The sequence below is a fragment of the Sinohyriopsis cumingii genome, chromosome 12 (genome assembly GCF_028554795.1).
Source record: "Sinohyriopsis cumingii isolate HCF-2022 chromosome 12, ASM2855479v2, whole genome shotgun sequence".
Classification (NCBI taxonomy): domain Eukaryota; kingdom Metazoa; phylum Mollusca; class Bivalvia; order Unionida; family Unionidae; genus Sinohyriopsis; species Sinohyriopsis cumingii.
The window spans coordinates 102618544-102690632 of record NC_142972.1 but is presented as its reverse complement, the minus strand read 5'-3'; the positions used below and the strand labels follow the sequence as shown (position 1 = coordinate 102690632).

General features: G+C 36.6%; 2 protein-coding genes and 1 long non-coding RNA gene across 4 annotated transcripts; all 3 read right to left on the bottom strand.

The window, feature by feature from the left end:
• Nucleotides 1-7649: 7649 nt before the first annotated feature.
• LOC149787133 (uncharacterized) lies at nt 7650-12529 on the bottom strand. The gene has a single exon (XM_089977644.1). It carries the CDS (start codon nt 11700-11702, stop codon nt 10848-10850), a length of 855 nt encoding a protein of 284 aa, XP_089833770.1. The 5' UTR covers nt 11703-12529; the 3' UTR covers nt 7650-10847.
• Nucleotides 12530-19229: 6700 nt separating this feature from the next.
• Nucleotides 19230-24057, bottom strand: LOC149787132 (uncharacterized). The gene is made up of 2 exons (XR_016425260.1): nt 23782-24057; nt 19230-19490 (listed from the first exon to the last, which is right to left on the bottom strand). It is a non-coding gene; the product is annotated as an uncharacterized LOC149787132 (long non-coding RNA).
• Nucleotides 24058-39834: 15777 nt separating this feature from the next.
• On the bottom strand, nt 39835-63911 carry LOC149787131 (uncharacterized). 2 transcript variants are annotated; one of them, XM_089977642.1, is made up of 5 exons: nt 62939-63911; nt 55215-56388; nt 52779-52980; nt 46801-46995; nt 39835-44203 (listed from the first exon to the last, which is right to left on the bottom strand). In XM_089977642.1, the coding sequence occupies exons 2-5, from the start codon at nt 55989-55991 to the stop codon at nt 43389-43391; spliced, it is 1989 nt and encodes a 662-aa protein (XP_089833768.1). In that variant the 5' UTR covers nt 55992-56388; nt 62939-63911; the 3' UTR covers nt 39835-43388. The 2 variants fall into 2 exon arrangements, with proteins under 2 accessions (XP_089833768.1, XP_089833769.1); XM_089977643.1 differs by having other exon boundaries at nt 62958-63911.
• Nucleotides 63912-72089: the final 8178 nt, after the last annotated feature.

Genomic DNA, 72089 nt, shown 5'->3' with positions numbered 1-72089 from the left:
ATGTCAGCTGATTTGTAATGCTGAATATTCTAAACCAGAGACGTTTGTTTTCTATATAAAACAAATGGAACACAGTATTTTAATGTATTCAGAAGAACTTAACAAAGCAATAATTACATTGACTATCATAACAATAAATTAGTGTAATTAATGCAGACGTAATATGTATTCATATTTGGTTGTAAATATCGTACAATATTCAGATTAAATAACATGCCCAATGACGTTTTTTTCTTTTTGTTTAATTTTCTTTTTGACGTTTTAAACATCAAATATCGGACGGTACATGCAGTAACTTTCAGCATGATTTATCTTTGCTTATGCTGACACGTAATAACTCTCAAATTTGCTGGGATCTTTAGACAACATTTCTGATTGCAAATTCATCTAGAACAGCCTTCTTCAAATTAGTTTATTTCTGATTCACTTTCCTTGCATCAAATATGTAAGTTTTAAAGATCCAGTTATTTCACAGATTCCGTCATATTACTTTGGTTCGCCTTTTAAATCAATATTGATTCACGTGACCGGATGTAAAATTGCAAACAGTATGATTTAAAAAAGAGACTGCTTGTAAGAACATACTCTACAAGTCAATAATAAATGGATACTCACAAATATTCATATGTGTTGTCTTTATGTTAAAATGATTTCCATATTTCAAAAATTAAAATGTGCACAGTCAAGTTAATTTCTCATTAGTACTATACTTGGTGCTGAAATGTTACATATGTGGAATTGAAAAGTCACAATTTTTTTCATGTATTATCTCTCTTCTTCTAGTGACAGACTGCTATTTTTCTTGAAGTTCTCTCTGTCTTTCTCGCGTGGACCTAAAAATCATGAAAAGAACACATGCAGAAAGTTTCTTTAGCTGCAAGAAAAAACATAGATTTCCTAAGGAGCCAGCCGCAGTTGCTGCGAAGATTTTACATGCAAAGATGTATACGAATCAACTTTATCTGAGTCATATACAGTCCGGTATGATTAACATGTTCCTGTTCATGTTGTGTTCATGAACGCAGTGAATGATTCCTGATCAGTGTATGTGCATAATATGCTTTGTGTGCATTTTATACACACTTCAATATGCACTTTTATTGACACTAGCTTTGAAAAAACGAAATACCTTTTAGAGATTCAATTCAAGACACTATTGAATGAATAACATCTGGCACTCTCGTTGTATGATTTTTCTTTTTGGTGTCTAAGTTTGTCTATGTCTATGTCTATCCGTATATCTATGTCTTTACATATGTATATGCCTCTGCATATGTCTATCCCTATGCTTAAGCCTATTCTTATATCTATGTATATGTCTATGCATATGCCTATGTATATGTCAATGCCTATGTCTATGTAAATGCTTATGCCTATCCCTATGTCTGAGTCTATGTCTATTTTTCTTCCTATGTAATTAATAAAACCTGGCACTCTCGTTGTATGTATATGTCAATGCCTATGTCTATGTACATGTCTATGCCAATCCATATGTCTATGTCAATGCCTGTTTTTGCTTATGTCTATGTCAGTGTCAATGCTTATGCCTATGCATATGTCTTTGTCTTTGCCTATGCCTATACCTACATCAATGACTATGTCTATGCTTATGTCTATGTCAGTGTCAATGCCTATGTCTATGCTTATGTCTATGAATATGCCTATGCCTATAAATATGTCTCTGTCTATGAATATGTATATGTATATGTCTATGTCTATGTTGTCAGCAACAGCTAAAACTTAAAACCTCTAACCATCATCATTCTCATTTGTTCCTATAAACGATTTTTTCGCCATGAACAGGTTTCACCCCATGACCATATAAGCTATTTTGACCCTATAATACCATCCCCATTTTTAATGCATGGCCGCCCATATAATATACGACCAAATATCGCACACACACACACACACACACACACACACACACACCTTCCCAGGATGTTAACCTATGGACCCATCAGTTCCAGATTAAGCTAGTGCGGGGCCTGTAGCATATGTTATAAAGAGGCCCTAAATTTTTATTTTAAAAAAAAATACACATTAATACATCCTTACGGACATGTTTTCGGACGTAGACAAATTTGGGAACATTCAATCAATTACATGCACATTCACTCACACCGAAAAAAATGCATGCATGCATGCATACATACATACATACATACATACTTCATCGGGAATAATTTTCGCATAATAATCAAGAAGGAAATGACGAACGACTAGCACTGAGTTATCTCCCGTACCACATCTAATTAGCTGTAATTCGGTATACACAAATGCGGAAAGGCAGGTATATATAAAGTCCTTCATTTTATATGATAGATTATTATTTGTTTAACGTAATAAACTGAAATTCTGTTCCTTGGTAAATTGTGATATATAACTTTTTATTAAATAGTTCACATAAGTTTCAATAATAAAACCAAACACTTAAAGTTCTGTATCAAACTGAATCAATCAGATCTCCATAGCCCTTAGGTGAACTTTGGAGTTCCCTCTTAGCAAACCTTTAGTGACCTAACATGTAAAGCGTTGCAAGTCCTGTTAGAGAGTGTTCCTGTAAATAGTCTAACATGTAAAGTGTTACAAGTCCTGTTAGAGAGTGTTCCTGTAAATAGCCTAACAAGTAAAGCGTTGCAAGTCTTGTTAGAGAGTGTTCCTGTAAATAGTCTAACATGTAAAGTGTTACAAGTCCTGTTAGAGAGTGTTCCTGTAAATAGCCTAACATGTAAAGCGTTGCAAGTCCTGTTAGAGAGTGTTCCTGTAAATAGCCTAACATATAAAGAGTTGCAAGTCCTGTTAGAGAGCGTTCCTGAAAAGCGTTGCAGGTCCTGTTAGAGAGCGTTCCTGTAAATAGCCTAACATGTAAAGCGTTGCAAGTCCTGTTAGAGAGCGTTCCTGTAAATAGCCTAGCATGTAAAGCGTTGCAAGTCCTGTTAGAGAGCGTTCCTGTAAATAGTCTAACGTGTAAAGCGTTACAAGTCCTGTTTAAGAGCGTTCCTGTAAATAGTCTAACGTGTAAAGCGTTACAAGTCATGTTAGAGAGCGTTCCTGTAAAGAGTCTAACGTGTAAAGCGTTGCAAGTCCTGTTAGAGAGTGTTTCTGTAAATAGTCTAACGTGCAAAACATTACAAGTCCTGTTAGAGAGCGTTCCTGTAAATAGCCTAACATGTAAAGCGTTGCAAGTCCTGTTAGAGAGTGTTCCTGTAAATCACGATAGTGTTCTGAATATGAATGATGTGTGTCTCTTTCAGAAATTTTAAAGTTGTTGTTTGATTGGTAAACCACAAAGTTAAAGACTCATTGTGTCATATCGATGGGTTTATTTTATTTTGTTTTGTTTTGTTTACAGATGATCATTCGTGGATAATATCATGTAAGTGTATTTGCATCTAGGTAATGTAATAAATATGGAGTATGCGCATTTGGCTATAGTGCCCCGTTTTAAGGAATTCTTAGATTTGTGTGATTAGGCTACTTGTGCGATTATTGGAATTCGGCACAATGGAAATATTCCTAGCCCGAAATAATCAGCCAATTATTAGGAGCAAACGTCGCGGAGTGAAGTGTTAGTTAGTTTCCATGATGCCATGATTCACTAGTAGTGAATTCCGGCCAAAACCGAATGAATGTCCCTGTCGTAAGATACTCCTTATTAAAATCTCGTGGTGTACATTGGTGTTGGGACTACAAGGGCAGTATTTACGGTAGGAAACCGGTAAATTACACAAAGGAATAAATAAGAAGGGACTTGGCAGATACAGTTTGTGTCGCCATGTGGGCAAATGTGGTGCAGTTTTATTGGCGAAATGTGCCTGAAAAGCATGCATTGACTGGCCTAAGGTGGCGAAGTTAAAATAGTTCCCAGTGTTAGGGGATACTCGTATATTTTCTAAGGCGTGAACGGTTGGCGGTACGGAAACATGACAAAGATAAAACATGCAGATGTGTGGTTGATAGATACTTGGCAGTTTGTTTTATCTGTGGTCTTGTATTAATTAGAGTAAAATTTAGGTATAGAATGGACTCGTCGGGCTTTCTAATTTACAACTGAAGTTGTATGGAAGTCTTTGGAAAGCCGGGGTAAACTTATGACTTCTAGCGAGAATCGCGCCATGGTTTGACAACCACTCGGTCAAGTAAATACCCGTGTGCGTGTAACAGTATTATATATGCAAAATACAGTAAAAACAGGCATGGTTTACAACCCAAAACCACTACGGCATATTTTTTGACGTTTCGTAGCTACCATTCTGGAATCACTTCAAGCGTGAAACTCAGGATTACGTTCTAAACCTAAACTAAGAAACTAAAATACATTGAAGTTAAATAGGACACTTCAATTAAATGTAAGTCAAATATGGCACTTCAGGTAGGTAAAAAAAACCGGGCAATTCAGTTAAATATAAGTCAAACTGTGAATTAAATAAAATATAAGTCAGCTAGGGCGAGTCAGTTAAATCTAAGTCAATTAGGGAATTCAATTAAATATGTTAAATAAGGCGAGTCAATTAAATCTAACTCAAATCGGGCGAGTAAATTAAATATAAGTCAATAGGGCAATTCAATTAAATTTGTCATTGAAAGCTAGTTGAAGAATTTTGATAAGATAATTCTGAAACTTCTATGATTCAGATTCTATTTTGATTGAAGGCACATAAAGTTTAATTATTTTTTAATCAGTTTATGAACATAGATTTGAGTTTTGTTCTCGACGAATTTCAAGAATGAATGTCGTGCATCGACAAATCGAAGAAAGAAATTATAGAAAATGAAGAGTTAAATAAACAAAGGGCCTCGTCAGGCTTGAGATCGCTCATGCTTTCTGTTAAATTTGGTTAAATTCGGTAAGGAAATGTTAAAGAATAACTTGAATAAAATTAATTTTAATATTGCGTTATTAATTGCTAGCGTGAAATACCTCAATGCCAGAAATTCTCATGAATTTTATCGAATTTGGTAAAGTTGTTTCTATTGGAAATGATCATTTTGAGCTACCAATGAAATTTAATAATTTTGACAAAGGCGGCCATATTTAATTTTGGATCGGTCTTATGTTACGTGTTTAGGATCGAATAAACAGTAACACAAGAACGAGTGAAAACAACAAGCTCTGAAAAACATAATAATTTATTTCTCTCTAAAAATTCTTTAAAACTGAAAAAATATATGAACTTACGGTTTTAAGAATTAAATCCAAAAATAATCCAAGAATAATCCACGAATAAAATTTTAGAAGTCTTAATAATAAAACGTTCTAATGATTTCAAGTCCCGACGAAGAATCCAAGATGGAAGACGATGACGTATAATGTAACCAGTAGTGTGTTGAAGTCTACAGTTCCTTGTAAAATCAAGAAATATAACTCCGGTTTTGGAAATCCGAATAAATTTTATAAGAGTTGTCTTTGTTCAGGAATTTCATATGAGCACACGTATTTTTCCAGGAAAAAAAAAATTAATCCGTTTGAATCCTATTAATTAGAAATAACTCTAAACGGCACAACAGTCACTTTCCAGTGTAAGACCCCAACTGGGATTATTTCTACAAAACAAAGGTTATATCGTATTCTAAAAAGCAGATTCAAAATTCCCCAAGTTGCGAAATCGAAAAGGGAGGTCACGTGATCGTCTTTATAAACCATACGCCTAACAAGACCCTAACGAACACCAATCGTTTTACTCTAAGAAATACAATTTTTACCAATTGTTTACATCTAAAACCACGTAGTCCCATCATGATATCGACAACAACCAATCATTTTAACATAAAAATTATAACTTTTTTACGTGGCTACTACTAACTTTGAATCAAGGTCAGGATCCAGGTCAACACCTGGTGTTTACTAAAACGAACAGCCAAGGTCACAATTGTTACACATATCTGATTTAATTCCTATTTATTTTAATTTAAATGTTTGTCAGTTTTAAATTTGTATTCTATTATATGCTATTATAATGTAAATGCATTCACTGGAGATGATATTTTTCCAGAAAATCTGTTGAACTTAATAATTCTTTCATAAACACCACGTGTTGCCCTGGATGATTACCTTGATTCATAATTAGTAAACAAAGTTCCATTTTTATTTTAAAATGATTGGTTGTTGTCAAGGTCATGATGTGGCTTTGGGGTTAAGATGTAAACAACTTTTATTTATTTCTTAGAGGAAAAGAATGGTTTTCGTCAGGGTCATTTTTGGTGTAGGTGACATAAACACGGTCACGTGACCCATCGACCCTTTGATCTCGCAATTCTGGTTTATCCATAACTACGCAGTTGTTATTTTTAATAGAGATGTGTTGAGAGAGATTTCTCAGTTTTGGACTTTTACGCTTGGTAGCAAGTTGTTTACTTTGTTGGAGCCAGATTTTTAAGTTAATTATCTTCAGATTATTTGGATTTCAAAAGGATTAATTCTTTATTCTCTGGAAATATTTGAAGAGTGTTCATATAGAATTTTTGGAAAGACATTGCTTTCAAGTTTTATTCTGATTCCCAACACAGGAGTGTTATTTACAAGGAACTGTAAACGACAACATTGTATAGGATACGGCTTACGTCATCGCCTTCCATCTTGGATTCTTCGTCGGGACTCGAACTTGAATTCAGTAGAACATTTTATTATTAGGACTTTTGTAATTTAAGTCGTGAATTATTCTTGGATTTTTTTTTTGTTTGTGATTTGATTCTTGAAACCGTAAGTTCTTATTTTTTCATTTTTACAGAATTTTTACGGGGAAATAAATTATTTGTTAAATTTTAAAAAGCTTGTTGTTTTCACTCTTTCTGTGTTACTGTTTATTGGAGCCTAAACAGGTAACACAATATGTTCTGGTAAATGTATGAGTTCCGCAAACAGAACTACATTATTTTGACATATAATGATTTTTTTTAATATTATTATTTTAAAACTTACAAACAATTAAATCAGATACAAAAATTAAATCAAATATACATACTATCGGAATCATTTTATAAAACTTAAATACCTTTATGTAACAATCCTCTCTTCCGGACGTGGCTGAAATTTGTTCCTTTATTGTTGGGGGGGGGGGTCCTCATTTTTTAAGAGTTGAAAATAACATTTGAATGACGGTGGATGGACGACGCACTACTGATATGGGACATAATCGGCCATATTAAATTCACATGAAAGGTTAGATAAACGTCTGCTGAGTTAGTTGAAGGAAAAACAAAATTGATGAGAACTGAACATATTGTGTTCAGGGGGTGCACTTTGCATGATATCCTATAATTACATGAGTTGCATATTTCTCTTTCGTGCGTTAAACACTGCATCTATGTATGGTAGTAACATTAATAATGATTTCGTTGTGCATAACATCTCTACCCGTTTATAACGCGCTTCTATCTCCAAACAACGTAGGTCTGAGAAGGGTACACGTATCTGTCAACGTGAAGCAAGTCGGCAGATTAGTGTACCCTGTAGGATAAAAATAATGCGCAGAAGAAGCATCGCTGACTCTTAACTGTCGGCTTAGTTTGCAACTGCAGATATTGGACTAACCGCCTTGTAAAAGCGACTGCACTATAATGGAGCAAAGACGTCTACACTGAAGAAACAAAGAAAAAATTCAATACTTAATACTGTTTGTAAGTATACAACAAAAAAAAACATATGTACCTAACTCTTCATAGAAGATTTAATATAACACATCATATAATATTCAATATAATATTCAATAAAACAGTAAAATATAGTTTAGTGTACAGTATTACATATAGTATAAAATGAAACACAACATATAACGGGGAATAGAGCAAAACAACATAGTTTTTAGTACAATCGTTAAGCATATTGTGAAAGCACAGCACCGATATGTTTCTTCTGCATGAAGAGATACATTTTAATAATACATATGCAAAACAAGTTTACAAGTTCAAACCTGAGAAAACTGGTGCAGACACACATATACACTTACATAGTAGTGTAGTTGTACTAGATACTACCCGTCTCCGGCAGGATCCGCTTTGAGAGTAGCGACGGGAAAAAATAATTAACTATTGAATTAATTATTGAATTATCATGCTGTATTTGTTATGCCAGCCTACACACCGTTGCCGTTAATAAAGACCACTCTCGCTTTCATATGACCTCTCCTTTTAGCTAGATAAATCGATTAACAACGTGTTATAACGTAGGAACGTTAACCTTATCACAGTTGGACACTTTTACTATTATTCGTGTGTCTACCTCTCCGCTCGCTATCTATGGTGAACTAGTGACCTTTGAGGAGCCCCCTTTGACAGCAGATTTTTCAAAGGATTCTATATATGTTTGTTTTCTATTTTATCTGTTGCTGTGGGTATTGATTAAAAAAATTAAACATAATTTATAAGAAAACGAGATTTTAGGTTTCTTGGATTAGGGTCCTGGTTTTGTTTTGAAAGAGGCACAGCAATTCGGATCGCCATCTTTGGGTTCCCGTTTGTTCTGCCTCTGGTCCGGAAGTTTCATTTGTTCCTGATTTGTACTCCCTTTATCAAGGCAGTACACCTTTCGGCTGTTTTCCGTGTCAGGGCCGACAAGAAGGGGGCGCAAGCAACCTGGGATACATCCCCGGGGCCTTCATCCGTAAGGGGACCTGGGCCGAGAAACACTTTTTAATTTTATAAAAGAAACGTTTTGTCTGAACACGAACTAGGAGAGGCCCGGGTGTTTCTTACCCCAGGGGCCGTGATTGCTCTCTACGGCCCTGTTCCTTGCCTTTTGGTTTTCTGTGACACTTTTACCACCTTCTGGCATGTTATGCATAACTGACTGTAAGATGTCGTAAGGGTTCAAGATTATATGTTTGAAACAAATACCACTTTCCTCGATATAAATCCACAACACTCAGTAAGCTAGATTATATAATTGAACGATCAAACAATGGACACAAAGATTTTCATGATTCTATGGCAAAGACTACAACTACATGTCAACATTTCCCCTCTAAATGACGCTACGTAAAGTAGGAATTTAAAAGAATGTAAAGACATTTGTCTCTGGATCCACAAATGTCAACGTTTGTAACACTTAATTACCAACATACGTTAAAGAATCTCCGTTTTGGGTTGTATCCTACATGCGCTCTCTGATGGTTTTAGTTTAACTTTCTACCAACAACTCCGCCATGTCATTATCGCTTCTCCGCCACACCTACCTGGTATGGATTCCCCTATTCCTTCTCCTCCACACCTAACTGGTATGGATTGCCCTATTCCTTCTCCTCCACACCTACCTGGTATGGATTACCCTATTCCTTCTCCTCCACACCTACCTGGTATGGATTGCCCTATTCCTTCTCCTCCACACCTACCTGGTATGGATTGCCCTATTCCTTCGCCTGTGCGCCTTCAGGGTTTGGAATGCATCAAAATTCAAGATAAGCTGTACATAATGTACAAAGTTTTAATCTTGAATAATGTTTAAACGTTGCACAACATTGCACATACATACATACATGCACACACACACACACACCTACCTACCTGCCTACCTACCAACCTACCGGCCTGCCTGCCTGCCTGCCTACCTACCTACCTACCTACCTACCTACATACATACATACATACATAAGTACATACATATCAAAGCACATCGTTTTTCACACTGAAAACAATATTTAGCAGAAAAAGACAATTTTGTATTCAATAGTTTTTTTGCCAAAACAATATACTGCAAATAAGTCAACATAACTGATTTTGCGAAAATTTAGTGGCGCTGAAATATTATATTTTACACTGCCTTGTGAGCGGAAGAGAAAAGTTGATTAACCTTCACATTAACTGTATGCCAGTATGTGAAGTAGAAACAATTAAGCCTGTGTTGAAATTTTTTTTGGGGGGGGGGTGGCATTGCAAAATTCTGTATTCGCAAATTGTTGTTTATAAATGAAGATTTAAAATTTACATTGCAAAATTACGAGGAAAACAATACGCTAAGAAGTGTTTAGTTTTAGGCCTGACTATTTCCTACATAAAAAATACCATGATGCATATAACATACAACTTTCTTTAAATTTTGTGTTTAGTTCGAAAAGAAAATTATAATTACTTCACCGATACATTACCACGGCAGGATTGCAAGGAAATTTATTCAAATTAATTTGTAGTTTTTTGTTGAATGGCATATAATTTATACATTTGTTGTTTTTTTAACATATAGCTTTTCAAAATAAGCATCTTTCAACCCTGAGCACACATTCGTGTCTGACGATGATTTTGTATTGCCCTCATTTGTATATACTGTCTAAATCATATACACATAATTGAACTGGTTTGAAATTAACCCTGCCAGTAATTGATATTTCTGATTCCCCTATTAAAGCAGAAAACATTTTCATTGTTACCAGTATGTGCTATTCGAAACTAATTATTTCTATTTTTTAGATGAATATGGTTCGATGATTAATGCAATGTAATGGCGTCACAAGCAAATTCAAGAAATGTATCCATGGGAACACGGACACCCCCGCAATAGTGGAAATGAAGAACGTGTTGCCTCAGAAATTACAGAGCAGGATCGCAATCATTTGTTTGCACAGGGTGGAATGAATGGATATGGGAACAATTACAATTTCGTTCAGGTAATACAAATAATGTAATACTTACATGTGTGTGTGATATATCACTGACACAAGTACGGAGCTATCTCAGCAATAGCGCTAATATTTCAATGCAATTTCTACAATTTCTCATCATACCCTGCGACATTAAAACCTAATCGTTAATCAAACGTCGGGAAAACCAATACCAATAAACAGAAAGGTATTGCGTTTCCTGAAATATTATTGTTTCTTTACCCCCACCCTACCCCCACACCGTTCATGTATAAATCATGGAACGGACCTAGCTGAAAGTTTTGATTCAGGTGGACATTGGGAAATGTCAAATCTGTACAATCTTTCAAAGATTTTCTGCACCTCTTCCGCCGAACACTTTTTAATTTTAGCCAAAGTCTGTCTTGGCACCGACGCGACGCAAGCCGGGGCAATACCATGCGACTCGACCGTACAATTCATCGGACCGTTGATTGTCAGACGTTGCATGATAGCCGCTATCTCTTCGTCCGTGTATTTCTTCTTATAAACGATTGGCGTCGGTAGTTTAATCGAGTAACCATTTGAATCCGGAATTTTTTCAGGGTCGTACGTTGATAGACGATCAACAATTCTATTAACGTCATCTGGCGTGTAACGTGAGGCCGCTGTACAAGGCGGGATTGCAATTTTGATGGGTGGTAACGGGTCCTTTGAATGTCTGCCGGCGCTGATGCCACGCAAAGATGGTTCAGTGTTGAACTGATATTCCTGATACTGACTTTGAGCATCAGTATTTTGGTCCACATATGTTTCAGATAGCTGCTTTACGTCATCTGCGAATGTCCCCTGCCTATAAAAAGGCTGGAAATGAGTGGGGTGATGTAGATGTTTGGATATATTGAATGTTTCGTGATCTTTATATGATAACCGACTCCCAGAATATAAACGAATCTCCATGCGCTGCCTATGCAAAATATTTCTGGCAAGAGCCACATTCTTGGGCGTGGCATATACCGCTTCCCTTGGTAGCAGTCGCCTGGTAGTGTTTCTGTGCACGTTCAGGTACTCCCGAGTGTCAGAAAATATCGGGAAGGCAGTCTTGTAGTGCTGGCTTACCCGGGAACTTGACCAACCGATTGGTTGAGACATTTTGGATCTCACGATAGATTTTGGTACAATACAAATTCCTTCTCCTAAAAAAACATGAGAAAAATAACACAAAACGTTTTCTGTTCTGGAAAGGATTTTTTCAGGACTTATACGAAAACACCTGCCTCAAAAAAGAAAAATCATATCCATTTCCTGAGCATCGTTTGAACCAACAATTGGAAACGTTTTTCTACTATCCAGCATGCATTTAACATTTCAGAAGAAGAATTCGTTTAATTCCATGAATCGATGCTTTCAAAAACTTCGTGTGTAAACTATCACAAGCAAATAATTTAAACATGCACAATGTAAACGATTTCTTAAGTATTTTGGATACACTCCAAACAAAAACCTGTTTACTCCTCGTCTAATGAATCAGGCGATACAGGACCAAGCCCGTATGTCCTAGCATTGTTTCCTTCTATTTGCAAGATACACAAATCTGTCCGCAATGACAACACATTCTCTGAGAGTCATTCGGGAATAATCTAACCAATCTATGGGCTTGTATATGCGCTTGCTTTCACATATTCGTATTGCGGTGGTGAACACAATGACTCCTGTTAACCACTGGCTTTACGCCCAGTAAAATATTACATTATAAGTACAGTTTATACAGTTTTCATAGACTAATGGCGTGTTTAGCGATATCCGTTTTATATAGATTATGATCAATGATAATGCATTAAATCTAGTGTTACACAAGTATGTACCACGTGCCGAGTTTGAGTTGGTATTGTATTGTAAGTCAACCAAATTGTCCTAAAATAGGTGTTTATAATAATGTAAGACTCTCCCATGGCCCCATGGTCAAGTGTATAATATCAATGTACAAACAATATCCAAACAATCGTCTGCGTTAGAATATATTAATTAATAGCTTCCTATGTTGAACTAAGAAGAGAGACAGACAGACAGATAGATCGATCGATCCAGTGGATAGATATGGATAGATAGACAGACAGACAGACAGACAGACAGATAGATAGATAGATAGATAGATAGATAGGGAGGTAAGGAGAGACAGATTCAATAGATAGATAAATAGACAGATTTTTTTCCCCAATGTTATCGAAATCAAGTATCCAGTACAACTGAATGACTGATTTTTTTAACGCTTTGTTAATAATCCAAATCACACACACACACACACATACAGTACAACTACGCCGATTTTTATCAGACGTTAAGGGAATAAAAAGAAACTAGTTAATACTTAATACAACCCGTTCGTCCATACGTCCGTTTGTGTGCATTATTGCTGGGGTGCGGGAGTGGCGTCACGCACTAATCCTAACAGTTTACGAGGTAGGCTTAAAATCCTTAAGACAGTATAATGTTTACAGTGGTTTTACTTTTATAATCAATTGTTTAATCTCCATGCCCAGCCACAAATGTGGAAGAAGGGTATATAGTGTTACAGGTCTGGCATAGATGATCAAAACTCTTGGTGTTTCGTAACCAGTTTCTTCCCATGCGGTAGTAATGTTCGTTAGTTTATCCTCTATCTTCCGTCAGGGAAAGGCTAAACAAAGAGTAATACATATAACGTATGAATATTTGTTATGCAAGTGACATATAATTTTGAAGATCTGACATTTTTATATAATGACGCTCGCCCTCCTTTCAGAAGACCTGATGAAATTCTACCTTCATTTTAATTTCTAGGGTAGGGTTGGCGGATGAATCATGTTAACATTGTGAGTGATCAATACGATTTAGCGAGTTCAATGCAGACTAGAATAAATTAGGAACCAGTCATTTATATGTCACGCCACGGTGACTTTTAATTAAGGTTTGCATTTAGGTAAGTTACTAATATATTGCCCATAGTAGTAATGCACGTTCATGCATCCATGCGTCTTGGTCGTGTTGTTGAATACGACATGACCTCACTTTCTCAATTTTGGGAAGAGTTTAGGAAATTAAAACAAAATTCATATATATATATATATATATATATATATTAGCATTTATCGTTTATCGTAATGCTATCAGGGTACTACTGACAGAACTTACTAAAATATGGGGGGGGGACCTTTTTTGCAGTGCTTATTTGCCGCATATGATCAAATGCATGGTGCGATAAGTACTGTGGTATGACAATATTTAGTGAGATTGGTTTGTGCACACACTGTACACATATCTGTATTTATATGCAATATACAATGACGGTCCATGCTGATTTTATAAAAAATCTCAGGTCCTGCATTAATTGACAATGATACAAAAGTACAACTTTGACCGCACCGTTTTCTATACAGGGACGTCATATTTCCGCTTTATATTTTGATTTAAAGGTCGTACCCAAGTGAAAGATCTGCATTTCTGAATCTGATCGGACTTAATGTTGTGAACGAAATGAAATAAAGATAGTACATTAAGTTAAATGTGCCTGACAGACAAAATATCCACATTTCGGATACAGATACGTGGCTGTAAATTAAATGGGTATGACAGACAAAATAGCTGCATTTCGGAAAATGAACGTTTCTTAGATAGTGTATAATTATGTATGAACACGACTTAAGTAGAAAATTATATAAAAGATGAACAATGGCTGATGCCTAATAAATAGAAAATGATGAAATGTATTTTGTGCTCAGATCAGGTACGAATTCAATAATATTATATTGTATTTTGTGTCTAAATGAGGTACGAATCCAGTAATAATATACTGTATTTTGTATCTAGATGAGGTACGAATCCAGTAATTACACTGGACAACAAATTTTTACAAAAGTCATGTTACTGAAATAAAATTAGTCAATTCTTATCAATTTTTATGTGCTGAACACGAATATGACAGTCAAACTGCAAAATTGGCTCTAGTTTTTTTGTAATCTGCAAGAAATTAATGTTTACATAACGAAATGCATTCCAATAGTAAAAGGTCAACTGTAATAGCCTACCTATAAAAAATCAAGTCATTGACTACATCTTAGATTTCTTCGCCTGTCTCTTGTACAGCTGTTCGGGAGCATCTCTGAGGAGTGTCCAGCAGTAGTCAGCCAGCATTGTAGTGGACCATTTTCCCTGGTATCTTTGTTCCATTGTTACGATATCTTGATGAAAACGTTCGCCGTGTTCATCACTAACAATACCACAGTTGCTAGGAAAGAAATCCAAATGGGAATGAAGGAAGTGAATCTTTAGAGACATATTGCAGCCAAGTTTCTTATACTTCATCAACATGTCTTCTACTAGTTCCTTATAGTTTTCTGCCCTAACATTTCCGAGGAAGTTTGTAGAAACTAGGCGAAAAGCATTCCATGCTTGTTTCGCGTCACCTTCCAGCAAGTTGTTGAACCGGTCATCTTTGAAAAGCTCTCGAATCTGAGGACCCACAAAAACTCCCTCTTTAATCTTTGCTTCGCTGAGTCGAGGGAATTTTTCATGCAGGTATCGGAATGCTGGCAAAGTCCGGTCAATGGCTTTCACGAAGTTCTTCATCAAACCTAGTTTGATGTGAAGGGGTGGTAGCAAGATTTTCTGAGCCTCAACCAGAGCTGGGTGTTGGATATTCTTCTCTCCAATGGCTACATTCTGCCTGTGAGTCCATTCCTTCCTCATGTAGTGCATTTCCCTTGCTCGGCTATCCCACTCGCATAAGAAACACATGTATTTTGTATATCCTTGCTGCAGTCCCATTAAAAGGGCAACTACCTTCAAATCACCACAGAGGTGCCAGCTGTACTTGTTATACTCAATGGAATTCAGTAGCTGCCTTAAGTTATCGTATGTCTCTTTCATGTGGACAGCATACGCTACTGGAATAGATGGAAGAATGTTTCCATTGTGCAAAAGCACAGCCTTGAGACTCAGTTTCGAAGAGTCCACAAATAGTCTCCATTCTTGTGGGTCATGAGTGATTTTTAAAGCATTCATGAGGCCCTCAATATCGGAACAGAATATCAGAATACTTTCCTTTCTGAAGAAAGGCTCCAATTGCTGGTGGCGCTTTCGATATGCAGTAATTGTGACATCTTCTTCTAGAAGATTCCATTGTTGGAGTCTTGATCCTAGCAATTCTGCCTTGTTCTTTGATAAGTCCAAATCACGAATCAGGTCATTTAGTTCTTCCTGTGTTATTCTGTGTGGGGTTGATGATGCACCACAGTGAAAATCTGGATCACTGCATGCTGATGGACCAGGAGAAGAACAGGTCGACTCACCTTTGTCTTCGTCAGATGAATCAAGAGAATATTCTGCTGGAGGTTCTGGAATAGGAAGTCCCTCACCATGTGGAACTGGTCTCAATGCAGATGGAATGTTTGGGTAGACTATTCTCGACTTCTTTCGCTTCGTTATTCCGCCGGAAAGAGGAGGAACCAAGCAGAAGTAACAGTCATTTAGGTGGTTGCTTGGCTCTCTCCACACCATTGGGACTGCAAACGGCATTGATGACCTTTTGCAATTCAACCACTGTGAAAGCTGTGTTGTACATGTAGCACAGCATATATGCGGAGCCCAAGGCTTGTCTTGGTCACCAACCTTGCATCCGAAGTAAAGATGATATGCCTTCTTCACTTGAGAATTGATACTTTTCTTCTGGTTGGCAAATGTCACTTCCCCACAAATATAGCAAAAATTGTCCGCGGTATTAACACACTTTCGAGGCATTACTGTTCTTTATTGTACGTAAATGGATAAAATAATAAGTTTTATGTAACAGTAGCTTGAACTGTCTCGCACAACGTCTAAAATATTTTAAATGCTGAACCTATCTGATTGGGCTTTATATAGTACACTGCTTACGTCAGCTTCAGCAGCCGCCTGGCATTAGTATAATAGGCCTACACATGTATAGTACACTGCTGACGTCAACTTACTTCAGCAGCCGCATGGCATTAGTATTGCATTGCATCAGAAAATGATGCAATCAACTGTGGATGATGTGAGCATGATGGCATTATGCAGTGTTACATCATTATTCCGGATGTTGCTGCAGTCCTACTGGAGAAATTTACACAGTGAAACATAGAAAATGAGGTATATGAATATCTTCAAAACGAGAGCCAATACAAATTTTTCACGGTTATATTCGTGTTCGGCACACCAAAATACTACAGATTAGGGCCTTTTCAAGTCAGTAATGATTTCACTGTTGACCAGTGTTATATAATGTATTTTGTATCTAGATGAGGTACAAATCCAGTAATTATATAATGTATTTTGTATCTAGATGAGGTACGAATCCAGTAATAATATACTGTATTTTGTATCTAGATGAGGCAGGAATCCAGTAATAATATACTGTATTTTGTATCTAGATGAGGTACAAATCCAGTAATAATATACTGTTTTTTGTATCTAGATGAGGTACGAATCCAGTAATAATATACTGTATTTTGTATCTAGATGAGGCAGGAATCTAGTAATAATATACTGTATTTTGTATCTAGATGAGGTACAAATCCAGTAATAATATACTGTATTTTGTATCTAGATGAGGTACAAATCCAGTAATAATATACTGTATTTTGTATCTAGATGAGGCAGGAATCCAGTAATAATATACTGTATTTTGTATCTAGATGAGGTACGAATCCAGTAATAATATACTGTATTTTGTATCTAGATGAGGTACGAATCCAGTAATTATATACTACATTTTGTATCTAAATGAGGTACGAATCCAGTAATAATATACTGTATTTTGTATCTAAATGAGGTACGAATCTAGTAATTATATAGTGTATTTTGTATCCCGATAAGGCAGGAATCCAGTCTGGATTTACAGCTGAGCTATTACAATGAATTCGACGCTCTGGTGACATGAACTAACTGGACGCTCTGGCGACATGAACTAACTGGACAGACCTTTTGCTAACATCAAGAGATACTGATGGATATATTCACAACCAAATTATTAAAACTCTCATCTCTGTGTATTCCTTCTACAACTGTTACAATTCTCCCACCTGACACACCGTGTATTGATTCCCAATTATGAATAATGACATTGAAAATTAACAGTTCATGGAAATTTGAATTTTGTCATGGTGACCAATCAACTGGAAAAAATACACACAACTGATAAATGAAGTACATGTATAATGTCACGGAGGGCATGTATAATGTCACGGAGTGCTTAAAAGCGTAGGTTAAATCGCATGAGCACCACTACAAATCACTTTAAATAGATTGTTGAAGGAAAACAAATTTCCATATAAATGGAAATTTACGCATATTAATGTAAACTTATGCATATTCCTATATTAAAAAAAAGCAATTTACACGAGGATTCCTATTATATACCTATTTAAATGAGTCGCAAAAATTCTCTAAAGATGCATTTTGAAACACGTGTATACAATAATTATTTCAATATGAAATATCTTACCTGTATTAATCAGGATTTTTACCTTTTCACTCCAATGTTTTTCAATTTACTGAGCTTTATCATAGTATATGCAAGTTACCGGAATAAAATCTCAACAGTATTCTATTGCATTTATGATCTACCAAAAGCTTTTGATTGGGTCGAGCACACAGACATATTATTAAAACCTTAAGAATAACAGCATCGTCTCGAATTTCCAAATGTTTTAAAACTAAAATAAAATTTAGCATGCGAGGGTTTTTTTAAATTATTTAATCAGGCCCACCTTGGAATATATCGATTCAGAAAAACTTAAAATGACTACCTTGAAACGGCAAGAATAGTTACAATACTTTCTAAATAAACTAACAGAAATCTGTATTCTTTACTTAGTCTAGGCGAGGGGATAAGCACTATTAATGCTCTGTGCCGTTAAAACAAGGAAAAAAACATATCGCATTTAATAAATGCCCTGCACCCGTCTGTGTCCGAGCAAGCTAGATTATTACATCATGAAATCAAACTTTAGGTTTATCTTTACCACCTTCAGCTTGTTGACACCCCTTTTTGTTCCTGTAACTAAACAGAAGCCACCATTCATTTTGTTCAAGTTCTGTCTGAAGCATAGTCAGGAAGGAACTACATTGCTCAGAAAATTACTCTCAGTGCCATATCCAGGTAGTAGATTAGATTATCTGCTTGGAGAAATGTGAAGAAATTTTATAAATACAGAATTCTACAACATGCGTGCATACTGGACGATTTCAATAACTTATTCGAATCGTGAACACTGCCATTCTGCCAACGCACCTCTCTCTCTCTCTCTCTCTCTCTCTCTCCGATCATTGTTCATTACTAGTCACTGGTATCATGTTTAAATATAGTATAATACTGGTATGATGTAGAGAGATGGATAATATAAGTTGTTAAAACGTGTGTCCGATGTTATCGTATCTTATTGGGATAACAAAATATGTTTCAACGAATTCTTATTATAGATAAATACATTGCATCCTGTTGCATACTTGTATTGTTAACTCGATTGATAGTGATAAAATCATTATGAGAGACACAGAGAGAGAGAGAGAGAGAGAGAGAGAGAGACAGAGAGAGAGAGAGAGAGAGAGATTAGGTGGGTGTAAATAGAATGGTATGCGACTTAAATTTGAAATAACTTAAGTAATAATCTTTGAACACAAAGCTCAGCGTTATGGCTTTATTTGAAATATGCATGCACTTATGTCTCTATCCCCATACTATGGAACATATAATTAGTTTGCTGCGTCTTGTGAATAGGTTCTTTATCGGAGGCCATAAATTCAAAGCTATTATGTTATATGACGGAAACTCCCCGATGTACAAAACATTGGCTAATTCTCTGTGGAAAATCCGTTTCGAAAAGTACAGTGTCGTGTCATAGTTCAGTTGTTGTTCAAAGCATTGATTCATTCCCTGTGGTAAACCTGTTTCGAAAGACGTATTGTCATGGTCAAATAAACCTAAGGCATAATAGCTGAATTAAATTGACAGGATCTTTATTTCTGTCAGAGATTGAAAAACAAACTATAAATGCAGTGAATGGCGTGATAGGCTATCATTATCAATAGTACGCATATTCCAATTAGCTACATACAAAAGAACAGGAAAAATAATATATTTTAAAGCTAGCGTAACGTAATCTCCTTCACGTGTATGTCTAGCTGATTTATTTACCCTCATGTATAGATACTTAAATAGGTAGTTGAATTTATATCGATGCAACATACGTATAAACCTACCTACATATTTGTTTATATATATATATATATATATATATATATATATATATATATATATATATATATATATATATATATAGATAGATAGATAGATAGACAGATAGATAGACAGACAGAGATAGTAATTTTAAAGTGATGGAAGAAGGTTTTAAGTGCAGTATCAGATAAACTAGGCAACGTAGACACTAAACTAGGCCAACGTACTAGCCACGTAGACGTAAACTAGACCAACATACTAGCCACGTAGACACTAAGCTAGGCCAATATTTCCTTTTGATTGCTTTGTCATTTCCTTAAACGTTGGGTAAAAGAAATCAAGGCTCAATTAAACCACTTATAACCGGGTAAATACAGGCTGAAGCTTTAATGCGTTTTCGTCTCTTGTTAGATTGGATGCATATTCGCTTACTGAAGAAGAAAAAACTGAGCGTATTTTATAGCATTGAGAATAGTCGAAGTTCAACACTGCTAAACATGTTGCGGTGTCAATTTCTAATAACCTTTGCCTATTTTGACTATTTGTCAATATTGCAAGACGCATAGAAAACAACTTTTTTTTCTTGCACATTTACCCGATGTAACCTAGTTATTGTTGATAAACATTATGAACATATTATGAACCAAGCCCTCCATTTCGTGTTCACATTTACGGTCAGCCAATGTGGATATGTGAGAAAGCTTCCCAGTAGCTTCTCGTGGTTTCGGTGGTTCTTTCGGGGTTTTCCCGGGTTCTTTCTCCACCATTAATACTGGCCGCCGTGTATAGCCTATCGTGTGCAATAGAATGGCGTTAAACCCCACAACAGCAACAACACATTTACAGTGACACTTTTCAATAATCAAGAGTCATTCACTTGCGGATAAAACGAACTATGACGCATCTTTATGACTCAGACTTCTGAAATGTTAAGAGACAGAGAAATCTAAAATTTTTGTTCATTTTCATCTCGTCAGACTATGTTACCGTTGACCCAGGTCATTGGTATTTTCATGACTGAAACGTTGCTTATACAAGCTATCAAGCCAAAGGAACGGTGCTTGTAGATATTTAATAAGCATATATTTACATTTTACAAGAAAATATTACTAACTTACATTTTAAATTAATATTTTAATACTCTTAGCCCATTAACACCAATGTTTGCGCAATGCATGCCGCTGTAATCTATTTAGAACGCAGATAATGTCGGGACAACATCTGATTGGTCAAAATCTAATTGGGGTAATGACCTAGACGCTCATGTGTAGCTCTCTAGAACGGGGTTCGACGAAATAGATTATTTAGCATGAAAGTTAGTGGAAATTGAGCCTGCTTGTATTCTTCTTTCGAACGCAAGTGAATGACATTTTTTCTCATGAAAAGAAATTCAATACCGATATAAATATATGTTGGCGTCTTTACCTTCAGTAAAGCTGCATAATCTTAACAGTATGAGTGATCTGAGGCAAGCGAAACAATTTCTGACGAGACGAAAATTATACAATTTTGACATTCACTGTCCCTTAACTTCCTCCAGATCTAACTCATAAAGCTGTCATAACTCGTTAATAAGTAAAATTATGACATCTTGACTACTGAAAAGTTTCACTGTAAACTCGAATATCAGTCAAAGAATTAAGAGCTATGTGTGCAAATGCAATTTCTTGAGTTATAAACAATGGTTGTATTTTATGATTATATAAGGACCCATTTGTTAAAACAAAACATTTTCATGGTCTTGGCCCATTTTAGTATGCATCATACACGTATGGGTCTTTAGTAAAGGCGTAAGCAATTTGGTTGCGAAGTGTATTTTTTTAGTAAAATGAGAACGGAGACGAGTGTTGTTGTTGTTGTTGTAGAGTTTAACGCCATTTTTCAGCACACGATAGGTTATGCATGGCGGCCAGTATTAATGGTAGAGGAATAACCCCGGAAAACCCGGGGAAGAACCACCAACCCACGAGAAACTACTGGCAAGCTTTCTCATATACCCACATTGGTCGAATCCTAGACTCGAACCCACGCATACAGAGGTGAGATGGCAGTGATCCGTAACGGAGTGCGCTTTAGACAACTCGGCCACTCGGGGCCCCAGGAGACGAGTGATTCTAGCGACTCACCTTTTCCAGGGACGAGTAATTGGGAATGTTTTCCTCAAGATTTGAAATTTCTCTGCAAAGTCAGATTTTGCAAAGTCTCTTAATCTCAGATTTTTCTAAAACTCATATAGATTATTAAGTAAATAAGAATTAAATTAAACTGTTTTAACTATAAGAAACATATAAAAAAATTATTTCTTTTCATAGTGTACAAGAATCATGTCTGTGTACAAAACTCTGCCCTTGTCAAATACGAGAAAAATACATATCAAACAGGGGGCCTAGAGTGGCCGAGTGGTCTAAAGCGTTCTTCGTTACGGACCACTGCCATCTCACCTCTGTCTGCGGCGGTTCGAGTCTAAGATTCAGCCAATGTGGGTAAGTGAGAAAGCTTGCCAGTAGCTTCTCCTGGGTCGGTGGTTCTTTCCAGGGTTTTCCCGGGTTCTTCCTCCACCATTAACACTGGCCGCCATGTATAGCCTATCGTGTGCTGAAAAATGGCGTTAAACCCAACAACAACAACAACAACATGTCAAACAAAAACAAAACTCAAATGGTAAGGATAAGTTTCATGGTTTCAATGTAAATAACGCGGAACACGATCAAGGTTATCACAACTTATATAGCCATGCACCTTGCACACAATACGGCCTATATACCTGTTCACCTTGTACCCATCACGGCCTATATATAACTGTTCATATTGTATACATTACGGTCTACACGCCCGTTCACCCTGTACACATCACGGTCTATATATATATATTCACCCTATATTATATATATCCGTGCATCTTGAACACATCATGACCTGTATACCCGTTCAAATCGTACACATCACGGCCTAGACACCTGTGTATCTTACATGCATTACGGTCAATGTATCCAACACCTTGTACACATCACGACTATAAAGCCGTTCGCCTTGTACACATCACGTCAAAAAATATACCCGTGCAACTTGTAAACATTACGGCCTACGTATATGTTCACCCTGTATTCATCATGACCTATATAACCACTCATCTTTAACACATTACGGCGTATATATCTGTTCAATATGTATTCATCACTGCTTATATATACGTACATCCTGAACACATCGCGGTCAATATACCCGTTCACCATGTACACATCGCGGTACCCATACCAATGCACTTTATAAACATTATGGCCTATATATCCAACACCTTGAACACATTATGGCCTATATAGCCAACAATTGTTCGCATCCTGGCTTTTATACGTGTGCATATTGTACACACCACAGACTTTATATTCATGCATATACATCACGGCCTATATATCCGTGCATACACATCACGGCAAATATATTCATGCATACACACCACGGCCTATATACCCTTGAATACACACCATGGCCTATATCTGTGCATGCACATCACGGCCTATATATATGGGGATACACACGGCCTATAAATCCGAACATACACATCACGACCTATATATCAGTGCATACACATCACGGCATATATATATATATATATATATATATATATATATATATATATATATATATATATATTCTGATGCACCAAGACTATTTTGGGGGGCTCCGAGTGGTCGAGTGATCTAAAGCGCTCTCCGTCACGGATCACTGCCATCTCACCTCTGTCTGTGAGGGTTCGAGTCTCGGGTCTGGCCAATGTGTATATGTGAGAAAGCTTGCCCGTAGGTTCTCGTGGGTTGGTGGTTCTTTCCGGGGTTTTCCCAGGTTCTTCCTCCACCATTAATACTGGCTGCCATGTATAGCCTATCTTGGGCTGAAACATCGCGTTAAACCGTATAACAACAACAAACAAGACTATTTAGTGCAAAGTAGTGTGACACAACATACAAATTCCAGAGAGTAATGAAAGATTACATTACTGACCTGAGCTTTTATGAATCTCCAGTTGCCATTGTCGGAAATAAAATCAGACACAACTTATCTTGGCCCCTTTTTCTAAATAAAGATTTTGTTTGCAGTCTATTGCCTTAACGATAGGACTTTAATCATTTGAAAAATTAAAATTTTAACTTTCTTGGCAGTACATTTTTATGACTTGTGAAACCTACGCATTATCCCACCTATATACGTATCAAACCACCTACTCACCCACCTTCCTATCTACGTATCCACCACCTACCTATCTACGCTTCTCGTGGGTCGGTGGTTCTTTCCGGGGTTTTCCTATCGTGTGCTAAAAAATGGCGTTAAACCCTATACAACAACAACAACCTATCTACGCATCCACCCAACCGCCCACGTAACTTCTGTGGCGGGTATAAAGGGAACAACAACAAAAACTGCAGTCTTAACTATCATATAAAATGATGGGCAATACATTATATATATATATATATATATATATATATATATATATATATATATATATATATATATATATATAATATTGTTTACAATCTGCTTGAGAAGTTATTTTCATTATTCATGCCAAGAAACCAGATAATAGTGGATTAAAGTCACGTGCTTTTAATACATGGAAGTACATAGTCCATGGGACAATAATTACCTTGATTACCTGTACACATGGAAATTGTATGGCATGCAGTCTACCTACCTATTTCCTATACTTTATAACTTATTCACATGAACAATACACAGTGAACATTGTGTCATTGTGGGTTACTCAGCACATGATAGGTTATAGTTGGCGGCAAGTATATCTCGTGTAAGAAGAACCCGGTGAAAACCTGCGAAGGTCCATCGACCCACTGGAAGCTACTGGCAAGCTTTCTCACATATCCATGTTAGCCAAGCCCTAGACTAGAACCTTTGCTGACAGAGGTGAGATGTCAGTGATCAGTAAAAGCAAGCGCCTTAAACCACTCCCCCCCCCTCCCCCGAGCCTCATTTTGCTGAGGGTAACATATCGCAATATACATGGTATGGTCAATAACAGAGAAAGTTTACCACTGAACAATCGTTTTTAGGTCTACTTTTAAATGTATTGGTGAGAGACAGCCTTCCAGGCAGACAAAGATGTATATAGGTCTACAGTGAATAACATGAATGCAAATACTGAACCCATGTTAGCACAGCGTAAATGTAGGTCACAGTGACCTTCTTTAGATTCTGGAGTGCAATAGCCACATAAATGATTTCAAATTTCATAACTGGAACATAAACAACACCCATTATGAAAGTATAGCACAACTTTAGAACAGTCCTTTCATTAAAGCACGAAATGTAGGACTGAGACAAACTGTGTCAAGGATGTATAACTTAACGTTTTTGAATGATTTTAGGTGGGGCAGTGTTTCATATTTAACAAAAGACAGTAAATCATGAAATATGGGTCACATTAACTTACGTTTTAGGTAACTGTGCATTACTCATCAAGGTACATCCCGTCCCCATCATAATAGTATCTACACAGGTGCTACAACCACCTTTGACTAGGAGCCAAATGCAAATTTTAACCTAAGCCAATAATCTGTGAAATGTAGAACACAGTGACCTTCTATGTTGGTAAAGGTATTGTACTCATATAGTCACAGAGTTTGATGATTATATCTTGAAAAATGAACTTAATTATAAAATTTAGCCAAAGTAAATGAAGTGTAAAATATAGATTATCGTGACATACATTCGCGATGAAGATTTAGTACTCATCAAGATGTATTCTCTCACCCTCGGGTGTACGAATAATCTAAAGCACTCGCCTTTATCAATCACTGTCATCTCACCCACGAGTGTACAAATAATATAAAGCATTCGTCTTTACCAATCACTGTCGTCTCACCTCAGTCCTTATATATTTGAGTCTCGTGCTCGGCTAATGTGGTATGCGAGAGAGCTTGCCAGTTGATTTGCGTGGGTCGCAAGTTCTTACGCAAGCTTTACGTCTGTTTTTCCTCTGCCAGATATAATGACTGCAAAGTATGCCTATCTTGCGCTTTCTTTAAGTTCAGGTTGTTTGCACACAATATAAGTACTGCTGTACAAAAGAGTCGCGAAACTTTACGAGGGTTTGCTGTTGGTGTTTTATAAATATGTATGTGTATGTTTGTAAAGAATTGTGTATCATCTTTTGAACTTATAATTTAATTTTTATACAAGTCGCTTGAGACTATAAAGTTATATTTAGATTGTTTAATTCGATGGTTAGTACTACCTACTATATATTGAGTCCTGAAACTTTGTGAGAGCTTGTTATTGTTTGGGGTGTTTAACGCCATTTCTCAAGATTGGCTATGCATGGCGGCCAGTATAGCTGGTGGAAGAACATTCTGGTAAAAAGCAATGACCCAAAAGGAAGCCTCTGACAAGCTTTCATACATACCCATACCGGTCAGGCCCGAGACTCGAACCCAGGTGGACATATGTGAAATGGCAGGGATCGGTAAAGACGGGGCCTCCTATTCAAGAATGTGCACGGAATGTACTTTAACATACAACGTTAGCGCCTTCCCCGGTGTCAGGTATTAGGGAACACTCATAAGAAAAAAGAAAGGATGACATTTACTGAGTATGTATTTATGTATGTTTTTATCTGTGCCGACAATATATATCTGTGTGAGTTTGAAGTATGAATACATTGCTCCAGTGTGGCTAGTTCCATAGTACACGTGATCTAAAGAGTGTCATGCAATGGCATGGGGTACAATGTAAAGAACGTAAGGGAGGGGCCTCGTTTGGCCAAGTTAACTAAGGCGCCTGCTTTTAACAATCATTCACACCGATCACCTCTGTACATGCGAATTCTAACCTCGGTACAATTAATGTTGTTATTTGAGAAAGCTTGTCTGTAGCATCCCTAGTGTGGTGATCTGTACAGCAAACGCATAACAAGAATATCGCGAACAGCACATACACCCATGTTTCGTGTTTAACAGTTCTTTTATGTAAGTACTAGTCCAATATGCCTGGCTAGCTACAGTTTTAAATAGTTATGTTATATAGACGCTAATAGTGTATGCCCGGCTCCGAATAGTATTGATCAATGGGTCAGAGTGATCTTATATAATATTCTATGCAGGTATTAGCGGGTACACCGAACTCTGGATAGCATTGACTGATGGGCACGGTGACCTTGTTCAAGTTCTCTTATATAGGCACTAAGGGGTATGCTTGGCTCTGGATGGTATTGATTGTTTGGTCACAATGACCTTAAAGCAATAAGTTCCATCCCTGCCCCAAGGCAAACCATACACACAAACTGCTACATAATGGTTTAGAAAACAAGTGATGATACATAAGGCTTTATCCCTTTGGGTCACTGTAACCTTCATTATAGAGCTAGCACAATATCAACATGTTGCTTCCCTGCCATAGCTGCCTGTCATCCGCAAATTCCGGTACAGTCATGTGGTATGAAATTAACGTCAATATGCCGAAACTACATGCTTTACTTCCATCACAATGACCATAGCATGTTGACGCCACCCTGCCCCCCCCCCCCAATCTTTCTGTTGTCTTAAGTTTAATTCATCCATCAAGTTTGGTTAAAGCTCATAGTCTAGAACTTTTTCTACCAAAGCCATCTTTTTTTGTAAGCGTATGTAGCTTCACCGTGGAACTTTTGACTGCAAAATCAATACATGTATATCTTGATGAATTGACTGCAAAATAAATACATATATATCTAAAGGAATTGCATGCCCTCTGCAAATTTTGGTCATGGTACGTGGTTTAATTTTACCCAAAGATAGCATCTGGAAACCCACTTTTTTATAATCTGTGACCATGGCATTTAACCTTCTGACAAAAATCAACAAGTTTCTTCGTTACCCCCAGCTGCACATCAGCCACAGCAGAACCAGACTAATTTTGCAAAGCAATATAATAAATTAAAATGTAAATGCATTAATATAACACAAAATTCCCCCCTAAAGACCTTTCGGTACAATGCCAATGCCACACATTTCCTTCTTAAACTGACCTCAGTGCAAACAAAAACCATCAAAGATACTAGGGCATGATATTTAGATAACAATGACCAATCTGTCTAAAAAGGATTACAATCTCAACACATTAAGAAATAATAAATGACAAAATTAAAATGTCAGTAATGCCTATACTGGCAGTGGTGACAACACTTTAAGAGACGTATAGTAATTATAAATTTTTGTCAAGTACTTTTATTCATTCAATTTTTTTAAAAATTTCGATTCTATGTAATCACCAATTTGATTAAAATCAGATCTCCACAGTCCTAAGGATAAATCTGACTGACCGATAAAAAAGTTCAAGTTTGGTGAGCTTTGGAATTTGCAGTTCACTTATTTCGAATGTCCTATCAGATAAAGCATTGCAAATTCGTACTGGTGAGAGTTATCGTTAGCAATTATATGTTCGAATGACGTGCATAACTGTAAGAAATTTTAAAGTTTTGATTTGATTGGTGAGCCACAAGGTCAATAGAACATGACTTCTTGTGTCCATCAAATCTCCAATTATTACTGTGGAGATCTGATTTCAATCAGATTGTGCAATCACCAACATTCTGTGGACATGAAAGTGCCAATCTACCATTAAAACTATGACCTAACGTATTTTCGTGAGGACCTAATTAAGTGCCAATGGGTGTTGATATGCAACTTGAAGTGCTTGTTGAATTGTTAAAAGAAATTTGAAAAAGACACGCTCCGTATTATCACTTTAATTACATTTTTGTAACAAATCAAGAAGAATAAACAAGTGAAAAGACAAGCAAATCCTACTCCTAGTGTTAGTGGTCAACGTTGTGTCAATTCTGCTCATTTCAAGTGACCAGGAAAGCACTAGTATTATGTAAGTGACATCAGTAAAGAAAACAAGGTTAAGAAGAGAACCAAGATTAAGGCATATGTAATCAAGATTAGTAATTGAACTAAGCTTGAAGCAAATGGGATCCACACTAACAAGGGAACAAAGTTTAAACTAATGTGATCTAGGTTAGCAAGCGAACTAAGTTTACAACAAATTTGGTCAAAGTTAGCAGAGGAACTATACTGAAAGCAAATATGATCAAAGTTAACAAAGAAACTAATTTAGAACAAACGTGATTCAGGTTAGCAAGATAACCAAGTTTAAAGCAAATGTGATCAAGTGAGCAAGGGAACTAACTTTAAAGTATATTTGATCAAGGTCACCAAGAGAACTAAGTTTAAGTCATATGTGATCCAGGTTAGCAAGGGAACTAAGCTTAAGTCATATGTGATCCAGGTTAGCAAGGGAACAAAGTTTAAAGCAATTGTGAACCAGCTGAACAGGGGAAGTAAGTTAAGGCATAATCTGTGCATGAAATACTTAGTATTTTAAACAGATTTTATGAGAAGTGAGATCCAAAGTCGTTGTTGTTCTAGGGTTTAACGCCGCCATTTTTCAGCACAAGATAGGCTATACATGGCGGCCAGTATAACTGGTGGAGGAAGAACCCTGGAAAACCCAGGGAAGAGCCACCAACCCACGAGAAGCTACTGACAGGCATTCCCAAGTACCCACGCTAGCCGAGCCTTGGACTTGAACTCACGAAGACAGAGGTGAGATGGCAGTGATCCGAAACGGTGAGCGCTTTAGACCACTCGGCCACTCGGGGCCCCAAAGTGATCCAAAGTTAATAGCATCATAATATTCCCATGTAGGTACACATAGGTTTGCTACAACATGAGCAGGTATTTCATGTTCACTTGCACTGAAATCAGAGCACGAATATTTAACTGGTAGAGCAACAAAAAAATGAAAACAGTGCAAGTTCTGATCCATTTTTCTAAAGAAATGTATAACTTTTTTTTAATAAAAGATTATAGTTCTGTTCTGAATCAAGAATAAGACTAGAATGTAACCAAATTCATCTGCAAAAACTGAATTTAAAAAGCAATGTTTTATTGACACATATAATGTGTACTGAAACAATCTGAACTACTGTTTATTAGTTATCTTTCATGGATCACTTATCTTGAAAATAATAATGGTAATTAATAAGGAAAAGAAACAACTTTGGGGAAAAAAGACTATTCAGTCAGTTATTCCCATTACAAGTATAAAAAAGCCTAATAAAATGTGTAACCCTCCCCCATTCTCTCCATCTTCTCAGTTAAACTTCATCCCTTTCATAATTTTTCAAAGATACCTCAGTAACTAGTGCTCCCTCTGATTTAACAGTTTGTCTATGGACCTGGCTATGTGCAAGTTTGTGATTTAAGAGGGAAACGTGTACCATGCTGAATTAACGTGTGTTTGATAAACACAGAGAAATTTAACCTGAATGGAAAGCATGACCTAAAGTTACTAACTTATGTGTGAAATGTAGGTCACAATGATCAAATTTTGGCAACATGTGATTTTAATCACATGTCTCATTGACACAAAAAGTTGCATATACATGATCAATAATTCTTTAGAAACTAACCTAAATGCAAAACTTTACCAAGTAATTGATTCACAAAATGTAGGTCACATTGATCTACTTTTTGTTAGATGATGTTGTATTCACCAAGATGCATGCAAACATAAGCTGTAGGCCTCTGGGTCAGATATAGTATGCATAGATAATTGACCTCAAGTCAAATGTTGACATAAGGGATGTGAAGCTAAAATGTTGTCTAAAATGATACACTTTTTATAAAATGGCATTATACTCACCTATGTGCATGTACATAGCAAGCTGCCTGCCATTTGGATGGAAAACAACAGAGAAACACACCTAAATGCAGAACCTAAGGTTATGCCAACACAAAAGACTAACATTATACCAACACAGTATACTCCAACATAATACAATGCAATACATTCCAACATAATAACACAACAATGTATACTCCACCACAAAACAACACAGTACACGTCAACATAACATAGTATAATCCAACATAACACAGCACAGTACACTCCAACATAGCAACACAACACAGCATACTCCACCATTAAAAACAACACAGTACATGCCAAACATAACAACACAACATGGTACATTCCAACACGTTATGTATATTTAATTTATATTTGATTTAATTTGTTTGTTGGTGTTAAGAAATACCTGATATGGCTTGCTTAGACTACCATACATTCCAGTATTTGATGTGTTTCGCGCGCCATAGTTTCTTGTAAATATACTTTTTCTTTGCATCGCGTGATGCCTTCATTGCTTGCTCGGCACGTGCGTAATATATGTTAACGCGCGCGACTATATATATTACTTAGGGATCTTGACTATCACAGCCATTGGAGGGAAGCTCTTTATGTATATAGCTGACGGGGCGGGATCGCCATTATGTCTTAGTTTGAGCCAACGAGTTGGCCAACTAAGTGTGGATAACTACGCGTGGATTACTAGTTGTGGATAACTAGGTATGAGTGTCTAGGTGTGGATAACTGTGTGCGGACTGACTAGGTGTAGCCAGAGGCCGCAGCAATAGTGATGAAAAACCGCCAGGAAAGTGCCAACGTATATTTGCACGAGAAGTCTGGATGGTTGAAGTGACCGAGCCGGGAAGTGGGTCAAAGGGCATATGAAATGTCAAGTAAACATTGGACATGCATATACGAATTTCATTATAGTGTTTGACTATAAGAAGGTCATAGTGTTTGTCTAAGAGAAATGTCATTATAGTGTTTGACTATAAGAATTTCATTATAGTGTTTGACTATAAGGTCATAGTGTTTGACAAAGAGAATTTCATTATAGTGTTTGACTATAAGAAAGCATGGTAGTGTTTAATTATCTGAGACAACTTTATAATTAGTGAATATTTCAAATAAGTATATCTGTTATTCATCATAGTTTTCCATTGGATCCATATTATGTACCTTTGTATTTATTTTGATGTCATGTTACTTCATCATTAGTGTGAGAGAATTTCTTAAATACCAATTCAGTCTCAAAGGGTGTTAGCTCGACTACGTTACAGTTGGGTTTTTTAACAATTTTATTCCATTACATGCTATTGTAATGTAATTATATTTACTGGAATTTGAAATTTTCCAGAAATTAGTTTGACCCGACTGTTTTTTCGTAAACACCTAATATTAGAACTCTAATCTTAATGCTGACCTAGTTCCTGACCTTGATACAGATTTGGTAAGAGCTGAAGTAAACAACTTTAGTTTTTTAAATTCAACCTTAAGGTTTTCTGCTATAGTACTTTTATTATTATTCTATATTTCCATTTGGTTTCTGGTCTCCTTTAATGTGGAATTTATAGGATGAAATAGAGTTTGTACTGGGTATACATGACTTTAGTCATGTAAATAGCCTCTATTTAGAAATTCTGGTTTTATCGAAATTGTGCAGCATCAGGTAGTCAGATTTCATAGTGACGTTTTGAGAGATAATCTCAGTCAGGCTTTTATTCTTGGATAAAGACATTTACTGAAATTTTATTCAGAATTCAAACACTGGAATATTATCTTCTGTGCTTCAACCAAGAACTGTAGATACATCAGTACTATATTGGCTATAGCAAACATCATTGCCTTCCATTCTTGATTTCAATGGGACTTGAATTCGAATTCATCAGAACATTTTATTAATTTTTATTAACAGGACTCCTAATTTTGAATTCTTGGATTTTTTTGGATTTGATTCTTAAAACCCATAGTACTTTTCCTCATTTTTACCTTGTTTTTCTAGGGAAATAAATTGTTAAATTTTACAAAGCTTGTTGTCTTCACTTTTTTCTTGTTACTGTTTATGAGAGCCTAACACATAACACAGTACACTCCAACATTACAACACAAGTCTACTTCAACATAACACAGTATACTCTAACATAACAACAAAACAGTGTCTTCCAACACAGCAACATAACACAGAACACTCTGACATATACTCTAACATAACACAACACAGTACACTCCAACATATACTTTGACATAACACAAAACAGTTTACTCCACCATAAAAACATAACACAATTCACTCAAACATAATACAGTATACTCTAACATAACAACTCAGTACACTCCAACATAAAACAGTACAACCTAGCATAAAACAAGACAGTACATTCTACCATAACAACACAACACAGTACACTCTACCACAACAACACACAGTACATTCAAACATAAAAACACAACACAGGATAAATAATCCACCATATGATGGGCATATAACTGTAATAACCCATACCTGGTCTACATCAAGTATTAAAGCACACAAAATAAAACAAGATGACATAATGGTTTTATTTAAAATACAGTTGTCTTAAGTTATACAAGCAAATATATACCCTTTGTAGAATGCTACAAATGTTATTACACAACATAAAAGAGTCAGTTTATCCAAAGTGAACAACATTCCCTTCTGTTTCCAATTAAATGCAATACATGTATAAGGGAGATATCAACCTCTCTGCAGCTTAATTGTGTTGAACAGGCCAAATTCACCCCTCAGCATGTTGTAAGAGATTACTAATGGAGGCAGCCTTTACTGCCCTTGGATGTGTTCTGCATTGATGTTAAATTGACAAAGTCTAGGACTTTTTGTATATTGTAATCATTTTTTTTTTTAAATCGGACTTTTTTAAGAAGTTTACCCTTGTTTGCCCTTTTAGGGAAATTTAAAGTTACTTGGCACTATATAGCCCTGATTGTAGTGATTGATTTGGTATCAAAATGCACACACACACAAACACACACATGCATGCATATGCAAACACATATGTATGTACACACATGCAAACACATGCATGTACACACATGCAAACATATGTATGTAAACACATGCAAACACATGTACACACATGCAAACACTGACTGTATCTTTAAGTTTTATTGATATATGTACCTAGCTTTCACATTCAACCAATCAACTTGTGTATTAAGACAAAGATTTGAGTTAGTAAGCAAATTAAATAAATGCATATTGTATTTGATTGACACCACCTTAAAATACAATTCCTGATATCTGCAGCAATGAAAGATGTAGGAAACAAACTTGATTTTGGTTTTATTGCTGAGAAATATTAAAGTATTTTCTCTCTCAAAATTTACTTAATACTTAAAATTTGCCTACATAAAGATCCATAAAAAATTAAATATGCAAATAAGATTGACAAATATGCAGTCAGAAAAAAATGGATAAAAAAAACGTTTTAATAAGATGTTAATAATTAAAAAAAATAAAGTGATAATTTCAGTCATTTGTTTTCCCTACAATACACTGTTACTTTCCCTTTTCACCTGCAACACAAAAAGTTAACTAGAGATGTGTTTGAAGTGACAGATAAATAACATTGTCAACCTGTCAGAAAAACTTTAATACATAAAAAATCCCAAAGTACCATCTACAGGATGGATCATGACACATATCACAAATTCCAATGTCCAATCAACGAGATGGGTCATGACTCGTACCACAAATTCCAATGTCCCATCAACTGGATGGGTCATGACTCATACCATAAATTCCAATGTCCCATCAACAGGATGGGTCATGACTCATACCACAAATTCCAATGTCCCATCAACGAGATGGGTCATGACTCGTACCACAAATTCCAATATCCCATCAACTGGATGGGTCATGACTCATACCATAAATTCCAATATCCCATCAACAGGATGGGTCATGACTCATACCATAAATTCCAATGTCCCATCAACAGGATGGGTCATGACTCATACCATAAATTCCAATGTCCCATCAACGAGATGGGCCATGACTCATACCACAAATTCCAATATCCCATCAACTGGATGGGTCATGACTCATACCATAAATTCCAATATCCCATCAGCGAGATGGGTCATGACTCATACCATAAATTCCAATATCCCATCAACAGGATAGGTCATGACTCATACCACAAATTCCAATGTCCCATCAACGAGATGGGTCATGACTCATACCACAAATTCCAATGTCCCATCAATGAGATGGGATATGACTCATACCACAAATTCCAATATCCCATCAACTGGATGGGTCATGACTCATACCATAAATTCCAATATCCCATCAACTGGATGGGTCATGACTCATACCACAAATTCCAATACCCCATCAACAGGATGGGTCATGACTCATACCACAAATTCCAATGTCTCATCAACGAGATGGGTCATGACTCATACCACAAATTCAAATGTCCCATCAACAGGATGGGTCATGACTCATACCACAAATTCCAATATCCCATCTACATGATGAATCATGACACATATCACAAATTCCAGTATCCCATCTACAGAATGTATCTGGATGCACACACAAATTCCTATGTCCCATCCACAGGATGGATCATGATACATTCCAGAACTTCCAATATCCCAATTTATAACATGGTTCATGACACATGCCAGAACTTCCAATTGCACCATCTGCAAGACAAAGCTTGTTGGCTCAGTTGTAAGCATCTTAAAGTTGCAAACAGAAGAATGCAGGTTTCAGTCCTTCCCAGATATGCAAACCTTGGAACACAGTTATCAAAAATCGAAGCACAATTTTGAAGAATCTAGACATAAATAACACACAACACATTTGCTAAGAGTAACAAACTTTGAAATAATTTTAATGTTAACAATAACAAACTCTGACATGATCATACTGTTAACCGTAACAAACTCTGACATGAACATACTGTTAACAGTAAGAAACTTTGACATGATCATAATGTTAACAGTAAGAAACTCTGAAATAATTTTAATGTTAACAATAACAAACTTTGACACGATCATACTGTTAACAGTAAGAAACTCTGACATGATCATACTCTTAACAGTAACAAACTTTGACATGATCATTCTGTTAACAGTAAGAAACTCTGACATGATCATACTCTTAACAGTAACAAACTTTGACATGACCATTCTGTTAACAGTAAGAAACTCTGACATGATCATACTCTTAACAGTAACAAACTCTGACAAGATTATACTGTTCATAGTAACAAACTTTGACATGATCATACTGTTAACCATAACAAACTTTGACATGATCATACTGTTAACTGTAACAAACTTTGACATGATCATACTGTTAACCGTAACAAACTTTGACATGATCATACTGTTAACCATAACAAACTTTTGACATGATCATACTGTCAACAGAAACAAACTTTGACAAGATTATACTGTTCATAGTAACAAACTTTGACATGATCATATTGTTAAAAGTAACAAACTTTGACATGATCATACGGTTAACAGTAACAAACTTCAATGTGATTATAATAGATCTTATCACAAGCCTATTCTTACAATGACACAAAAACTGGGAGGTCCAATGATAATAAATGGTTAATCTATTCCTCCAAATACTTATACATTTTGACCAAATTAATAATAATTAACATTTAGTCCTCATAAATTGCCTGCATTTTCCACCCAATTACAATCTGACTGGTTTCTTGTTATCACATGCTTTTTTAGATGGAGTAACTATTATCTATGTACCAGTCAACAAAATTAGAGCTTACTACCTTTGTCCCAACTGAATTTACATAGAAAACTCCTGTTCCAAACACAATTTTAATTTTCCAGAATTTTGTAAATTTGGAATAAGGAATTTTCACTGAAAATATTTACAATAATTTTGCAAAATCCAGAATGGTTGTCAGCCTAGGCTGACTAGTGTGGTGTGTTCCTGTGTAAGGCACTTAACTCTAACTTCCTCAAAACATCATAACCTTTATGTGTTGCTTTGCCATAAACCACCAACCCAATCCAGACTAAATGAAACCAAATCAAACCGGACCAAATAAAACTGAATCAAACCAAATGGATCTACAGGAATTTGAAAGCTAATATGCAGCTTTTATCTTGTAAAAAGTCTGCTCCTTGTATATGTATACACCTATATGTTTAATTTGCTTTCATCACAACATTTACAAAATGCTTTTCATTACCCACCAAAACTATTTCAAGAGGAAAGATGTACAAAAATGATTATTCTTTGTGTGTGTATTCATGTATATATATATATATATATTTACGTGTTTGCTTATATATATATATATATATATATATACACATAAACCTACTGTATAAATAAATAAAAATGCATCAAAGCAATTGAAAATCAGACACTGAAGTATAAATTGATAATATCAGGTGAATCAGATATATTGTGCTTCCCACTGTAATAAGCTCACATAAGCTTCATGATAAATAAGGAACCACTGTAATTAGCATGACTGACATGTGATCAAAAGAGTATGGGTTCAAACCAAAACATCAGATCAGCCTGAGATAACTACTATGGTGTGATATTAGTCAAGGCACTTTACTCCAATTGGCTCAGCACTCAAAATCAACATCTGCTGTGGTGCCACAAAAAGAATAAAACCATCCCTTTTATGATACACCATTATGTACTCGAACAAATGCAATCCTCACTTTTAACAAATTCTACAGGGCAGGCTTCCCAGGCTTTTCATAGGAGAAATACTATACTTAAAGCAAAGCAAGATACTTCCCCTCGATTGAGTATAATCTATGCAATACACACAAAATACAAAAAAAAGCTGACAAAATTTAAGGTACACTTCTAAAAATGTTATTACAAGAAAATTATTTCAGTATTCATAAAAAACTTAGAAATAAACAATTTTAAAAAGCTATAAAATGTGTAATTAATTACAATAAAAAAAATGACTGATAAAATTTCAGGGCAAACATGTACACGTGATACAAAACGATTCAGACTCAGTGCTCCCCCATCACCATCCAATAAGGTAGGGTACACCATCCTAATGAGAAGGGCTAATACTATTTTTAAGGGCAAAAAATTGCTCACTGGTTGAGAAGTAATGGCAAGAAGCTGATGCTAGCAGTTTTGGCTTTTTGCGTTAGATTAATTGCAAATGCATAAATTCATTACATATTGTCAAAGAAAAATGAAATAAAGGAATTTACAGGAATAAAACTGTTGATTTGTCTCAAGAAAATCAACCAAAAACCTTTGTGCCTGAAGTTTCATAATCAGGGCAACTTGGTCAACTATGAGAAAGGACAAGCCAGATAGCCAAATGTCAAGGGAGATAACTGAGGCTCAAAATCAGGGCCTAAAAATCATAAAAAGCTGACAATCTCCTTCAGGGTATTCAAAACTTTCTCCATCTCTCTCTCTATATATATATATACATAACATCAGATATATATATATATATATATATATATATATATATATATATATATGTATGATGTTACATGAGCTGTATTTGTAGGAGTTGAACAAAAGATGAGCTCCTATGACTTTTGCTAACTTGGCATATCAGATATTACACATACCATCATCACTCGACAAAACAAGTATGAAAGCTTTAAACCGTATCATTAAATGACTGCCTTAGGTTCTTTCCCTCACACCATGTGCATGTTAACTACACCTCTCCCCCGATAATTTGCACACATTGGGGTCCAAAATCATAGACCGCACTATAAGTGAGGGCGCTAGTTACCAAGGGACCTCACAAAAATCCAGAGAATGTGGGATGCTGGGGGGGGGGGGGGGAAATGAGCTGTTTAATGACTGAATCCTCATTTTATAATCGCATCAAGAATAATTGTCAATAAAGCACTTTTTCTGATGAAGTTGTTCGTTATTCTGTATAAATTACATTTATTTTCAAAATGTCCAACATCTGAAAAATTAATAACATGATTCCAACTGGTTTCAACAACTAACAAAGTATGTGAAAACATTCATGTACTACGTCATGGAGTTTTGTTTTGTTGATTAGTTTGTTTCCCGGAGCGATGTATAATAGTATTTTGCCAAACTAGGAGCCTGTAAAGTAGGGAACCACACTAACTGTTGATACACTACCAAACAAGATTCCTTTTCATCCCAAAAAATGTAACATTTCATGAGACAATCATCTACATCAAAACTCAATTATTGAATTGTTCAATGAGTAAAATATTGATGCTGTAATCACAGTGCAAGGAACAGTGAAACTGCTAATCAGCCTTGAAGATATCTCTATGTGCAAATTCAGGATTTCTCTGAAACTTGTTTTCCCCAAGATGGTCCGTATCTGTGAAACAAAGCTCTTTATTTTACAAAGTACTCATTTTGCTTGGTTGCCACGATATCTTTAATCAGTTATGACTGAGTAGGTACACAATAACATTTAAAAGCATTTGATTAATCAACTGAAATGAGGTACCCAACATACGACTAGGGTCACTGGTTCTTAAGCATGTAGGATTTGTATGCCTTTTGACTTTTATTGTTTATTACACCTCCTTTATTTGATTCAAAAGATGTAATTCATGTGATAATAGAAAAGGAGGGCAAATTTTTTATTTAGTGCAACAATACAATGCTTCTTCTAGTGCAATATGAAAACACGGTTGGCACTTAATTAGGTTCTCAGAGAAACACTCGCAGACATAGCTGTTACGGTAGATTGACACATTTTACATTTCATTTCAAGAGAACACATTGCATTTGTGATGATTACACTTGAAAGGAACTAAAAGGCAGAACTAGAACACAAATTTCAATTGATAATTTTTTTTATATTTAATTGGTATTTATTTATTAATGTACAGCCTCCACTAGGAGTGACATTTTCACTGATCAAAATTTCCTTTTATATCATTATTTATGGTGTATAAAGAATGTCATTTGAAAAGAAAATGAAAATTTTTGTACGACTTCTTTTTAAAGCTGATATTTCCTAATGTTGAGTAAAATTTTCTGGTCATAACAACCGTTTTCGACAAGAAAATGAAAGATATATCAGAGGCTCCAATACCAATTTTGACTGCGATTTTCTTCAAGTTCAACAAATAAGGATCAAGTTTTGTTTTTTTTCTTGTTTAAAAAATGGGATCCTCACCTGACCCTGCTTTATAAGTGGGTTTGCAATTTATCAGGACACGAGTTATCAAGGGAGTGGTGTATATGGCATGGCAGTGCTTTTTAATGACATGGTATGGCAGTGTTTTTTAACAATATTGTTATGGCACAGTGTCACCATTTATAAGGAATATACAACAAACTATGTGTAGCCCAACCCGTAATTAGAAATAAATAGAAAGTAACAATTATCTTTTATTATAAACCTTCAGCAACTGCTTTGAGAATCGGGTCAAAACAAACAAATGGACGTAACAAGAAATGCATGTTAATTAAATGTGATGTATTTTCAAGTTAGTACACCTGTTTGTTGTCACTTAATAACTAATTTTTGATACCTGTAGAGGATATATAAATTAACATTAAGTTATACAGTATAGTTCTGTGAAGAAAAAAGTAACTTGTAAAAATAAATAGATTGAGAGAAAACTTTTGAACGATGGAAGGATTTCACTAAAATCAAGGCAGTAGCAAATTCAGAACCAAATCCTAAACTTTTTATTACAATTTGTAATTTAGTATACAAAAAGGATAAAATTTTCTTTCCTTAGACGACCTGTAATACCTCTTTGTTTTTATAAATTTAACAACTGTCTAGCCACCACATTAATTTTTGGAAATACGTGTCATGTCACTCACATTTTTGGAATCCCTGGCTTAAATTCTATTTAAGACTCAAACTAAGAAATGTATTAATGGAACACAAATACTTTACCACAATGACATAATTTAGTTAGAATGGTGCTGTACATACCAAGACATATCCAATCATAAAGTTGCATGGCATTGTAGCGAACAACATTCCACAACGTTACTAAATGCAAGCTGAATATAAGTTACTAAAGCGAAGATCTAGGTCATCATGATCCAATGTTAATACTGTAGTGCCACTTAAATGGATCAACAAAAGAAGGAAGACACTCTATGCCCATTCCAAATTAGTGATGGGGCATAACAGTTTTAACACTGCATTTTAAAGGCTACTTTTTAATTCAAGAAATTTTTTAAGGTTGTATGAACCATGTAACTGTAATATTTTACACAGAATGAAAAATAATCATAAAATATTGGATCAGCTCTGATTTCACTCCTAGAGTTTAATTCTTCACAGAATACAATACTTTTTACGCCAGTATTTTACCTAGTGATAATTTATATTTTTTTTCACAAATAAAATATTTCTTATGCCAACATTTTACCTGGTGATATTATTTCATATTTCTAATCAACTGATTTACTTCTAATGCAAGATCTAAATGAAGAGCAAACAAAGACAACAAGAGATCCAAGAGGTCCTGATATTGTTCACCTTTTGTTGTATAACTTAACAGTTGACCATTTCACTAAGCAAACTTTCATTGTATTGTAAGAACCTATCCTACACTGTCTGCCACACATTTTTTCACGTTGAATTTAACTATTCTACTATAAACTGATAGGAATTCATTCTAAAGATAAAATTATAATATTCCCAGTCCATAATCAAAGCTTGTTAATAATAAACCAAACAGATTAAAAATATGGCTTTGAGAGACATAACTAGATCAGCCAAGTAAATGCAAAGTTACCTCATTAATATGTGTGGATCTCGTTTATTACTGACAATCATTTATTACTGACATAATCCAAGATCTTGATGACATAAGGATATATCCAAGTCTCTGATCAAAGTTGGAGGACAGATACAGCTTCCAGAGTTGTAACATGTTCTGCCAATTGCATTCCAAGATCACGTCATAAATATATGTGTGTCCTTCCCATTATCAAACCAATCCAAAATCAAGTCAAAGTGAGAGGAGAAAATAATCTTCAAAGTAATAACTAGTTAAGACAATCAGATACAAGATTAACTCATTACTATGCGTTAATTTTGGCTAGTAATGAACTGGGTGATTTAAACATGGATTCCTAGTCTGATCAAATTCATATAAAAAATATGGACTCTAGAGTGGTAATAATACAGAATGTTAATAATCTAGATTGGTAATAATCCAACATGGCAATAATCCACAGTGGCATAAGGTTAACCATTCAGTGAGACTTAATATCACCCAATTTAAATGCATAGATCTCACATTAGTTTGCATGCATCTCGCTCATTACTGAATTTATATATTTCCATATTTTGTCATACTTGGATTAGAACTGTGGCCTCTAGACTAGCAACAAGCTCAGTCAATCAGATGCATGATCACCTCAGAAGTATGCAAGGAGCATGATAAGTACTGAGCTCATTTGAGACCATATCAGCAGAACACACATTCCAAGTTTGATCAAATTCTGATTAGAAATACAAAAAGAGTTATAAAAACACTTAACCAATCCAATTCAAGATCACATCAATGTTAGGCATGGATCTTGCCCATTATTAGACTTATCCAAAATTTTGATGACATAAACCCATGTTCCAAGTATGATTGAAATCAGATTAGAATACCAAGAAACAATTGTTGGTGAATGGAGTCATATCACATGATTCACAACACATAACAGGCACATAGCTATATCTTAAATCCATTTGGTCATAGGTGCAGGTGAACCAACAGTACAGATCATTTCAATGGCAGTACTAATGACATGTATATTAAACATAACTCATAAACATATTGGTACAGGGGTACATACAGAAATTTGTTTGCATTTCCCTTCAATGCCCATTGATAACCAAAAAAAAACAACAAGATCAGATCTTAAAGAATGTTTGGTCATAACAATCAAAAAGTAGTCTAAATATATCTCTATAATACACATGAATATGTACAAAGGGATCTAATCTACACCCTAAATTGAAACATAAAAATAAAAATAAAAAACCACCAAAAAAAGATTCTTTCAAAGTGTTTTCTACAGGAGAATATTCTGAGTAACAAGTCACATGTCCCATGACTTATCTCACTAGGTAAGAAAATTGAACTCCAACATTCTGTGAAGATTGTTAAAGCAGTATCACATTCTGAATATAATGTAAAAAGAAAGTAAACTACAGTCCTGAATTTACTAAGTAACATACCAAGTAAGAGTACTCTATCACTACAGTCCTGAATTTACTAAGTAATATACCAAGTAAGAGTACTCTATCACTACAGTCCTGAATTTACTAAGTAAAATACCAAGTAAGAGTACTATATTACTATGATCCAAAACATGAAAACCTTACTGTGGTAACTTCAAATATAAATTGAAAAATATTTATTCCCAAAGGTAGCAACACTGCATGCAATCACACACTAAACAACAAAGAAACCTTTTAGAATTGTACAGTGGTATCTCTCATATTAGGTAACCCAGCCACATTCTCAAAAACCAACACATTTATTGGTACCTATCACAGATCCAACTGTAACAGCGACGACCCTGATCGGCCATGACAATATGTACCATTATATCATGATCTATGCTGATGATTTTATGCATATACCACAGGTCTCCATAATGCACTGGCAGATCTGGTCTTCCCCATTTGTTGTACTGATGATTTTATGCATATACCACAGATCCCCATAATGCACCGAGTCTGGCAGATCTGGTCCTCCATTTGTTGTACTTATGATTTTATGCAGACACCATACATCCCCATAATGCACTGGCAGATCTGGTCCTCCATATTTTGTACTGATGATTTTATGCAGACACTATAGGTCCCCATAATGCATTGGCAGATCTGGATCTATGCTGTTTTCAGTTGGCTGTGATAAATATGGTATCCTCAATGAAATGTGTTTGCAACTCTCTAACATTACAGTGAAGTGGAGCAGGTCTCTGTAGCTACTAAACCCGAATAAGGATCACCTGTGTTGCTAAGGATACAAGGGACATTAGTCTCACCACCACTTTCTCCATCGTGGTCATCCTTTTTCTCATCTTTACAATCTATAACAAGATCCTGCTGGTACAGTCGACCATCCAGGCTGTGTTTAAATTCTGCTTCTAAAGCACTTGTAACAATATCAGGGCATTCTAAAAATTCAAGTGGAATGTCAATGGGATTCTGCTTGTCAGAGTAATCTCCCTTAGACATCACAATTCCTTTATCTATGGATTTTTTATGCTGGAGAGAGTTTAACTTCTTGCCAAAAAGATTCATAAAACAACCTGGATTAGGAGAATTTTTCTCCAAAGTGCTATCTATTTTTGATGTTTCTTCGTCAGACTCTTCAGAATTATCACTATCTTTGCAAGAGTCTCTATCAGTGTCAGACTGCTGGGATCCACTGGGCTCCTCTTCTTCTGCAATACTTGCTGTATCATCATTATCGGGTAAATCTAGTGGATTTTTATTCTGTGAGTAAGTTGTTTTCACATGAAGAATAATTTCTGGTCCCTCTCCTTGTTCCACTTCTGCAGAGGTCACTGTAATATGACCTTCAGTGTCCTTGCACCTTCCATTGACCTTGACCTTTAGTGGTTGTACATTTCTAAGCTCCTGTTCCTCCTCAGTGTCTAATACATGGATACTTGTGGAATCATCAGCTTTTACAGGCTCAGGTGGTCTAATATCCAGCCTTGAGATATCATCTCGCGGTTTGGGGGCAAAGTAACTTAGGTAGAAACCTGTTGTAATAATAAAGGGAGGAATAAGTGAAATTACAAGCAATATACTTTTATAAAATGTAACCATTCAGTGAAATACTAATCTTTCAAGACATCATATCAGTAATGATAATGAATTCTACACAATGAAAATCATATGACACATTCTATATGACATCTTAAAGCCAACATTAAACTGGAACATTTTAGGAAGGGTCACTTTTTGTCCAAGCACTTGAATGGAAATATGCCCAGGCATCAAAGAATATTCAAATTTATCGTCTAAAAAAGTATTGTGCCTAGAACCCTGGGGTTACTTTAATGCTGGGGTTGGACACCAAATGTTGAGATTAGGTAGCACACTGGACTGCTACATGAAATGACGTGTTCTTACCACTGTGGGCTTGAAGATGTACAATATGCCCAATGTATCCCATACCAATGCTATCAATCCTGTATCCAGGTCTGACAAATAATGTGTCTGGAGCCCAGGGGCAACCACAATGCTGGGAATGGGCACACTAATCACATTATTATATATAACTTTTTTCCCTACCATTTTCAGAGTGGAAGCACAGCTCTGCCAATTAGATACAAGATTACCTTATTAATATGCATAGATACCACCCATAATCAAACTCCTCCAGCATCTTGACAATATGACACTATTTAACAAGCATGTCCAAATCTAGGAATGGCTGGATTGTCGGGGGATAACTGTACTGTGTGTGCTCTGTAATGAGCAAGAGTTACTGCCCTTTGTCTACTTAACACAGACAGGATAAGATGATTTTTGTTGTTTAGTAGGGGTTGATTTGTAAGGTAGAGGGCTAATATTCCTAACATAATGTGATTGGGTAATGTATCTGAAGGAGAAATGTATTTGCTTGATTTCAACCAAGCAGATGCAAGTACACATCTTTACTATGATGAGAATCACTAATAATAAAAATCAGTCAAGATCTTGATGGCATAGGCCTATTTACCAAGTTTGATTAAAACCCTATCACGAGTTTTTAAAAAATCTAAATATCAGATGCAAGATCACCTTATGAATATGGATTCTAAAAATCATCTAACATCTTGTTGATAGGAACCATATGACAGTCTCTGACATGGCAAGAAGCCCAGTCAATCATATACAATATCAAATCATTAATATGCGTAATTTTTCATCATAATAACATACACTGTATATCTTGATGATATAAGCTACATCATGCTCACAAGCAAAATTGTACAAGATCTTGGTGATATAATAATATATTTCATGCCTGATAAAAATCAGATCAGAAATATGACTACTAGAGTGGTATTAAGCTATACCAACCAGAAATAGTCTCTCAAGTTGTAACAAGCTCAGCCAATCAGGTGCAAGATCACCTGATTAATATGCATGTACCTTGCTAATGACTGAATCATCCTGGATCCTGAAGATATAAGGACCATTCCGGTGGCATAGTGGTAGAGCATCTGACTCGGATGCAGGTTCAAACCCCGGATGAGTCATACCAAAGACTTACAAAAATGGTACTAACAGCTGCTTCGCTTGGTGCTCAGCATTAACAAGTTAGTGTTATAACTGGTCGGCCTGGTGTCATGATAATGTGACTGGGTGGGACATCACGCTACATGTCTGAAGCATGATGCCCCAGTGCTAGACATCACTATAAACTCTCACACTCCCCAAGTGGAGAGTGCCAAATACAGAACATGGGAGCACTTACATCGGATGGGGATAGTGTTCATGATCATGTCAGTGTATGCATTATGACGTGCTTTAACTTCATGAAATTTACCCAAATAATACAACTTTACAACAGAGAATAGACTTATATGTACTTCTGTCCCTACCCCAACCCTCCATTACAATTCATTATAATGCAGTTCTGTATAATGTGGTACTGTTATAGATTAAGATCCACTGCTCCGTACTGAGACTTGCTTTATTATCTATGAAATATACTGGCCATGATAATCAGCAGTTAACTGTGCTTCAAATATGCATCTATATGGCAGACTTCATGTTCCAGCATTTCAACAGCTCATACTAGAACAGAATGATACCATATGATCAATATCAAGAGAATTCTTATATCTGCATTTTGAAAAATGTTGTACCGATTTTTATATTTTAATACTGTTTTTAAGGTGCAGAATAAATTTTCAGGTGATACAGACAAATTTTAGGTCTGCAGCCATAAAACAAGGCCAGTCGTGTCATAGGAAAAACAATTTTTTCCTTTATCCTATGATAGAACTAATTGCAATAAACACTATTGTAAAAATAACAAAAATTAAATAGATCATCAAACTGAAGCACATTATGATAAAAAGCATCTGTCAAATATGCTAAAAACTTTCTGGTCAACAATTTTATCCCAAATGAATTTGGACATTTTAAAGTTTGGTACATACATATTTAAGTCATGAAATACGGTCTAAGTCCTTGAATTGTTTACATCTGTCATAATGCAGAAATGGTTGATTTGTTTAATTAACAATGAATATCTCATCATCTGAAAATAATAACAAAAAAGTTGCCAAGCAGAATTTCCCTCTCTAGTTTGCCAGGCAAAGAATTTGTCCACCACTAATAAAACATGTTCGTTTCTTACCCATCTCACTATTCATCTGTCGTTCCAGCTCTCTGCGTCGCTCAAGCCTTTCCTTCCTCAGCTTCCTCATCTGTCGTCTCTTGTGATATTTTACACCGCCATAGATGGGAAGGATGATTACACTAGCTCCAAGCAAAATGGCTCCAGCCGCAATTCCAAGGCCTAGCAATCCAACGGCTGCAAGAAGTTTTCCCCCTACAGAGAAATACAAAGACAGGGATAAATTTTAATTTGTTTCTATTCAAAAAGTTTCATTTTTACTACATGGAGTATGTGACGTATACACATATATCAAGCTCAAATGTGATAATTATAAAAAGTGTCCTATTATTAGAAACATGAGCTATATTTAGTAATAGACATTACACAGCATTCCATAGGATTTATGGGATAAAATTACTCCACGTCAAAAAAAGTACACTCAGAAATTTATTTCTTTTCCTGTTAAAAAATCTTTAACTGATGGAGTGTGCTGTGAACATATACAGGTATATACTGTATATAGTACTTTATGTGTTTGTGATTTAGATTTTTAACACAGTTTTAAAATAATTTCAGTCATATCAGTATGATGTCTAAGGTGTGGCAGTTTGTACTGATATCTAGCATTGGGGTATCATGCCACAGACATGCACCCAGTCAAATTATCCTGCCACCAGGCCAACCAGTCCCAGGGATCGTCCTGGGCTTCGCCAGTGTCGCAAATTGCGATTTTTTTTCCTTATTGGCGACAAAAATATCCCATCTGGCAATTTTTTTGGCAACAGACTTTTTGGTTATTTAATTTGTACCTACAATCATGGATTTGGACTGGATAAATTAAAAGGGAGAATGAAAGGAAGCCACAAACTTGACTAAGCAATGCATTGGAATCGATCTGTTACACAAACGATCCTTTGTTCGTATTGGCAACCCCATCTTTACAGTGCATTCTTACATCATAATCTGCTTATGCTGACATCTGAGCGAAGTACTGTATGCTGTGTTACAGTCAATCACGCTACCGAACTATACCTATAACTGACCGCTTCTGAAGACGCGAATAGAACAGATACAATTAATTGAATGGCTAATCCTTCTGTTGTTGTTGTTGTTTTTTTTTTTTGTTTTTTTTTCTTTACATATACCAATACAATAGTTTTGTTGAACCTTCATAGAAAACTGATAACCTTTGAAGTACCCACTACTGAGTATAAATACAAAGCAAATGGAAAAAATCTCAATCACAATTATATCTGTCGCCAGTACCGCATTTTACTCATTGATCTTTTCCTATTGCCATCAATCCGTGTTACGGCTGCAGAGACTTAAACTCCGCAACAAGAAATAGCAAAAAAAAAAAAAAACAGTTTTGCATAATTAATAATAATTATTTATTTCTCAAAATACAGGAGTGAAAGAATCCCTAAATTGGGTGTGAATTTATGCTTATATATACGGTCCAATATTGCCAGGTGTTGACTCATGTAAGTTTCATTTGTGGGAATGGAAATCCTATTTTGCTTGTCGAGAAAATTTATACAGCATTCAGTGATCATTCTTGGGATTTAGGAAGCAATTCACTACAAGCTTTGTGAAGCTAGCCATAAGGGGGGGGGGGGCTGCTGAGAGACTACTGGTGTCACCTGTCAGCACTGTAGACTGTGAACATGGATTCAGTAAGATGAACCTCATAAAAACTGACATCAGAAATAAACTCTGCATCTCATCTCTCGAGAATTTAATAAGAATCAGCATGTACAGATGTGAAAAATTAGACTTTGAAACTGCATTCAACAAGTGGGCAGCCCTAAAATCGCGACGGATCTTCATGTAACACTTTGTAACATTTTGTTAATGCTTGTTGTAATTAGAGTATTAACCCATCTTTTGTAATTTTCATTGCCTGTTACATTAATAGACTAAATTAACACTTGAAAAAATGTACACTACTTGTTCTGGCGACACTTTTTGAAAATTGGCGACAGAATATTGAGGTTGGCGATTTTTTTGGCGACAGCTTTTTAAAAGCCAGGACCATCCCTGCAGTCCTAACACTAACCTCTTAATGCTGAGCACCAAACAAGCCAGCTACCAAATACCATTTTTATGAAGTCTTTGGTATGAATTGGCCAGGGATCAAACCCATGACGTCTCTCATCTGAGGCAGATACACTAATCACTTAAGCTTTGGGAAAAACAAGATTTAATGAAAATGAGCTTGACCATTTTACTGGCCAGGGGTTCTTTTATCCAGACGATATTGTACACCAATAAAACAGTAATGTCACAAACAAAACATGTACAAGTCAGACTGTGTCTGAAATGGATGCGAAACATTAACTTTTATTATCCCCATGTTTGTTTTAAAGCCCATTGGGATGCTGTGATATCCTCCATCTGTCCATCTATCTTATACCCCATCATCCTCTAAACTAACAAGTGGAATAACATGCTTTGTAAAGAAAGAAAGATAAAAAACAATGGAATACTCTGACATACTTCTTCTGTCCACCCGTTGCCACAAAATGCTTGGTGTAAGTAAAATAAATGTTATAATTTAGTTGCTATGGTAACCATTTGCCAAGAAGGGCATCACTATTTCCTCTCTCCCACCAGTGTGTGTGAGTTAAAGGTCAAGAGTATGACAAGAGTACTTCAAATGGCACATGATATCTTACCAACAAGAGTACTTCAAATGGCACATGATATCTTACCAACAAGAGTACTTCAAATGGCACATGATATCTTACCAACAAGAGTATTTCAAATGGAACATGATATCTTACCAACAAGAGTACTTCAAATGCCACATGATATCTTACCAACAAGAGTACTTCAAATGGCACATGATATTTTACCAAGCTTAGTTGCCTGAATATATTTTCTCATGAAGAGAATTGGTAAGGCATTATTCCAACTCATGCGTGTAGGTGAATTTTCAAAACACTTGGGATATAACAGTTGGTTATAAAACCAACCACATATTTCCCAACAATGGACTTGTATAAGGTTCCTTATCGAACATGAGTACCAAGAATCAACAATGAACTTGTATAGGGTTCTTTATCAGACATGAATACCAAGAATCAACAATGGACTTGTATAGGGTTCCTTATCGAACTTGAGTACCAAGAATTAACAATGACTTGTAAAGGGTACTTATTGGACATGAATACCAAGAATCAACAATGGACTTCTATAGGGTTCCTTATCGGACATGAGTACCAAGAATCAACAATGGACTTGTATAGGGTACTTTATTGGACATGAGTACCAAGAATCAACAATGGACTTGTATAGGGTTCTTTATCGGACATGAATACCAAGAATATATAATCACAACAACTATATATATCTATAAAAATTTGCATAACATCAAAATGTAATGATGCCTATTAAATATCCATATTAACTAGCATAACATCAAATCAGGCCTGCTAAATGTCTATCCCTTTATCTCATGCAAGTACCTCAGGATGCCGCTACTCCATTCTTATGGAAGCGCCTTTTGATGCCTCTAACAGAATTGCATGGAAGCGCCTTTTGACGCCTCTACATCATTCTCTTTAAAGTGCCTTTTGACGCCTGCTGTAAACATCAGCCATTTTGAGTGGGTTTTCGTAATGCCACCTTTGGGGAAAAATCCCTATTAGATACTACATTCATTGGTGTGAACTACCATTATGTCAGATCACCCAGTCGGTGTTTAAGATCTGGACGAAATCTGCTACTTAAAGTAACTGGGTCATGTTCTCCACTCTCCAAAAAACAGAGGCTGTGGATTTCGTTTAGTACGTACTTTAGGTTTCACAATTAAAATCACAACTCTGAAAGCTTCAATAACTTAGGTAAAGGCTCTGATATTGATGTAGGCAGCAATTAGTTTTTATAAATTTACTAATTCAGATGACTTAGTGATGTATATGCAGATAAAGAACTTGTAAATTTCAAGTATGAGCAATTGCAGCTATGGTTGGTCACACAGCTTCACTGACTTGATGGTGAACGACTTCTCAAGATTTTGATGCATATAAATAATTTTTCCATGGAGAAAAAAAAATACAGCTGTAAATATCGGATTTTACTCTTAAATCTTTCTATACATTATATATATGTACCAAAAATGTGAAATGGTTAAAACTGATGTTAAAGGTAACATATACTACACTGCTTAACAGTTAACAGGTAGGTCTTTGTGTATAGAGTCGAATAGGTAATAGGTGTTCTATTTATAGCACACTGCACTGGGTAACATTGCTACATGTATATCGAAGGGCTAAAAATCCATACACTCTCTAAGGGAAAGGGCTAAAAATCCATACACTCTCTAAGGTAAAGGGCTAAAATACCATACTCTCTAAGGTAAAGGGCTAAAAATCCATACACTCTCTAAGGTAAAGGGCTAAAAATCCATACACTCTCTAGGGTAAAGGGCTAAAAATCCATACACTCTCTAAGGTAAAGGGCTAAAAATCCATATACTCTCTAGGGTAAAGGGCTAAAAATCCATACACTCTCTAAGGTAAAGGGCTAAAAATCCATACACTCTCTAAGGTAAAGGGCTATATAAACTTGCTTGCAATTTTCATATGCCAAGATCAAATGGTTCCAGCAAACTGTACGTTTATTTTTTCATGGTTTTGCAAAACAGACATTTTTGGCTGTACTTAAACTTTATAGATCAAGAAGGGTCATGTTTTTTTTGTAAGTCATGATTCATGACAAGCACATGATCCATGGAATTTGGTATAAGATGAAACAATTAATTTACAGTAACTGCACAATTAATGTTTGTACAAGGACTGAAAGATATCAAATCTTTAAATTTAAATTATGGAAAAATCATCCCGAACAAGATTAATTTGCTCATGTGAAGTCAATTTTGTGTAAGCAGGCTAACAGTTTCCAGGGGTGGGAATACAGTTTTATGGACAGAAAGAATAAAACCAGTTGCTCTTACTGCATTCACAACAGCAGCCAAAAATATAATCAAGAGGCCAAACTGTGCCAAAGATCACTCACTTGGTCGATATCTAATATAACTGTATGAAAGTCTGGAGCAGTGAGTCACAAAGCTGGGCTAATTTCTTTGCCTATCATAAAATTATTCTTCAAATTGGCTATGAAAACTATTGTCTCCAGATATCTTCATCTTTAGTATCCAGTACTGTTTGCATCATACTGAAAGACCTCTATGCCAAAATGCCTAGTTTGGTTCAATTCTCTTCTGCATGTTTTTAAAAATAACAGTCATGCAAAGGTTTTTCATATACTATTAGTTGCATTGTCAAGGTTGAGGGGTATTCAACCCAAGATATTTTAAGGCAACTTATTTGTATTAAAAGTGGATCTATTTTGTGGTGGGAAGAATTACTAGTAGAAATCTGATAATCCATTCTGTCAAATTTGTTCACGGTCTGTTGAGTCATTTGGGAGATATTTAAATGTGTTCCCATTTTAGTAATGGTAGCCATATTTGATGGTAGATTGGCAAGTCTTAAAAGTCTTTACATATAGATGCAAACTTGGTCAAATTCTATTGTCACCAAAGAGTAGTACTGTATTTGAAAAGTTATTTAAAAGATTCATGTTTAGTTATAGTAATGGGGGCCATATGATGGCAGTTTGGTATAATCTGCATAAATTTGAAAGGCTTTACTAAAAGCATGCTTCCTCCAGAATTAAGTAGAAATTTGCCAATTGTTTTCTAGTTTGGTCTGCTGTTTTATGGCACAGCAGCACATTTAGGTTATTTAGTACTGAAGCAACTGGAGTAAAGATTCTTACCAGATTACAACCGCAGTAGTTTACACTGGCTGGTCAAATGATAGGATTCAAACCCACACCCTTTCAGTCTTGAGTCTGGCATGCTAACCACTGAGCCAATGCAGCTCCCAAGAATAGCAAATATGGATGGACAATGATGCATGCAGGGCAATATCAAAGGTTCTCTTTGCCTTATAGCTGGTGATCTAAAAACTGCCATTACATCTTACCCAACACAGATCCTCGGATCAGTCGCCTTCGGACAGGCTTATCTGGATACAGCTTGTACTTGCAGCCGAAGGGACTAAAGCGACTGGAGTGACTCCCAAAATATTTAAGACTGTAGTAACGCCCACCACATCTGTAGCAGAATGTAGAATAACACTGGTTACACCTCATGTGATCACATCCTCCATTCCTCTCAATGTATACCTGAAAAAGGAAAATAATTAGTATCAAAACTCCATTTATTGCATGCTGATGATTACTTCAATATAAATCAAAGTGAAAACTGTCATACCTATGAAGATCACCTGCTTACAATGGACACGTCTTAAACCACTTTTTACTTTCATTTACAAAGTATTTGACAACTTTCTTGTAGCTGTTGACATTCTTCTCCATTTACAGCAGAGAGCACCTAAGCTTCAGTTATTCAACACACCAGAAAGTGCCTCAAACCAGATACAAAATAAATATTGCAAAATGTGGCCAACAGGAAGAAAATTTTGGTTTTGGATTTAACCTACTGGAATATAAATTTCGTTCAGCTCTGATAAATTCTGAAAATGCACCAGACAAAATATCTTAAATTGCTATGCCAATTGGAAATATAGCAGCCACCATCATCTCCCTATTAATGCTATACAATAATCATGTTGGAATACTAGTGTAAGATACTCTAACACATTCTCAAATTATAACAGATAAAAAGAATTGTGACACATTCTCAAATCATAACAGATATAAAAAGAATTGTGACACGTTCTGGTAGAGGCTCTGCTGAACCTAAATTTCTTCTGATCAGCAATATTTATTTTCCCTATGCTTCCAGTTTCTGAACTTCTCAATGTACACCTATTTTGCCTCACTAGACAGAGAATACTGTACAAGTCAAGCTATGAATAATACTCAACTTTATTATCTAAAATCTGGCTTGTTTTAACTTCCGTCTAAAAATCTGTCTGAATTGTTTGCAGAATGACATAGGCCTCTACACCAGTCTAAACTGTTATGTTTGTGTATCTGACATTATAATTATGATGACTGATCCATTCCAGTTGTATATTAGAAAGTACCCAAAATTACTCAGATACAAGAATAATCTTGATAACATTGCCAAATTGGAAAGAGGGCAATAAACTGTATAGAGATCAGTTTTGTAAGGATCAAGTATCCCACAAAAGAAATTTACCATCAATCTAGTGTACTCATGTATCTGCAGTTAAAAAGAAATCTGATCCTGGACACACCATCACTAATTATCAGCTGATTATTCCGAAATTTAGTGAAACAATGATTTTAATTGCAATTGCATTTTCATCTGTGAACAACTATTTATCACCATTCTTTGGAAAGTCACATTTAAGCATTAGAACATGATAAAAGTCAATTTCAGACCAAAAAAAATGAAGAGGAGAAACTGCTGATACTGAAAAACACAGTACCCAAAATCTGCATCATGTAAATCTTGGCAATGAAAACTGCACTTGTCTGGAAATAAACATTTGCCACTTGCCTGACAGAATAATGGACTATTCCATGGCATGGGTCTGTCCAATTTTTTTATAGTCACAATTAGTGAATTACTAATTGACAGTAAGTGCCTCGCTGATGAGCTTATCATCTGTGATATAGCTGTCTTGCATAATGTACCATTCATAATTTTTCAACTGAAAAACATTAAATATTTTGCTATTCCTAGCTAACATATTGTATACCACTCATACAAAAAACAATCTGAATCAGGTGTAGTCAAATTGCTAATTGACATACATATACTTCATAAATATCCATTTAATCAAATTGCTAATTGAAAAACATATACTGCATAAATATCCTATTAATCAAATTGCTAACTGACATACATAAACTTCATAAATATCCATTTAATCAAATTGCCAATTGAAAAACATATACTGCATAAATATCCTATTAATCAAATTGCTAACTGACATACATAAACTTCATAAATATCCATTTAATCAAATTGCTAATTTTAAAACAAATACTGCATAAATATCCTATTAATCAAATTGTTAACTGACATACATAAACTTCATAAATATCCATTTAATCAAATTGCCAATTGAAAAACATATACTGCATAAATATCCTATTAATCAAGTTGCTAACTGACATACATAAACTTCATAAATATACATTTAATCAAATTGCTAATTTTAAAACATACACTGCATAAATATCCTATTAATCAAATTGCTGACTGACATACATGTACTGCTAATCAAATAACTAATTGACACATATACTGCATAACTATACCACTAATCAAATTGTTAATTGACATCCATGTACTACATAAATATACTACTGAAAATTTACAACTAAAGTTTGCCAAATACTGGTAACTTGCAAAGATGTTACATTCAAGAAATTATAACTTACAGTGTATTTTATAGAACATAATTTTTCTTGCAACAAACCTTGCATTTGGGGCATTTCCTGGCATTATATTTTCCAAAGCGGAATTCCTTGGCCCAGTCCTTCAGTAACTTGTCTCCATTCTGGAACTCTGAACAGGGCAAAGGCGAATGCCATGGTGCATGACATGCAAAACACCACTGCAAGTCACAAACTGGGCATGTGACTGAAAGACCAAATTTATCTTTATGACTAGAGAGTATTGATTTATCTATATGCTGGACATGGTTGCATCTAGGGCAGGTTTTCACACATGGATCGTTGTTAGCATCAACTAAAAACATATAATATTTCTCCTTCTGTTTCAGGGATAGTCGCTCCAGAATTTCATCTCGATGAATATAAGAAATGCATTTAATATTAATGCATTCAATTTTGATATTACGTCTTGAAACCTGCTCTTCTAAATACAACTGCATACAGTGATCACATACTGGCAACAAACAGCAAAGACGTTTTCTTAACATCTTTTCATCTAAACAAATTGCACACTCCATTAAAATTGGAGAGGAACATGGAAAATTTGGTTTTTCAGGTACCGGAGAGCCATTTGGATCTGCAGGTTCTTCAAAGAAGACAACTGACAGTGTTTCAAATTGATCCGTCTGACTATCAGAGTCTGACAAGATGACATCATCGAGACTGCTTTCGTTCTCATCATCTTCATCATAAGGAGACAGTTCATGGTCACTTGAAACCTTGTCAAACAAATTGTTGATATCAAACCCCTCAAACACCTCTTCTTCTTCTTGATATATGACTGATTTGGCAGCCATCATGTACGTTTTTTACTAACGGATTCTGAACCCTTGCAAAATTATGATTCTGTTAGGATATAGTTAAATTATATTATTCTGTTAGTGACTTGTGTGAGTGCTGAAGAACTGTTTTGATTTCTTATAAACATGACCAACACCTTTGGCTAAAAGCAAGCAGGAAGAGTGATAATTATTTTGGTACATATGGCATCCAGCTAAGGTTTTAGTTTGCAATCTAAACTTCATTCACCGTTATAATGTTTGATTTTCTATAAACAGTGAAACAGACAACTTTTGGCTCAAAACGACAAACTATGGTAATCAAAAATAAAAGTCAGACATAATTTGTTTTTGTCTCTTCCGATATCTGGTTCAACACCTCCACAAGAAACCATTACTGCAGTGCCAAGGCCTGAATCTGAAATAAAGGTGATGAGGACAAAATTAAAACCCTGCAGTGAAAACATTTTTATATCATAAATTATATTTTTCCAATATTCACGTCATCGCTAGGAATTAAATTCCGCTGTCTCATGAATCCAGACCTCAAAGAAAAATGAATAAATTTGTCTTTCCCCTCTATATTCAATAGACATCCTAAAATTAGTATCCAGTACTCAAAGAAAATACTGTATAGACACAAGTCCAGGGCTGGTGACTTTAAAAATATCATAAGTCCTGATTCTAAAATCCACAAGCCCTGACTTCAATTTCCACATGCCCAAAATTTCCCCTTTTTAATATTATTTGTCACACAAGGTTGCAATTGTTACAATTCAAATATATATTCAACAGGCAGTTTGAAGGTAATGCAAGTATCATTTAGTGTTCATCACTACACTCGCTAGAGACTGGATAGTATTGGTGATCAAACCTCTCTGATGGGTTCTCCAAGAAAATCCTGGTCAGACTTAAGTTGTACTGGGTGGCCATAATGTCAGCATTGTCAAAACTGTTTCTGATACTGCCTGATCATTATAGAAAAATGAATATACATCAAATTTGGGCTGACCATTTCACTGGGGAGGTGGGGGACATAATATTTTGAAGTTTAATGGAGGCTATAAAGGTAATACAGTAGTAAACAGTACAGGCAATAATACTTTACCAGCAGCACAAATCAACTGTGCAAACATGGACGTGTGCTTCCTATTAACTTTCAACCAATCTATTTCATGGCTAAAATCATCCTGAAAAGAATAGGTGAATTGTTGTTGTTGATGTTGTAGGGTTTAATACCATTTTTCAGCACACGATAGGCTACACATGGCGGCCAGTAATAACGGTGGAGGAAGAACCCGGGTAAACCCCAGACAGAACCACCGACCCACCATAGGTCAATTAACAGTATATTAACACAATTAAGATAAGGAATAATAAAGAGGATTATTCTGAATTTTCAATTCAGTCTTTCAAATATGTTAAATACGGTGGTGCTCCTGTTTCAACTGACATCGTACACACAGGAATGACATATGCTGATACGCTGTTTGCACTATATGTAATGAATTAAATGCTCCCTTCCGTCAAACAATTAAATGCTCCCTTCCGTCAAACACAGAGTTCTGAAATTTATTTTTGCTGGGCTTTGCTAATAGTTAATTGCTTTCAAAACTGCCTTAAAAAATGAAGCAGTGCTTGAAAGTGACAACGTAACACTTTAACGCTATTTTGACAACTGAAATAATCATGCTTTGCATTTTATAAATGAAGTAAAATCCAACTTCAATGAAATGATGCTGCTGTTCACGAAGTTTAATACAGATGGTTTAAACATTCTCATTCAAGGCAATATGTAATAAATTTTGTCCTCCTACATTTGTCTAGCATTCTTTTGATTTACATATAATGGTTATTCTACTTTGCGACATTTACCTATGCATATTGACACAACGGGCTCACCCACTAAAAATTTCAATTACATTTCAGGAGCAATTGTCAGCCAATTAAGTACCATGTGTGGTGGTTTAAAACAGACCTCTTTTAACTCCCACTATTTAAACTGCCCTAGTTTTAAGTCAGTTCCAATCATAACTGTTTACATGTAATGGTCATATACCAAAGTGGCAGTATTTTATCTTTCTATCTTTGAAGGTTACTGAAAATTGTGGTTTTTCAAATAGCTCTATCTGGGGGTTTGGGAGTACATAATGGTGTTACAGCTCTATCTGGGGGGAGGAGTACATAATGGTGTTGCAGCTTTGGGAGTACATAATACTGTTGCATCTCTATCTGGGAGGTTTGGGAGTACATAATGGTGTTACAGCTCTATCTGGGAGGTTTGGGAATACATAATGGTGTTACGGTCATATCTGGAGGTTTGGGAGTACATAATGGTGTTACAGCTCTATCTGGGAGGTTTGGGAATACATAATGGTGTTACAGCTCTATCTGGCTGGTTTGTGAGTACATAACGGTGATGCAGCTCTATCTGGGGGGTTGGGGAATACATAATGGTGTTGCAGCTCTATCTGGGGGGTTTGGGAGTTCATAATGGTGTTACAGCTCTATCTGGGGGTTTGGGAGTACATAATTGTGTTACAGCTCTATCTGGGGGGTTTGTGAGTACATAATGGTGTTACAGCTCTATCTGGGGGTTTGTGAGTACATAATGGAGTTACAGCTCTATCTGGGGGTTTGTGAGTACATAATGGTGTTACAGCTCTATCTGAGGGCTTGGGAGTACATAATGGTGTTACAGCTCTATCATGGCGGGGTTTGGGAGTACATAATGGTGTTACAGCTCTATCTGGAGGTTTGGGAGTACATAATGGTGTTACAGCTCTATCTGGGTCATTTGGGAGTACATAATGGTGTTACAGCTCTATCTGGGGGAATTGGGAGTACATAATGGTGTTACAGCTCTATCTGGGGGTTTGGGAGTAATAATGGTGTTACAGCTCTATCTGGGGGGTTTGGGAGTACATAATGGTGTTACGGCTCTATCTGGGGGGTTTGGGAGTATATAATGGTGTTACAGCTCTATCTGGGGGTTTGGGAGTACATACTGGTGTTACAATCTGATTAAAATCATATCTCTACATTACATAAGACAGTGGAGATCTATTTTAATCAAACTACGCCATGCTAAGGCAAGTATGTCAACATACTGAAAATACATTTCTGCATTTCATCAATGCAATCAAATTTTTCTCAGGCAAATAAAAATAATTACGAGCCTAATGGACACCTCACTTAAAATATAGGAGGGACCCTGGGCATGGAGATATCAGATCTTTAAACATGACTAGGACTATGTTGTGCTGGCTTTTATAGGATAGCCACCGAACTCACCAGGTTCATTTAAACCACAAATACAAATGTAAGGGAAATTCAGTTGTGCATGACAGCCAACAGTCTTGATAACATCTCAGAAAGTGATAAAAGATGTATTTGATTATATGTGATCTCATGGTCATACATGATCTCATAATCATATGCAATCTTATGATCATATGTGACCACATAAGGAAATCACCCACTTGAACCAAGGACTCAGTGATTGGGAAATGAGGCATTGCTTTTCCTGAATCAGTGGGAGGAAAAGTCTTTTCTAGGCTCTTATGATTTGCATTCACTGTATCAGGCAGTGAACTCTGTCCTGAAATCTTGCCTCTCAAGGGGTACAACAAGAGCAGGTGGTGAACAATAGTTTCTGGTTCTTATCTATGAATTCTGGTTGAATGTATCATAATAACAATCAAATGATCTGAAGGCAGTTTATGTCAACCAAAATAGTCACTGACCTGCTGGCTAAAGCTATTTCCATTGGGAATCATGTAAACTATGACAGCAGCATCAGCAAAGTTCAACACAGAGTTTCATACTTATAAGAACTCAGCCATACAAAAACCTATAAAATTATATTTTTATAACAATGTCAGTGACTGAGGCAGATTCAAATTAAAGCTGGCCATGTCAGAGAAGCTAGCTTTTGCCTATATTCAAAACCAAATAAATTAAACAAAGGGATGAAGGTATTGTCAATGAACTGCCCACAGCCATTAACTGTGGTCCTATCACTGAAAATGCATGGATGGGCAGCTGATAAAGCTTGGTGATCAAGGTTACAGAAAGGCTGGCTAGTTTGAAGTCTGAATCATCATTACAACTGACCTATGATCAATACTGGCAATGCATGGCTGGATGCCCATGCAAACTTGTTGGAAAGATCCCTGTAAAAAGGCATTTCAAAGAAGACTGGTCCACCCAACTTCAAAAGCCATGCTGGCTAGTAGGAAGTGTTCTCAAAATAAGACATATGAAGCAAGATTGTTGGGCTGTTCGCAGCCTGACTCATTTTAAAAACTGACCTTTGGTCAGTAACTGTTATGCATGGATGGTCTGCTTGATTGATGTACTAGCTGGAAGCTGGAAGAGCAGCATATGGCATTGATAGTGTGTATGTAGTTGTTACTGCTGTTGTTGTAGGGTTTAACGCCATTTTTCAGCACAAGATAGGCTATAAATGGCGGCCAGTATTAATGGTGGAGGAAGAACCCGGGCAAAACCCGGAAAGAACCACCGACCCACGAGAAGCTACAAGCAAGCTTTCTCACATACCCATACTGGCCGAATCCGAGACTCCAACCCTAGCAGACAGAGGTGAGATGGCAGTGGTCTGTAACGGTGAGCGCTTTAGACCACTAAGTCACTCAGGGCCCCAGTGTGTATGTAAGGGTTTAGAGGCACATCAGCACAATACTGGCTTTATCTTGATTAAAAGTTCTGAAAATTTAAAGGTAATGAACTGCAAATATGCTCTAATGAACTGGTAGATTTCAAGCCATGTGAGTTATTCACCTTTTTCTCACAAATTTGTAGAAGGTGAGTGGATGTTGTCAGTATTTTTTCTTTGTTACTTACACAAATAAACATATGCCTTCTATACACAAATAAACATGTATGCCTTCTACCACCATCTCAATTGAATTCTTATCTTAAAGAATAAAAAAATGCAAATAATAATTATTCATTAATATTAAAGTAACTTGAATAGCCATTTATTTCATAGCCTGTAGGTGTCTAGCCAGTCAATGTCCCCAAGCCACACACTATCCTATGATATAAATAGTACACCTGTTACCTACGTTGATGAGATACACCTCTTAAATTTATAGTAGAACCTATATGTGCTTTAAAATCTTGAGAGAGCTTGTACAGCATCAAGTCAGTAAGTCAAGCAGTGTTATCAATTATAGTAGAGATTTTTCAACTTCAAATTATACTGGTATATTATCTACATCTATGCCAAATCATCAAAATCTACATCAACATCTGAGCCTGTATTTGATTTACTGAAGCCTTTATAATTCCATCATCCAAACTCAGCTTCTGTTTTGGAGATTGGAGAATGCAACCCATTTACTTTAAATAGCAGATTACAACGAGATCTTAAATATCTATGTGATGTATTAATTCATTCACTTCAGTGTCTGTAATATCTAATAGGGGTGTTCCCCAAAGGAAACCAACTTTAAATGGCTGATATCTACTATGATCACCCAAACATACTTCCATGTGGATGGTGCAGAGGCATCCAAACATGCTTGTAGGTGAATCAGATAGAGGCATCCACTAACACTTGCATGCAAAGGGGCAAGGCAAGTACTGGTATTTTACCTCATTTATCAATATCAGTATCAATATGGAAATATTATTGGTGTATAGATTAATCATTAAAATATTTAATAAAGCAGACTGATACAAACTTACCTGTAACAAGCATATACAGTTATACTTAAACCAAAGACAATTCATAATGTAGAAAAAGTTCATCATCAATGTTAATGTGATCTGATAATTTCATTAAGGAGCCACATTTCATGCAAGTAATGTGAAGGTTTCTTCCTTGAGATCTAGCGCAAAACTTTGCTTTTATCTGTATCACATGCTACCACTAATGGTTAACCGCAACAAAAAAAATGGATATAAAAGTGCACACAATTTTCATCATCGGTTTGAATCTACACGCCATTAACATGACAATAAGGCTAATGAGCTGTATTTCACAATATTTAGTGTCCAATTTTTATAACAGCCTTCTAGACTGATCTGTGTCCAGCTCATATAGTAGTCTTCAATACTGACCTTTTGTCCAACACATACAAGAGCCTTCTTGAATAACCTGTATCAAACTCAAATAACAGCCTTGAAGACTGACCTGTCTTCAACTCATATAGTAGTCTAGACCTACATGTAAGACATATCACATGTTATTTATGTTTTAGTGCTACCAATAAAACATAAATATCAGCATCGAGGTCTTACATGTAGGACTAATAGTAGCCTTCCAGACTTACCTACGTCTAACTCATATTTTATAACAGTATTGTAGATTAACCTTGACCAGTGTCTAACTCACAACAGCCTTCTAGACTGACCTATGTTTAACTCATATAACACACTTTTAGAATGGCATGTGTCCAGCACGTTGAACCACCTTCTTGTGTGATGTGTCTGACTCGTATAACTGCCTTCTACTGACCTCTAACTCATACAACGTTGTTTTTGTTTTTTATAGAGTTACCCGTGTCTAACTCGTATAACACCCTTTTAAACTGGCCTGTGTCCAACACGTACAACAGCCTTCTGGACTGACCAGTATCAAACTCTTATAACAGCCTTCTAGACTGACCTGTGTCCAACACCTACAACAGCCTTCCAGACAGACCCGTCTAACTCGTAGAACAACCTTCCAGACGGACCTGCATTTTTTCTGCTTATCACAAGTTTTCTTCCACCTTACGTTGAAAACAGACGATGCTGAATGTTACTTAATCATGTTTAACATGATTCACGTTTCCGACTTTTAAGTATGTAACACGGATCATCAATATACGTTTAATGGCTGTCACAACTATTTATAACACTACGACAACGGCTCACAACGAAAATTTGTTGACTTTATTGGTTATTTATTATTTTAGAAACATTACTAAATGCGTTTACATCTATGTTGGACTTACATTTGTATGTGAGACGTACCAGAAGGACAGGTGACCTTCGTAGAAGAATGAAAGACAGGAAAAAGACACCAATTTCCTCTTTGTTGTTGAAAACATAAACACACCGATCCTCAACACATACAGTACAGCTGGCTGTGTTTACGTCACATGAATAAGATTTGTTTTGTATTGGTTGCTATAAATAGAATATATTATATTTTGCAACGTACCGTAGAGGCCTTATCATTTGATAGATGGATAATATGGAAAATCTAAATAAAAGTCTATTTTACTAATTTCAGCCCTGGTCTTAGTTATAATTATTAATTTACATAAAGTAAATTTCCGTAATTGAGTCATTGTGCATTGTTAATGATATACTGGACGCTGTGCCTTATATCAATGAAAATTTTCATTTTGACTGGTTTTTCATCTTTCTCATCAAAAAATGTTTACTCATACAAAGAAACACAGAAAATTCAAGGCAATATCATAACCCGTAGGTCAATTATTCGATTATATCACATTGATATGTTCTTGAATGTTGAAATCAGTGTCATATGAACCAATATTTGTTAGCTTTTAATGCAGTGTCTTGAGGAAAGCCTTTTCATGTAAATAGCATGTACCCATGGCATAAAAAAATAAAGGAATTTCATGAACAAACATGTTCTAATGAGTTCTCTTCCTTGAATGAATAACATCTACGTGAATATTCTTGTTTGGCGAAAAAAAAATCACACATATCATGCATGTATACTTTTTACAAAGAAAAAAAGCTGACATGTTAAAGGCAGGTATTTTCATAAAGAAAATTACTTTCCTTGTGAAAACTCCGCTTTTCTCATGAAGGAAGTAACTTTTTTTCTTTAATCGTTTACGTAGTAAGAATGTGGACTTAGGGCGCCTAATTTCAGGTCTGGACTCGAGGAACGGGGGAGAGGGGGGCTAGGGTTTCCAGACCGACCCACCGCTAAAACAAAAAAAAAAACAAAAAAAAAAAAAACCTACACAAACGTACAGTCACTTGTCACTTGAAATTTAACCATCGTTTTGTTCTCGCGCACGTTTAATGAGTTGTATGCACACTTTGAGTAAATAGACACAGACTTTTGCTTTCGTGCCCATTCAATGAGACTCGTGGCCATTTCGAAAGTATGGACACTGTCATACACGCACGCACACACACACACACACACACACACAAACACACACACACACACACAAACACTTCACCTGATCCGGCCCAGAATCTTTAGAAGTTATAAGCGCTTTACAATATTAGACATAAAAATAGACAATGCCAAGATTACAACATTAGATAACACAAAAAATATATACGACAAAATTATAAAAGCAAACCCCGGGAAACTACAACAACAACAAAAAAGAAATTAAAAAAATGCTGAAAATAATGAAGAAAGTAAACAGTATCCTAGTGCCTAAGATCAATATGCCCTGGTGCGCAAAAGAAATGTCCGTATGGCTTTGTTGTAACAGTAGGAACAAAGAGAATGCAAGTGTCGGAAGAGGATCGTACGTTTCTAGATGGGGTGTTAGACATGGTTGAAGTCAGATAGGTATACTGGAGGGGGTCGGGAGTAGTGAAAGGGGATACTTTACGGACAATGGGAATTAGCATTACAGGGACCCCTGGGTCAGATTACGGACAATGGAAATTTAACATGGCGAAAAATCGTGGGTCAGATTACGGACAAGGGGAATTAACATGGCGAAAAATCGTGGGTCAATTTACGGACAAGGGGAATTTAACATGGCAATAAATCGTGGGACAATCTACGGACAAGGGGAATTTAACATGGGATTTTTTTTTAAAATTTTTTTTAAAAAAGGGGTAGGCAATTCAAAGACTATCTCTTTTCGAGAAATATGGCTGGCCCTGAAAAGGGCCTTTGGGTTTTCTTCTGCTTCTAATTTCTTCTTTTCCTCCACCAAGTTCTTATTTTATCTCCTACACTCTTCTTCTCTTTCTTTTTTTTCTTCTCTTCCTCCTCTTCTTTCTTCTTCTTTTCATTTTCTTCTTCTTTTTCAATTTTTTCGTTCCAATTGCGTATTCTTATTCTTTCCTCTTCATCCTCCTTCTCCTCCTTGATCTCTTTCATGACACCACTAATCTTGTCCTTTGCTTTCCTTAAGTTATTAATTTCCATCTTCACACGATGGGGACTATAGGAATAATGGTCTTCAACCAGTCTTAATAGCATCTGTTCCATTATTCCTAAGTTGTCTAAAACGTCTTGCAAGGTTTGTATTTTGTCCATTTGGTTTGACGCCATCTTCTTTTTATTCTTTGCAGAATTGTTTTGAACAACTAATACTGTGGGTTCTTATACGAAAAGCGCGGACGTGATGGAAAACATCCCCCTAAAACATAAAATGGATCTTACCTAGATGATGACCCAACATCGCGCGGACGTGAAGGAAAACATCCCCCCTACTTTCTCATTTCATATAATAAAACCCTAACTATACTCTTCACATACGCTAAGAAACCCATAATCTACTATTCACACAAACATACCTGAGCTCTTACAAACACAAACACACAAACACAAACGCATAGCCTCACACTATCTTAAAAAAGAGTTAGTGTTTATATACACACTACTCTACCTACACACATTGGCAAATCTATCGTTATTTCTTTTCTAGAGTATTGGGTAGCCCTGAAAAGGGCTGTTTTTTTAAACTCCAGATGCACCTATCTAATGGTTGCACCTTCCTGGCCTGGCGCCGCACACGCATCTTCTTCCCCAGTCTTATTTCACCTTTCTTCTGGGGAGCGCAGAGGGAGGATGATTCGCTTCAGCACCCCAATCCTCTGTTTCAGGAATATTAAACGACATCATCTCTTCTCTTTTCTTTTCCTCCTCTTCCCTCTGTCTTCTCTCCTCTTCTTCCTTCTTTATTCTTGCTTCTTCTACGATAGCCTCCGCTGATAGTTCGTTTACTATGCGCCTGGCATATTCCAGGTGCATCTGGAGTTCTAACAGTTTCACTATTCTGCTATTCATTCTTCTGGCTGTGTTGATCAATCAACAAGGGTAGCTGGACTGCCGAACGAGTTTCAATTTATACTGAAAGCGCGGACGTGAAGGAAAACATCCCCTAAAAACATAAAATTCATCTTACCTAGATCATGACCAAAAAAACAACAACAAAGCGCGGACCTAAAAGAAACACTCGCTCACTTTTTTATGCTACCCATCACTTCAATAGACTATCCACATACGCAAAGCAATCCAGTCTAACCCCAAATATACACCTCAAGCAGCCCAAAAAAAACAAACATCATTTTAATCTACTATCCACACCAACCTACTTTATCACTTACAAACACAATCACACAAACACATACCCTCACATTTTTTAAGAAAGAGTTAGTGTTTATTTTTACACTACTCTACCTACACACATTGGCAAATCGATCGTTATTTCTTTTCTAGAGTATTGGGTAGCCCTGAAAAGGGCTGTTTTTTTGTTTTGCTATGGCATTCTTTTTTTAGTTTCTAAGAATGCGATGTCCTCTGAGGATAGACTTTCTGGCAATAGGTCTGCTTCTTCGGAAAGAGAAGAAGAATTCTTTGGTGTCGATACGACAATCGACAAAGCCTCTGTCAGCTTCAGGTTGTTGCTGCTGCTGTTGTTGCTGCTGTTGCTGCTGTCTCTGAAGTCTGTACTTCTCTGTCCATTCTTCTTTCTCCTTGTTCATTTCTTCTCTGAAGAGCTCTTCTATCAGGTCTTCAGTGATTTTTAACATTCTCACATTCTCTATTTCTTCTGGCTTCGGTATCAGACTGTGTCTGACCCTATGCAAATTCACGTAGGCTTCGTTGAGCTTAGCTAGTTTGGAGCACATCTTCTTAGGAGGATGAGTCGACAATGGATGGCTAGACTGGGAACAACCCGGTTCTTAAAGTTAAAGCGCGGACGTGAAGGAAAACATCCCCCACACGGTTTTCGAGCCGCAACGTTCATGAGAGGGATAGTAAGAAATGAAAGAGCATCAATCCAACATTCTTATAGCTAAACAAAAGACAAAGGCATTTTTTTTCTAAACACAACATTTTTTATTCAAAAATCACTTAACACTAAACAACAACATTTTTAACAATAATTCAACATGATAACATCAAACAATTTTTTTCAAATCACAAACATTTTTTTTCTTCAAATACAATTTACTTTAAACAAGGCTGACAACGTTGTGAATGAAATTGTGATTTCCACTGTTGGAAATCATTAGGCCATTGATGGACACTACGTTTCCTAGCTTGAGACAAAAGATAAGCATAATGGTCACAAAACCATCGATCTACTTTCACATCGTTTCTAGCAGAAGAACGAGGATCGAAATGAGTCACTAAATGTTCTAAGGAATAGCCCAGGCTGCGATGATGCAGAAAATACACACAATATTGTCCACACACTAAGGAATCTGTGCCTTGTAATTTCACGTTATTGAATCGGGTGGTCTGAGCATTTCTTCTCATAAAGTCGATGATATCGTCTTCCAAAGGGGGCAATCCGTACGAATCGAAATATTCCACACATCCTTCTTGAGGAAAGTAGACGGCTACCCAGTGGGTTCCTGGGAGATGACTGTCGTCCGTGTTGATCACGTAAGCTTGATGGTCTTTAGGTTTGCGATGAGGGAGTTCATCTTTAGCACAGACGACGGGATTCCAAGAAGACGTATACGAACTGTGGTTCAAAAGGTAATAAAGTTCCCAGGTATCCATTGTTTTGTGTTTTTTCTTCACAGGTAATAATACGTCGTCAATTCGATCCTGACTTTTTGCTTGAAAATGTCTGACGAATAAACGGTTATTCGTTCTGTTTCCTCACTTTGATTCAGGAGAGCTTCGATACGATGGATCTCTTGAGTGGTTAATGGTGGACAAGAATGTTCACGCAAGTCTTTATACCACTGGTGCAACACGTCTTTGTTCGAGATGAGACTCCAAGCTTCGTCCAGATACTCGTCCAATTTTTCTTCTTGACTTAACATCAGGCATTTATCGTGTTGAATTTGACTGGGATGATCGTTTTGACATCCATAGCAATTTTTCTTGATCAATTCCGTCATTTTGTCGACCAAGTGTTTGGCAAAACAGCAGACTAAATGGGCTTCTTGTTCTGGCCATCTCGACTTCATCATGATATCTTCTTTGTCTTGAGATTCTTCTCCTTCCACGGTCTCCTCACATTCCATCTTTAAAGTTTCTCCACTAGGTAAAGAGGGATAACAGTCTTCCATAGCTTCTAATAATCTAGAATGACTTCTCTCAAACTGTTGATTTCTATGGTATTATCGAATTCTGCATACAGGATGACGTTCACTGTCTGTTTCAGTGGTGCTGCAAACTGAAGTTCCACACGAATCTGGCCGGATTTTATAGGGTGGAAATGTCCCTCGTCGCTGCCTTGGTCTGGAGTGAAATCGAAAGCCCACAAAGCATAGCCTCCTGCATAATCGTCATACTCAATGCCGTGAGTGGTGTTGGTTCCTAACTGTCCGGTGGCTTCGTACAGGAACAAGTACGATCTCAAGTAATTTTTGTCATCAAATTTAGGTTCGAAAGGTCGGGTACACAAGGTCTTGCCATCGCGACTGACTTCGATCTTGGACACGCCAAAGTGTCGAAAGTTGAAAGGATTTTTAGCGATGGCTCCGTTGAAGGCTTCATTCTCGACCATACCAAGGATTAAACGCTTGGGTAGCTGTCCTTGAAACAGATGATCTTGGGTTATGGATTGAAGGTTAGCGGGAATGGTGAACGTTTTCACTTCCACGCGTCGGATGGGATACTTGGCGGTCGTTCTGCTCAACGTCTGACTGATGTCGTTTGCCACTTTAGGTAACACTTCTACGCGTCGTACGTAGAGTTTGGCCTCTAAAATTGTGCTTTTAGGAGCCTTATCAAGATTAGCAGCCTGCAAATGGAAAGTGGTACTGCTGCGATTCAGTCTCAAGCGAACATTCACCCCGTTCAGCAAATATTTCTCTTGCAACCACATGTCCAAATGCAAACGATCCATCAGTTCTAAACTGTTCTTATTTAGGATTTTGCTTTCTCTTTGCTCAAAGCCGGAATTGCTTCCATCTGTTGTGTCGAACTTCTCCGCTTCGTCATCTACCCACAGCACACAGGCATTGAGATGACTTGTCTTGGCATCTGTTCCGTACGTCAAGAGATTTTCCAGGTAGGCACGGTAAGGGTATGTATCCATGCTGCTGCTGACCAGTTTGTTATTCAAGTACAAATCCACTGAGCTGAACAAGGAATGCATGAAATTGTTGACGGGAGCTATTTCGTCAGTGTCTTCTACTCCTTTATCATCTTTTTTTAGAACTTGGACTTTCAAGTACAAGTAACTGCTATTCAGATCGATGTAATCTTCGGGCTGCCCCTTGATTTCAAACTCGATGGGAGCGGAATCGGTCAATGAGGAGATGGGATTAAATTCCACCCATTGGGATTCTTGCATCGTCATCATGGTGGGGGGCATGGCAAACAGATCCAGTTCCGTCTTGGAACAAGCGCAAGACTCTCGGTGCATCATTTTTTGTTGTTGCTGTGTTTCAATAATCGAAAACGTCTAAGTCTCGAACGGTTCTTCTTTTCTTGGCCTTTCTCGCTTGAAGTCTGGTGAAAGGGTGTTTTCTTCTTCGTCGTCTCTTTCTGCCTTGTCCTGCTGAATGCTTGACTCGGTAGCGTGCAGGGCATTTATAGGTGTGTCTCGTCGGCCCAAAATGTCTTTGCCCGTTTGCAGCAAGACATTTTTACCTGCCCTCATGAAGGCTTCTTTAGGGTTTTGTTTGTCGATGATGACATTTTGGAGAAATTCTTTGCCTTGTGTCAGTGCCGCATCTTTCAAGGCGTGCAATCCGCGTGTCACCATCGGTTTCAACACCGGGGCCACCGAACGAAAGGCCGATTTTAACATGTCTCCTAAACCGTGTCCTCGCTGTCGAGCCACCCCTTGGTACACTGGATACATGACTTACTTACGAATCGTGAGAGAACCGTTTTCGAAAATGGAGTTTCACCGTGACTTTTCCTTTGGTGAATGGAATATTTTGTCCCAAATCTCCTTTTATAGTAATGTTGACCGTGTCCAAATACGACTTGCTGACAGGCAAATAGTGAGGATGGACAAATTCGCGGTGGACGTGGTAAGTGTTTCCACCTTCCTCGTCAGCGTTCGTGGCAGAATCCACTTTGAAAGGAATGACACGCAGTAACGGTACGGAGGTGTGTCCCACCACGTTGTATTCCACTACATCGGAGTACACAAACATCAAATTCAGTCCTTGGTTCAGTTCTACCGGGGTACGAAAATACTGGGCAAAAGTCACGTTGTCGTAAATGATGGGTAATTCGGGTGGTGTTTTTTGTTCTAATTTCTTCCTCATCTCCATGTCCCCGCCCAACATGTCAAACAATTCAGGACAAAATTCAATGGACACGATTTTACTTCGCTCAAATTTCATCAAGAAGCGACGAGCTACTTTGTGGTACTCCATGGTGACACTTTTGTTCTTGATATTGTCCTTCTTAAAAGCTTCCCCAAACACGCCATTAAACTTGGAGGCTATGGCGCTGACCAAATGATGACCACTGAAATAATAGCCTGGCAGAATGGACAAGTTGTAGGTCCACGTTTTAGTTTTCTCATCATAGGTTCTATTGGTAGATGTGCCAATTTTATCCAACTCATCTTGCAATGGTTTGTCATGAACTTCCACCTTAAAATAATTTTGATTGGGAAGGACATTGTGGACTTGGGTCGGGTGAATCATTTCCACTAAAGCCACTTCCCAATGGGCTTCGTGATCTAACGCGATGGCTTGAGGTAATTTGGCCGTGTAACAGCACAACGTGTTGTTGGGAAACACCTCCATGGAACTGTCACTGGGTAAAGTTAAGTAAAATTGGTTTTGGTGACTCATAATTCCAGAGTTCTGTGGCTGTCCGAGGGGTTAGTGGATGTCAGAGGCGTGTCTCCGCCCAAAATGGGGTTTTGGTTGTGGATGTTGGAGTGGTGACTGGCACTGGCACTGGACACAACGTTCCCGTTTGAGGAGAATTTCAGGGAGGGATTGGGAAGCAGGTAACCGATGCAACTGCTCAGTAAAATGGTCCACAATTGTTTGTCTCCTTGTTGCAAACTCAAATTGGCGATGGCTGCCCCAATGACACAATACACCACGAAGATTTGGCAGAAAAAGACGATTTGCGTTTTAGGCACACGTTCTCCGCACCACACCCACAAAGGTTGTTTTTGTAAATCTTGCACAGAAGAACTAGGGGAAGAAGGACTGGTCGACGTAGCTGCGTCTGATGTGTGAAAGGGCATGATGGTCAGTTCTTCTTTTTATAGTCGATGACTTGCGAAGCGTCGATCCAAGAATCGAAACTGGGTGGATATCCTTTCCAACGTACTTTGACTTCTTTGACACGTCGTTTGCCCACTTTACGGGTTCTGCGTTCGAGAATGCTTTCGATGTCGTACACGTCGTCTTCTTTTTTGGTGACACGTTGTAACTCGGGTAAATAAAACGTTCCTTTGAGTACTTCTCCGTTCATGTCTTCCAATTTATAGACGGCAGGATGACGGCCATGTACTCGTCCAGTGACGCGAAACAGTTCGGTCGTCCAGTTAGGTAAGTAACCTTTGTCGAAAGTGCGTTTGGTTTTGCCAATGCGCACCCAATCTCCTACGGTCAACTCTCCACTTTTCTTGGGGACAGCCCTCGTCGGGGACGTACCGAACAGGCGCTCGAACACCAGCACTTCGTTGTCGGGAGTCACGTCTTGCGGGGCACGTCCGATGCTTCGATAGTAAGATTGGTTGTACGCTTGCACCAGGTGCGGTAAGATGTCGATGTACTTCAGAGTGTGGTGATGCGTAAAATATTTCCACATGCGTTCTTTCAAAGTGCGTTGAAAACGTTCCACGATGCTGGCTTTGGTTTCGGGATTCTCGGTGGTAAAAAAATGAATGTCACGTTTCTTTAATTCTTTTTGGAAAGCTTGGTTCAGAAATTCGGTGCCTTTGTCCGTTTGCCATCGAAGAGGGCGACGACCGCTTTGTTTCAACACCCGTTGCAGGGCTCGCACTAACTCGCTGCTGGATTTGGAAG

Excerpts from the sequence above, each read along its gene's own strand:
- LOC149787133 (XM_089977644.1), bottom strand. The coding sequence starts at position 11,702 with ATGTCTCAACCAATCGGTTGGTCAAGTTCCCGGGTAAGCCAGCACTAC.
- LOC149787131 (XM_089977642.1), bottom strand. The coding sequence starts at position 55,991 with ATGATGGCTGCCAAATCAGTCATATATCAAGAAGAAGAAGAGGTGTTT. Across the intron at positions 52,981-55,214 it reads GGAAATGCCCCAAATGCAAG|GTATACATTGAGAGGAATGG; the intron begins GTTTGTTGCAAG and ends TTCCTTTTTCAG. Across the intron at positions 44,204-46,800 it reads ACAGATGAATAGTGAGATGG|GTTTCTACCTAAGTTACTTT; the intron begins GTAAGAAACGAA and ends TTATTACAACAG.